Genomic DNA, 72,089 nt, shown 5'->3' on the forward strand with positions numbered 1-72,089 from the left:
CCACACCACTGGGGTACATACTCCACCAAGGAACTGCAGCCATAGGCAACAGACAGTAGGACAGGGACAGTTAGCAACTCAGCATCAGGAATCCTTTAAATATAAGGCAGCGCAAAAAAAATGATGTTATGCAAAACACCCTGGCTTCCTACTTACCTTGCTCTGGAGGAATTTGGACAGACACAGTGTAATCTGCAGAAAAAGCTGAGATGGGTGAGAGTAAAACATGTATTCATGTTTTTGTTTCTTGGGTGGTTCTTTATACCAAAATATGAATCAGTGAACAGAAGTCAAGTAAAAGTCCCTGACTGAAGGCTCTTTTGCCTGCAATTATACTTCATGGATTCATAAGCAAACATCTAGCCATTAGAAAGCCCTACAACTCCAGTGTTGGTTGTATTATCGCTATTTCTGTCTATAGCTGTAGATTATCTAACGAGTGGAAATAACGATTCTGTATTTTGAGGTGCAGATAAATTCACTGTTTAGGATGTTCAGTGTTCTAGATAGTCGTATTAGCAAATTAATAATTCATCCAACACTTTGTTTTAAATGGTGTACAATAAATAGAGAAAGGATCTCTTGCAAAGAATGAAGATTGGCACCATCATTTTCTAAGGATTCTTAATTTTGCGATGAGGAGTGTAAAGGCATAAAGGAAAACTTGGTATGTCATTGACAAAATTAGCACACATATTTGCAAAATATGTGCGAGTGCTATAACTTGAAGCATTTTTATATTATTTGTAGTTTGATTCATGCTTAAAGAAGATGTTTTCAAATTATGCATCAGAAATAAAGCAAGTATGATATCAGTGTCCTATGGAGCAGCAAGTGGGCTGTCTTGTAAGGGTGAGGAGATGGGAGCAGGGAGTCACACTGAGCTCAAAGTGCCATCTCACAGCTGACAGCTCTGGCACCTTGAGAAGATAGTCCAGTAGTTCCCAGACACATCACACTGCGAAACAGGTCCCCACATCAACTCTAGAAGTCAAATATTTGGGTCAGGGCCTGGACAAACAGAATACAATGCCAAGTACTCGCCTACCTCCAGCATAGGCCAGGTGAAGATCAAAAATGAGAGCCTGAGTTTACGTGTAGATCCTGAGTGAGGCAGCAGGCCTCCAGGAAAGTCCCCAGCAGCTTTCCCAGCTCTTTTCATACCATCTTGATCCAAGGCCACAGCCCTTTTATGCCAGAGCCAACCAGAAGCAAAGACAGGCAGTCCAGGAAGGATGCGTGCAAGATGCAAGGAGGGGGGCAAGAAATGCATCCCAGGCCCCAACACAGGGACATGATTTTCCTAAATATCTTCTGGTATATTTCCTTCTTTGACAAGTTCTTTTTTCCTGTGAAATTCTTAGTCAAATAACTTGTATGGATATTTCTGCAATCTCACTTAAAAGTACATTTTGTTTTTGTCATTAATATTTAATCATAATATTTAAGATACTGAACTGGAATGCAAACAACATAGAATTTGCTTTTGCTTTTAAATGACTTCCCTAGGGTCCTGCATAAATCTTGCTGCTTCAGTTCTCCATTACTATAAAAAAGCTTCCTTTCACCCAGTCTTATGTAACTTTTCCTTTGTGAGTTAGTTTTTCTTGAAGTATCTTACTGTGTGTCCACGTGTGCCAGTCTTAGATTTTTCTTAGTCTTTATAAATTACATGGAAGTGTGTGGAATTATAGGAATTTTTTGTCCTTGCCTGATCTAGTCCTAAAGTCCAGCAGTTATAATTGCTTTCAAATTTTATCTCATAGAATGGCTTTGTCTCATGACTTATGGTATGAGCATTTTGAGGATATTTAACTTTTTGATTGACTTTCTACACCATCTATATTAGTATTGAAACTATTTCATGCTTAGGTCTTTAACTTTTAATACTTTTCACTGTATAATTTTTTTTCTCTTGATTTTATTGCTAAAACAAATCATCTTTATTCTCTCTTATTTTTTATTTTCCATATTTTGCATCTTGCCCAGTTCTTGCCATTGCTTTTACAGCATGTATTTGTTTATGTAAAATTGGAAATTCTAGTACTCTTACAAGAATATATTTCAGTTGTGTGAAGACTAATAATGAATTTTGTAAAGACAAAATATCAACTTTTATCATGCTACTGATTACTTAGAGTTCCGAAGTTTTTTCCCCATATAAATACACTGAAGAAGCAAGTTATTAGTAAAAAAGAAGCCTGTATTTGATATTAGAATTATGTAGAATTACAGAGACTAAAGGAAAACTATGTGGGAAAGAATTCTTCCATGTTAGCCATCCAATAGCTCTCTTTACAAAGTGTCTAAAAAGAAGGATAACCTTTTATAAACATTAATTTTAGTAACCTCTGACAAAATCTCATTACAAAAAAACGTGTGTAAAGACAGGTTGCAGAATGTAGAATTTCTTAATACACAGTAATATAAAGCATAGACTTTTATATCTGATAGTAGTGACAGACGTAATAGCAGCTATAATGGATATAATAGTTCTACTCTGCTAGATGAAAAGAAAAAATGCAAAATGATCCGAACGATACATTTGCTAGAACATTATCTAATGGTATTGCTGAACATCATGTGACACTCAGGATGATGGAATAGTCTCAATACAGAAATACACTTGGTATTCAAGGATAGCACTTCTGCAATATTGAGTCTTCTTTTTTCTTAATTATTATTTTTCCCCTACAGGGAATTACCTCCCAAGTGTGGAAATAGTGAGGAATTAGAAATTATCTTACTTGCCTGGCTGTGGACTAGGTGGTTAGAGTATGTCTAAGTTATCTGAAGGCAGAATTGGAATTTGATAATTAAATGAAAATAAAACAGTTCTGAGAAGGGGAGCAAAATATAGCTTGTACCCCTTTTGAGTTTAATATTCTAAGCCTCAAGTCTTCCACTGTTACTAGTTGCAAGTTCATAATTCACAACCTTCTGGTTTCTTCTAAAGCTTAAACAGTTACTGCTTCACAAAGGTCACCGGGCCAAGCTCTCATGCGTGATTTACTAAGGAAGTCCAGTTCTGTTGAAGATTGGCTGAAACAGTTAAGATTATTTGAAGCAAAAGAAGACGCACATCTACAAGAAGAGTCGTAAGGAGGATCCGGGGAACTACAGGCCTGTCAGCCTGACCTCGGTGACAGGGAAGATTAAGGAGCAGATTGTCCTGAGGGAGATCACACAGCATTTGCAGGACAACCGGGGGATCAGGCCCAGCCAGCATGGGTTTGTGAAGGGCAGGTCCTGCTTGAGCAACCTGATCTCCTTCTATGAACAAGTAACCCATCTGGTGGATGAGGGAAAGGCTGCTAATGTGGTCTACCTAGACTACAGCAAAACCTTTGACACTGTCTCCCACAGTATTCTGGAAAAGCTGGCAGCCTGTGGCTTGGACAGGTACACCCTTTGCTGGGTAAGGAGCTGGCTGGAGGGCCGGGCCCAAAGAGTGGTGGTGAATGGAGTGAAATCCAGCTGGTGACCGGTCACGAGTGGTGTTCCCCAGGGGTCGGTGCTGGGGCCTGTCCTCTTCAATATCTTTATTGATGACCTGGATGAGGGCGCTGGGAGCACCCTCAGTAAGTTTGCAGACGACACCAAGCTGGCAGGAAGTGTCGATCTGCCTGGGGGTAGAGAGGCCCTACAGAGAGATCTGGACAGGCTGGATCTCTGGGCTGAAGCCAACGGGATGAGGTTCAACAAGACCAAGTGCCGGGTCCTGCACTTTGGCTGCAACAACCCCAGGCAATGCTACAGGCTTGGGGCAGAGTGGCTGGAAGACTGTGTAGAGGAAATGGACCTGGGGGTGTTGGCTGAGCATGAGCCAGCAGTGTGCCCAGGTGGCCAAGAAGGCCAATGGCATCCTGGCTTTTATCAGAAATAGTATTGCCAGTAGGAGTAGGGAAGTCATTTTGTCCCTCTGTACTCAGCCCTAGTGAGGCCCCACCTTGAGTACTGTGTCCGGTTTTGGGCCCCTCACTGCAAGAAAGACATTGAGGACCTGGAGCATGTTCAGAGGAGGGCAGTGAAGCTGGTGAGGGGTCTGGAGCACAGGCCTTATGAGGAGCGGCTGAGGGAGCTGGGATTGTTCAGTCTGGAGGAGAGGAAGCTCGGGGGAGACCTCATCACTCTCTATAACGACATGAAGGGAGGTTGTAGTGAGCTGGGGGTCAGCCTCTTCTCTCTTGTAACTAGTGACAGGATGAGGGGGAATGGCTTCAAGTTGCGCCAGGGGAGATTTAGGCTGGACATTAGGAAACACTACTTTACTGAAAGAGTGGTCAGGCACTGGAATGGGCTGCCCAGGGAGGTGGTTGAGTCACCGTCCCTGGAGGTGTTCAAGAAATGTTTGGACGTTGTGTTGAGAGACATGATTTAGTGGGGTTATTGGTGGTAGGTGGATGGTTGGACTGGATGATCTTGTAGGTCTTTTCCAACCTAGTTAATTCTATGATTCTAAGAGAGAGGGAGAGCTAGAAGGCAAAAACAAGTCACTGGCCAGCTGAGAAGAGAATCGACGAGGAAGATTCTAGAATGTTTTTCACTGGCCATCCTCTCCAGTTCAGTAAATGCTTGCCATGTGTTTTTACCATAGTTAATACACAGTTTCATCAGGCTGTAGATTGTTTCTGCATACAGTACAGTTCTGCATACAGGGCTGACTGGAGGTTGCTTTCAGAGTCACGTGCTACATACTGTTAAGTTTTGTACATAAATATTATTGGATCCTTCAATGAGTCCCCCCAAAAGAAAGAAAAAGAGGGAAACTGCAGAATGCCAGAAAAAGAATTCTGACTGGTATTATTACATGCAGACCCTGCTTTGTTGCATCTTCTTTTATTTTCTTTTTTTTTAATGAAGCTTTGACAATCTTGTTGTCAATCAATCTTGTGTTTGGTATGAAAACAGAAATGTTTTTCTCTGTTTGAATTCCTAGGCTGCAAAAGAAGGTAGAGAAGCAGCTTAGGAAACAGGTGATCTAAATCCATCTTCAGCAATGAAGCAGATGTGAATGAAGACTTCCATGTGCCAGTTGAAACAATGACTCCAAAATCAACAGTTCACATGGTAGTGTGCTTTCTTCAGCTCTGCATTGTAAAGGGGCAGATCATATGTGAGAGGCAAATAATTGCTGAATGGCGAGTGGAACCAAAACCTGTCGTAATGGAATGGACACTAAGGAAAAATGTATGCACAGACTTTCACACGGAATGCTGGAATATGAATAAAAATACTACTGGGGAAGACAAAAATCTCAGTGTCCCTCAGATATGCCCTGTACAGCTTCAGTTAGGTGACAGTCTCTTCATCTCTTCTGAGCCATCTTTTCAGTCCTATGGAATGAATTTGGTAAATGTCTCCAAGGAGGAATTTATTAATTGCCCTAAAACTGGCTTTCTTCAAGAGCAGCAGGTTTTTGTCTGCCAGATAAGAGGACTGCACCAAGTTGACCCTACCTGGCTTGGTGTTGGAACTCACTACTTTGCGGAGCTACATAGGAGAGGCCCACACCTGTGCAACATGGGCCTTCGTCTGAACGTAACTGTGAAGCAGCAGTTTTGTCAGCAGTCTCCAAATGCACCACTGTGTTCCAAGCATGGAAGATGTTTAAGCCATGTTTGGGAAAAACAGTATAGTTGCCATTGTTTCGCACAGTATTCTGGAAAATTCTGCCAGAAGTTTAATGTGTGCTCCACTAAACCTTGCCATAACAATGCCTCTTGTACTGAGAAATCAGAAGGTACCAGAAATTTGTACGAATGCACTTGTCCTCCAGAGTTTTCAGGTATTTTTTTCCAACTATGAATATGTGTTATATATATTTATATCTTTAATGCACAATAAAGTGTGCATGTCATTAGCAATGTTTTTGTACTGTTTGATTGTCCATTGCTCCTATTATACCTGCATAGTGCCTTTTTCCTATAGTTTCCCATAGGAAACCAGGCTGTCATTCAGTTTGTACTTGCTTACATTCCTGTGTACACTGTGGAGAGAAAATAAAAAAATCTTCTTCATGCTTCTTTCCCACTTAACCACAAGACAGAAGTAACAGATTTTACGCAAAACAACAGAAATTGCTGTCAGCCCATACAAAAATAGTTACTTAAACAAAATTCTGAAAATTTTAAAATCATTATCTGTTTTCAGTGAAAAATAATACATTTATTTAGAAAAAAAGAAAAAAAAACAAAATACATTTTTTCCATATTTTTTTTCATTTTAAGTTCCTTTCCAAAGAAGTTTGCTAAACATACTTGTTTAACAAATTGTTGCTATCACCAAATCAAATATTTTGCATTATATTTATAAAAAAATCACTGAATTCTATCTATGTAAAGCTGCAGTATTTACCTAAAACCCATCTAGGGAATAACATTTGTGTTTGTTATCAGAGTACAATATGATTATATACATTCTTACCCACTCATTGTCTTGATTTTGTGGAAAAATAAAAGGGGATGGTGTAAATTGTAGATATATTTTTCCTGCATTCAGAATAATGCAGCTCAGGAGACCAGAAAGTACTAGAAGTAACCATTCCTATCAAAGGAAGAATAGTTGTAACTCTGTCTGTACTTGTGGAGCAAAATTCTAGCAAATGTTCCTTCACTGGCTGCAATTCTGTGCTCTTTCAATTGTGATGCTACGTTAGGAAACACATTTGGTGAGTCAGAAATGAGTGAGGTTCACAGACAGAATTTAAAGATTATGTTACATAAAGTTTTATGTAATTTATTTTTACTTGCTTTTCGCATGGTGTAGTAGTTCAGTTACCAGTGCATTTGCAAATAGATGATGCAAGTATGAATATGTCAATGTTATGAGAAAAATAAGTTTTAATTATTTAGAACTTAAAAAAAAAAAAAAAAAAGCAGAAAACTGATGGCAGACATCACTGATGCAGTATGTTTCCCATTTCTTTTGTGACTTCTGGAGGCTCTGTAAAATGCTTTGAAAATAATAATACCTAAAAAGCCTGCTACTCCTGTTATTCAGACTGATGGAAATATTTATAAGCAATTAAAACTAATCATGTTTAATGCTATCATTAAGCAGTGCTCAAAATATTCTGCTAGCTTATATGAGACAGTGCTGGCTAATGTCATCACTTTGTACTGACAGTACTGGTCCAGTAAATAAACTGTATGTGAACAAAAAGAACTAGGAGATTAAACCATTATATAGTGACTACACAAAAGCACTGGAGGTAAAAGCATTTCCCATAATAAAAAGTGTATAAGAAAATGGGAAAATTGCTGAATCGTAAATAGCGTTACAGTAACAATACAAGTAGCAAGCATATTTAGATGTTTATTTTTATTTTTTATGCTGGAAGAAACTCTTAGCTATATTCATGTAAAAAAGAAACAAAAAAAACCCCAATACCTACTATATTAATAGCATTTCTGGATTTTAAGTTACATGTGAATTTGTAACCATGTGGTAGATGAGGTAGATTAATATTAGCTCATATTAAAGCAACTAAATATCTTTGTACCATTCTTTGGAGCTTCAGTAATTTTCTTGAAAGCTGGTGACCAATATTAGTGCTGATATCGATCCACCCATCTAATACACTAATTATTTTAATTATCATATACATTTGAAATTTTGAGAAAAAAAATGAAATATTTAATTAAGTTCAATGTTCCTATTATCCCTTTTAAATAGGTAAAAATTGTACAGAAATAGTTGGACAATGCCAGCCACATACGTGTTTCAATGGTAACTGCAGCAATGTTACTCCAAACACCTTTCTTTGTGAATGTGACAAGGGCTTTACAGGTAAGACAAAGCATTTTTTATTTGTGCTGTAATAATGGTGTGAACCTTTTCTTTACTGAAATGGCTGTTTTAGATTATTGTTGTACAGTTTTACATTTCCTCAGGTTTTTTAGATGTCTTGTAACATAAAGAAATCAGACTTCTGTGTAACTATTTTAAAGGACCCTTTTACTGATGTGAAACTGTATAAATGACATAAACTTTTGATACTTAGTTCCCATCCACAAGGACCTTCCTCTTGTTGGCAATATGACAAGAAAAGGTTCATAAACCTCACAATCTTTGAGAATCAATTCACTGGTTGTCAACTGCAGTTTTGCAAGAATTGAGGATCAATTCTTGCTAGATGATTTAGCATGTTCACAACACCTATATTCATAATTTCAGTATGCTCTTAATAGATGTGCTAGAAAAATAAGATAGAAATAATTTAAAGAGTCAATAATTTCATGATTAAGTGGTGTCTCTTGATTTAAAAAAAAAAAAAAAAAGAAGCAAATCAGTTTTCATGTGATTCATTTCACAAATAAAATGCTTTCATGAGAATAGCTTAAATTAGAAAATGTATCCACATCATCCTGTTATGAATGCCTTATTTTTTGGAAGTCAGCCTTCAGATTTAAAGTTGTTCATTCTTGTGCTTCACAGCAGAAATTTATTGTGTTGGGAGAAGTAACAATATTCAGAAGAACATTATTTAAGAAGAAGAGAAGTATAAAGCTAGCTAGAATACTCAAAGACAGTAACACTTCTAAAAATGTCTCTTTTGTGGAAGCATTAGTTATTCGTGAAAAGCAAAAATGTAAATAAATCATTACACTGAGACATGGAATTAAAAGTAAAACAAAACACAGTGGATGGCAGGAGGAGAATCAGATGGAAGTAATAGGGATTCAACTGTCAGTCTTCATTTACTTAATGAGAGACAGAATGTTCTTTTTGACATTTGAGTCTATGTATAATTGTATTTTAAAAAATAAAACAGACATTTCTAATTCTAAATTTTATAACTCCATCTTAGATTCTTCCTTCCTTCAGAATCATAAAATCATAGAATCACAGAGTCACCAAGGTTGAAAAAGACTTCTAAGATCAGCCAGTCCAACCGTCCACCTACCACCAGTATTTCCCACTAAACCATGTCTGCAAGTACAACATCTAAACATTTCTTGAACACCTCCAGGGACGGTGACTCAACCACCTTCCTGGGCAGCCCATTCCCGCACCTGACCACTCTCTCAGTGAAGAATTTCTTCCTAACGTCCAACCTGAATCTCCCTTGGCACAACTTGAAGCAATTCCCTCTAGTCCTATCACTGGTTTCACTAGAGAAGAGGCTGACTTCCACCTCACTACAACCTCCCTTCAGGTAGTCATAGAGAGCAATAAGGTCTCCCCTGAGCCTCCTCTTCTCCAGACTGAATAATCCCAGCTCCCTCAGCCACTGAGTTTTGGTGTTCTGTGCTTATGTTTTGTGTCACTTTTGGTAGTGTTTCATGAGGATGTTGTTAAAATCAGTGCCTTCTTTTTGGACAGCCTTTGCAGCTGGCCAAATTAGTGTCTTCTGTGTATATGTGCATCTGTCTCTGGTATACCAGTTCATCTTTGCCACTGGTTGAACATGCAAATGGAAAAGTAGCAGCTTTCATGAGAAAGGGCTCCCAGGTCTCTGGGTGTATGGGACTAGCTTCCCAAAGATGCAAAGAGGATCCTTAGATTGTGGTCTCAACAGAGGAGGTGCCTCTTATACATCCTGTAACGAAGAGAATGTTTCAAAAACTAGAATTCTGACAGATTTTGCAATCCTGATCTGAAAATGCACTGAAAATTAGTGTGTTTAAGATGGTCTGTTTGCTTAATCCATTAATTACAGCCCATGTACTTTGAAAAAGGTCGTAATTATAAAAGGATTTAAGTGTAAAATTATTTTTATAATTAGTATTTTAACAGCCACATGGTTCAATTTATCCAGTGCTCACACTCATAGTCCAAATTAATACCCAAAGACTTATTAATAATATTTCAAATATATTATACAAAAGAAAAACCATAAAAATACTCTTCCAAGTACCTATTTTTATGTGGGTGTTATGCACAGCTTTCCACTGTTCCACTTGGTCCTAAGATCAATATGTGAATCTTCTTCAGCAATGGGGGCAAGACTGACAAGAAGTCATCAGCATTTTGAGATCTTTGTAGAGTAGACTATGATGTCCATGGTGGAAGATCCTCTTCCATCAGTCAAGAGACCATCTCAGGCTACTTTTACATATTTTACATATTTCCAGATGCAGCCTACCAGCACTTCAGCCCCCCACACACAGATGTCTTGTTTGTAAGGCACTGAGACGGGGTGGAGCCAGTCTGAAGACATACTTGCTGTACAGAATTTGTTTTCAAGTGTTTTTAGGGAACAGAGCTGGCAACAACAGGGATGCAGGAACGTGAAGAGAAGAGAGCAATTAAAGCTCAAGTCTTTTCAAGCTATTTTAATCATTTCCACTCTTTTTTTATTTTTTTTTTTTTAACTGACTGACAGTGTCTGCTGTCAAGGATGACAGTTTACTCTGAGAAGAATTTAGATTATGAGGATGATGATCCATGGCACTAAAATGATCTCAAAAAATATTATTATTTACATATTATAACATATAAATACCTTATAACCTATAACCTATATAAAAACCTTATAACTACTCAGTGTCATTGAAATGGAGAAAGCATGGCCAAGTCTTCTGGCCATTTTTACGAATGAGATCAAAACAGCCATAGTTTTTGTAGTGTTGTGGAAGAAAATGCATACTGTAGTTTGTTGGGTTTTTTTAATGAAGTTGTGATTTTTAATCACGTTTTCATGTATATTTCACGATTATCTTAGCAGTATTGTGAGATCTGTAACAGCAAGTCCAGAATAAGAGTTTGCAATTCTCACCTGTCTCAAGTCTCATAAACATATTTATTTATTTTTACAAAATGCTTTCTATACAGTAATTCAAGTTGGTTTGCTTTCTTTGCCCTTTTTGCAGTTTCAGTTATAACTTATTTTTAATCTTTTTTTTTTTTTAAATTTAAAGTAGAAATTTCAAAGTTTAGGGATTCACACTTCCTCAGCATTCTTTGCTATATTTAAAGCATAAACTGTCATAAAGTACAGTCTATGCTTTAAATACAGCTACAAAGTAGACATTTTGCTCCACTGCACATTCAACAAGTTCCTAAAGCAGTTCCTGTCCTCTCTGATCTGATGATTAAGAAAATCAGCTCTTTTCCGGATGATCCTATTGCATACAAGAGATGTCATATGCCAGTCACATATGACTCAGACATGAAAATAAACTGCCTAAACTTGTGCTAGATAACTCTGATACAAATAGCTATAATTTACTGTTAGAAACTTGATACAGATAATCATCCTTACCTAATAATAAAGATACACAACAAAGCGTTATTGGAGCTACTCTGAACAATGAATTAATTTATCCAACTTAGCAGAATTTTTCTTAAATGTTCTTTTCATGCATGACCTGCACACTTCAATAACCTAGTTTTCAAAATTTCTTATAAGCTTTGATAAGCTTCCTGCATCATATGATGGTTTTCCATTTACTAATAGAAAAGCGTCATTAATAAATAATTTTCAGTGTTTGAGTGTATACTCAATATCTGATAGTGCTTTATGATAGACAAATATAATTACACTAGGATAACACTGAACACATTCTTCCTGTAGTTTACTGTTAACTACTAGAATAGCTTCAAACACTGAGGAGGTCAGTGATCCTTTGCTCACTTTAAAGGCATTAGTCAACTCAAGTTTCCTTATTATTAACATTTATGTCAGGGCAAATTCCACTGATCTTTCCAAAGCTTAAATGTAAGTCTAGACCTTGGAGAGTAAACTGTACATTTCATGGGCACTCTAATCCACCATGCCAACAAGCAAGCCTTAACATAATGAATTATAGTAAAATATATATTTTAAAAAAAGAAATGATTACTGAAAATGAGATGAATATAAATATGTATTTCTACAGTCAGAGAAATTGACCTATTATAAGAAAATTGACACTGTCAACACTAAAATAAGTCTAAAATAGATGACAATGTGCTAAAACTTTTGAGTTGTGTACAGATTTTAAGTGTATTGATGATAAAATTCACTAGGGATGTATACTTGAACTGTGATGAAGTGAACAGTTTGGTTGATGAAATGTACGGTAGAATATTAGGAATGGCTGAACTCAGAACATTTATTTTTCCTCAACAGTTCTATTCAGCTTTGTGAAAACATGCTGTTTGTTGAGAGTACTTGCACTGTCACATTAAAAATTTTATTAAAAAAAATTTATCACTTTCAGTTTGTATTGAATTATCTGAACTTGTAAAATATTTTTACCGTAACACTGTGATTTGAAGCTCCATAATACCCCTGATGATACAAAGCTGAGAAAGAGTGGCTGACACAAACAGAAGGCTGTGCTGCTATTCAGCAAGTCCTGAAGAAGCTCTTTAGAGTTGGATGGAGAGGTACATTATAAAGTTCAACAAAGGCAAGTGTAGAATCCTACAGCTGGAGTGGAATAACCTCACACATCAGTACAGGTTAGGGGATGACCTGCTGGAAAGGAGCTCTGCAGGGAAGGACCTAGGTGTCTTGAAAGCCAATGGTATCTTGGGGTGCATTAAGAAGAGAATGATAAGCAGGTCGAGGGAGGTTCTCCTCTTCTACTTTGTCCTGGTGAGGCCACATCTGAAGTACTGTGTCCAGTTCTGGGCTCCTCTGTTCAAGAAAAACAGGGAACTTCTAGAGAGAGTCTAGCAGAGGGCTGCAAAGACTCCTGAAGCATCTCCCCTATGAGGAAAGGCTGAGAGAACTGGGTCTGTTCAGCCTGGAGAAGAGAAGACTGAGAGGGGATCTCACCAACGCTTGGAAATATTTGAAGCGTAGAAAGCAAGCAGATGGGTCAGGCTGTTCCCAGCAGTGCCTAGCAACAGAACAAGTGGCAACAGGCACTAACTGGAACACAGGAAGTTCCATATGAATACTTCAGGAAAAGAACAGAGCTTTATACAAGTGATATAAATGCATATGCATATGCAATTGTATGACTAGACCCAGCTGCATTCTCTCCTAAGTGATTTGCTGGATCAGGGCCATAAGCTGTTTCACACTTCCTTAAAATTTTATGGCTGATGTTACAGTTGGGAGAGTAAGATTGCTATCAAAAAGAAAAAAAGAAAAGAAATCATTACTTTGAGATTTAAAAAAAAAAAAATGGGGGGGGGAGAGAGAGAGAGAGTAATTGAATGCATTACTGTGTGGCCTGAAGTGGTTTTTGCCATCAGTTTCAGTCAATGGATTATATTACTAGCTTGCTCTAAACTGATACATTAATAGTTGGATTTGAAAAAGGTTGAAAACTGAGATTTCTTACAAAACCAACCTTATTAAAAAACAACCAAACAACAGCAACAACAACAAAAATAGCAATGATCCAAATGCTGCATTTTACAGAGATATCAAGCATTACTGTAGAATTACTTTTTTTTTTCCTTTTTATACCATGCTGAATATTTTAAGAAAGTCTTGGATGACTTAAACACTATGATCTAAATATCTAACCACTAAGATCTAAACATTCATAAGTTACAAGGAAGAAATTTATGTGTTTTTCTCTAGGTGCAGATAGCTTTTCTAGTTGCCTGTATACAAAAAGTCAAAGTTCTAAAGTAAGTTAGAAGTTACATTTTTATAAATGGATAGTGAAATAAAAGGAATTAGAGAAAAATACATATATTTTCTCATTGCTATTCAGTTTGGTTTTTTTTACACCAAGCTTAATTTCATCACCAGTATAATTTAGGTTGATGCATTTCAAGTTGATACTCATTTTATTTTAGACAAAAATAAACATAGATACACAAATATATACAGAAAAAGAGTCTCTTTCAAAACTATGCTTTCCATATCCTATAAGAAGTGAAGTCTGGGGCATCACAGATATAATCTCATATTATAAATATATTATTAAAAAAGAAAACAACAAAACAGCATTGATTACATAATCATTGAACAAATAGAGAACAGTGAATATCAGATAAACTATTTTTGATTAGCTTTTGTTTGATAGGACCAGATCTTAAGTCTTAGAGAATTGTTATAAACGATGTGAATTTTGTATAATCTCATCTTAACCTTAGTTGTTTATTCAAAATCCCTGTAGAAAGATCTGTCTTACTCTCAAAAAGTCTTAGAATCATAGAGTGGCTTGGGTTGGAAGGGGCCTCAAGGAACATCAAGCTCCAACCCCTCGGCTGAAGACAGGGCCACCAACGTCCATATCTAATACTAGGCCAGACTGTAGACTACTCTGAACAAAGTAAGGGCAAATCCAGCAGAAAAAGTGAAAATTTTGGAGATAAAACTTATTTTTTAGTTATAAATCACTTCAAGCATATAACAAACTTTTATCTCACTGTAATTTAGAATTTTTCAAGCGACAGAATATAGCTTCAGTGTTCCAGCATTTTTGTACTTCTATGCAAAGGTAGTATGCTTACTAGTGCATAGCAGTGCATTTTTTTCTTTTACTTTCTTAGTCCCATTATTCTCTTCAGATACCAAACAGAGCTGTTCATAACAATTTTGTCTTTACAAATCTCTGTTCATTTGAATTTGAATGCAATTGTAGTTCACTTTCTATTTAAAACAATTATGCTAGGAAATGCAAAAATGTTTATCTAATTGCAATTCCTACCATATAATCATAAGTCTTCTCTGAATGTCAATCTTAGAACACGTATTTCTATTCAAAGAAGCTTGGAGACCAGGGAAGAACAGGGGTGTGTGGGCTGAAAGTAGAATTTTTGTCTGTATTCTCCTCAAGTACTTGATATAATTGCTCTGAATAGAGAGAAAAATGAACTCAATATTGTAGGAACTAGAGTTTACAGTAGTTTTTATTTGAGCAATAAACACATAATATTGTGACAACAGGGATAATAGAAGATGCTCTGAGGCTCTACTGGAGCGTGCCTACAGTCTACAAAATCCATGAGAATAAAGATGCAAGCAGTATCTAAGAATCTGGATATTTCAGTCTACACATGGAAAATTTACATTGGTGGATGAACCAAGTGGGATATTTGAGAACTGCAGCCTAACTGCTCTCACCTGTATTTGATTGAATAGTGGGCTGAAAATACTAATGACTTAAGAAATAATGTGAGGCAATATTGATACCAAAAATATTCGACAGTTAACTTATAAATAATAAAGATAGAAATAAGTCCTAATGAGCAGATTAGTCCATTAATGATATAGTCAGTGCCCTACTGATCCTAGTACTTAAACTGCACTAATGCATATATCATAATGAAATGATGAAAGATGATAAACCCTTGCAATGCACCAACCTTTTCATATTTAAGGAAGCCATAATCATGACTAGACAGGCATCTGTTATCATCAGGAAACATTATAAGGGAACACTAATTTTATGGCTAATAATTAGCTCAAGCTCTAAACAAACAAACAACAACAACAGAAAAAGGACATAGTTTAAATGAAAGAAAGGAGGCAAAGAAAGGAGAAGGGAAGGAAAATGAAGGAAATTGAATGATGAAGTAGGAGAATGGGGGGAAGGAAGAAAGAAAGAAATAGAAGAAGGGAAGCAGGCAGGCAGGAAAAGATTAGACAATTTCTCAGAGGTCTCAGTGACATTAAAGCTGACTACAAGCTGATAGTACCCATCAGCTCATTAGAACATTTCATTGCTCATTTTGTCATGCTCTAATATCTCAAGGTTTTTATAATGAGGTACCTGTTTGCAATCCTCAGTACTTCTGTGTTCCTGAAAAGTCCACTATCCTAGTCAGACATGTGACTTATAACAACTGCTGATGATCTCGGTATCTTAGTTTCATTATGATTTCAGAGTAGCATGCATCTGATTAGTTAATTTCCTTTCTCTATATTTCACTGGCAAATTACTTTGTATCAAGTGCATTTGAGTGCAAAAAAAATGAGTCCTTCACAAAAGGGATAAAATAGATTTAATATACCTAATACAGTCAGGCACATTTCCTGCTTCGTGCTTTAAATCACCTAACAATCTCATGCCATTTTTCTGTGTCTTCTTTTGCATCCAGGTAGCATAGGTTGTTTTTTTTTTTTTCAACTTAGAAGGTAAATTACCTGTGCTGAAAGAGGTTTTCTATTGATGTTGATGATGTACTTTTGGCTGAACTACATGTTTAAATACTATTTTTCAACAACTGATTGCAAATAGTGATTTGAAAGAGGCACAAGCAAGTAATGGCCATGCTATATAATATATTGCCATAAGTTCTTAAAACCAAGAAATATTTAATACCCTAATACTATTGATGGCTGTATAATTAACACTTATCAAAATGATCTCCTGAAAAACAGATCTACTTGAGGAAACCATACATAGTGTTTATGTATTAAATTTAGACTTTTCAAAGTAACAGCATCTGTAAAGTGCTAAAATAATAGTGTGTAAACAATACAAACATAATTGACTGACTAAAACTGGCATATATCATTATCTTGTGATATTATTTCTGTATTGTTCCTAATCTGATCAGTATCAGTGTACTGTAGAAAACATAAAATCAATATTTATGAAGGTTTTAAAACTAGCAGATGATACACTGCTTCATTGCTTGGACAAGTAATAGAGAAATCTGAAGAGATAAAGTGAAGATGGGCCTGGGAAAATGAAGAGGAAAGGTGTTATTTTAGTGTTTATCTTTGTTTCTCTATTTTTGTTTCCAATAAATTAGATTAATTTTCCCCATGTTGAGTCTAATTTGCCTATAACACTAGTGGCAAGCAACTTGCTGGTCTTTACTTCAGTTCACAAGCTTTCTTACTCCTATTTCTGCTCCTGTTCTGTCCTGTTGAGAAGGGGAGAGTGAGCAATCAGCTGGATGAGCATTTGGCCATTATCCAAGGTTAAACCACTCCAATATCTTTTTCTTGTATTCTTAAAGTTTTCCAAAGACACAGTCTTCACAATCTCCCAAGCCTTTATTTTCTACCGTCATTTTATTAACAATTTTCTGAACAAGTAATTTAAATTTTTTTTGCAAAGTTATGTTTGATGCTGTGATCTGAGCCTAGCATATAGAGCTGTCTTTCCTATTTGCAACAGTCTTTGATGTTCCTGAAGATGGTTATACTTTTCTTCAGTCATATCTTCCTTAGCCTAGTCTGTTCTAACGGTTTCTTCTCCAAAAGAGTGGTCAGGCACTGGAATGGGCTGCCCAAGAAGGTGGCTGAGTCATCATCCCTGGAAGTGTTCAAGAAATGTTTAGATGTTGTACTAAGTGACAGGGTTTAGTGGGGAAATACTGGTGGTAGGTAGATGTGTTGGCTGGATGATCTTGGAGATCTTTTCCAACCTTGATGATTCTATGATTCTATGATCCCAAACGTTCCAATGCTGTCTTCTATGTGCTTTTACCATACATGTGTTCATGCACTTGAACAAGTTTCTGAGCAAAGTGGCTGATGCCCTTTACCAGTCAGAGTTCAAAAGGCATTTGGATAATGCTCACATTTATGTGCTTTAACTTTTATTTAGCCCTGAAGTGGTCAGGCATTTGGATTTGATGACCTATGTAGGTCTCTTCCAACTGAGCTAGTCTAGTCTAGTCTATATTCTGTACAATGTTATAGAGAAAAAGTGCACGAGTAAAACAATGTTAACATGGAGTGAAGGGAAAAGAGAATAATTTTGAACATTAATTCATTTTAGTTCATTCAGACACATAATGAATGAAATGTCATCACTAATATGTTTTTATGAAGTTGCCAGTTCTTTGGAATACATTTTTAAAGGAATCATAGAATCACAGAATGGCCTGGGAAAAGGACCTTAAAGATCACCTAGTTTCAATCCCCCTGTTGTGGGCAGGGTTGCCAACCACTAGACCAGGCTGCCCAGAGCCACATCCAGCCTTGCCTTGAATGCCTCCAGTGAAGGGGCATCCACAACCTGCCTGGGCAACCTGTTGCAGTGCCCCACCACCCTCCGTGTGAAAAAACTTCTTCCTAATATCTAACCAAAACCTCCCCTGTCTTATTTTAAAACCATTCTCCCTTGTCCTATCACTATCCACCCATGTAACCAGTCGTTCTCCCTCTTGTTTATACAATCCCTTCAAGTATTGGAAGGCCACAATGAGGTCTCATTGGAGCCTTCTCTTCTCTAAGCTAAAGAAGCCGTGTTCCCTCAACCTTTCTTCATAGGACAGGTGCTCCAGCCCTCTGATCATCTTAGTGGCCCTCCTCTGGACTCGTTACAAGAGGTCTGTGTCTTTCTTGTGCTGCGGACCCCAGGAAGGAGATATGCTGCTTCTCGTACAGCTGCCAAGTATGATATTTGAATAATCTTTATTAAAAGAAGAATATATAAAGCAGCAAAAAAAGCAGCAGAAGTATTTTCAGTTCCTTCCAAAGAACAAAGCAGAGAATACAGTGGGGTTTTTTTTGGTTCTATCTGTGCTGCCATTTCACTTACAGAGTTATAAATTACACTTACTGAGACAAAAAAACACAAAAGAGGATATGAAAACTTAAGTATAGGAAGCATGCAGAAAGCTGGCAAAGTGTGAGTAAAGGAATATTAAAAATAACAGTAATATTAGGAAGAGGACATGCTCTAGGAAATAATAACATTGAAATAACATATTGTTGCTGAAGCTCCAAAGTCACTCAACAAGATGCTGTTGGAGCCAAGTGTGCAGCTCAGATGCCAAAAAACCTCTGCTTATTTACTGGATAAATTTACAGTGAAATTATGTATGTGTAAATGACTTGTATAGTATGCATATTACTGATGAATTGTAGTATTGCATGCAGCACATACCAACAGAAAGTGATTAACCAAAAGGAGATTTAATGGAAAAGGAAATTTTTAATAGCCATAAAAATATACATGATGATAGAAATCATAGTATCTGTCCTCTTGCTCACAAAAATGAATTACTATGATGAACCATTTTATATCCACCATAATTACTGCAGCTCCTCATAGGAAAATGAACAATCGACGCCTTGCTAAATTATAAATACCTGATGAAAATATTTATAGCAATCAAAGAACATATTCACCTATAGATGTTCCAAAGAACTGTGGTTTCCAAATCTACATCATACAACTATCTAAAAAGGTGATTACATTTGGAAATGATCCTTGAGGAAGTGGGTTGTGCAAATATGTGTGAGACAGGAGCAGCAATGACTTAACATCAACCCATTAATGACTTGAGTACAGAAGTAAAGATGTGGTAACGAAATTTGCTAAAGAATGCTCTGAATGTTCTGTCAATAAAAAGGAGAATTAAAAAAGTTTTACAAGATTTGAGTGACCTTCAAAAGTGGAGTAATAGAAGCATTAAATATTGTACTCTTAAGAAGTAAAACTAAAAAAAAATCTGTTGAAATGTAAGCTCATCACTAGATGGAGAGGAAAATGTAGGTATTTGGCTAATCCCAAAGCAACCCATGCATTACAGTACCCTTATGAAAAAAAACCAAAAAACTACAATCCTAGGATGTTTTACTCAAGGTATTTTCAGCTGATATACAGAGATATTCACACCTTTACAAAATACACTAATTAAATAAGAAACTTAACTGGAATATATTCTGTGAAGTTATGCTTATCCTCTTGCAAGGGAAATGAAGTTGCGCAAGTAAAGCACAAAGGAATGAAGAGGATATTATATCAATTTTATTTTTGTAATCTTGCAAAACAGTGTGAGAACGCAATATATTTTTTTCTAGAGTTTGAAAGACTTCTGTAATTTTCTACTGTGAATGTTCAGTAAAAATGACAACTTAACTTGTGAAATATACGACCTGACAAATTTTAAAATGAATCATTGAATCACAGAATGATCGAAGGGACCTCTCAATGTCATCTCATTCATATGGTTCTTGCTCAAGCAGAGACACCTGGGTCTAGTTGCTTAGGACCGCATCCAGACAGCTTTTGACTGTCTCTAATGTGATCAAGAAAAGATTATCTAGAATGGCTTCACAATGATATCTTCCACCTCCCAGCACTCATGAGTGCCTCCCATCAGGACTGTAGTCTTGCGAATATCCAGTTTGTTTAAGCATTCCCTGACCTATTCCTCTTACACTCTGGCCTCCAGAGCCTAGGATTGTTTGTAAAGACTGAGATGAAAAGGCCTTCAGTACAGAAGTGTCTTGTGTCACCAAGCCTCTGCCTTACTAATCAGTGGGCCTACGCTTTGCCTGGTCTTCATTTTGTTACAGATGCACTTATAGAAGCCCTTATTGCCTTTGACACCCTTGGCCAGATTCAATTCTGTCTGGACTTGGTTTTTCCTAATTGAGTCTTTGTATGTTTGGGCAGTATCTCTGTATTTTTCCCAGGTTACCTGTCTCTATTTCCATTTTCTATATGTTTCATTTCTGTGCTTGAGTTTGGCCAGGAGCAAACTGTTCATCCATGCAGGACTCCTAGCATTTCTGCCTGGCTTCCTGGTCATTAGACCAGTCTTGAGCTTGAAGTAGAGAATGGTTTAATATTAACCAGGCTTCCGTGAGCCTCTTCCCTCCAGGGCTATATCCCAATGGACTCTTACAAACAGATAGTTGAAGAGGCCAAATCTGCACTCCTGAAATCCATTTCTGTGCTCTTTGCTTTTTTTTCTCTCTCTCCTCTTAGGATTCTGTACTCCATCATTGCATAGGCACTGCAGCCAAGGCTGCCTTTTAACTTCACATCTCCAGCAAGCCCATCCTTGTTTGTGAATAATGGCCTGATGTCCAAATGGAGATCAGTGATGAGTGGTGACCCTCAGGGGTCTGTACTGGGACTGGTGCTCTTTAACATCTTCATCAGTGACATTGACAGTGGGATGAAGTGCACCCTCAGCAAGTTTGCAAATGACACCAAGCTGTGTGATGCAGTTGACACACCCAGGGGTTGGGGTGAAGTAGGCCCAGGTGAACCTCATGACATTCAACAAAGCCAAGTATAAGGTCTTGCATCTTGGTTGTAGCAACCCCTGCTATCAGTACAAGCTGGGGAATTTAAGGATTGAGCACAGCCCTGCCAACAAGGACTTGGGGGTACTGGTGGATGGAAAGTTGGACATGAGCCAGAAATGTGCTCTCACAGACCAGAAAGCCAACAGTGTCCTGGTTTGCTTCTGAAGAAGCATGGTTAACAAGTCAATTACAGTATCATCCATACTGTTCTGCTCTTTAACCCTTAACTAAGGATTAGTTAAGCTTTTAGTTCTCTGAATCAACTCCTCTGGCAGATCTCCATGTCTTCTACATAGAAAGCATCTCCCCCTCCTTGTCTTCCTTGTGCTTCCTAAAAAGTCTCTATCACTCCAGTCATGGGAGCATCCCAACAAATTTCTGTCATAACAGCGAAATCATAGCCCTGCAGCTACACAAATTCCTCATATTATGTCTCATGCAGAGTGTATTAGCGTACAGGCACTTCAGAGAGGCACCCCTGCATGTTGATTTCCCATAAAGAGACTAGGGTTTATTTTTCATAGTGGTGCTTTATTGGCGCTTCCTTGCTTACAAGACAGAACACCAGAGGTGATCCCACTTAAGCTCTGTTTGTTGGTCTTGCATTCTCTTTCATTCACATCACTCCAGGCCCTGTGCTTGTCAACCCTGTCCATTACTCCCTCACAGAGTAGCAGGTAACTTTGTTCCTTCTCTACTGTTTCTAGTTTAAAACTCCTTGTGAGGTCAGCCATCCTACTGATAATGATGCCTTTGCCATGCTTAGTCAGGTGGATCCCATCTCTCCAAAAACAATGCTTGTCCATTTTTACAAAAGCAATTATATGACATAATGCTTTTAATAGAGCATGGGACTCTGCAGTCCAATGTTTTTTTTTAATTTGTATATTCCCTTAAAGTGACTGTAACCTATTTTTATCAACAGAAGGTTATTATTTGCCTTCCTTCATGGCAGCTAAACAACTGTGATTGAACTAATAATCCTGGATTGATATAGACTATTTTATTCAGTTTAGAACTTCCAAAGTAAATATTTTCCACCAACTAGCATAATGTTTTGGGCATAATATGTTCCTGTTAATATCATGTAGTATTATCAGTTCCGTTCATTTACTGTCATTTCCCATGAGTCCTAAATGGAATATAGGAAATGGCAGTTAAAATGATTGAAAGAGGAAGAAATGCTGGAAAAAAGATAAAATTATTTAACTTAACAATATAGTAATGGCCTCCAGATCTGAAGAAGAAATCAAGGAAATAGCATTGTAGGATAAACTAAAGATTATGTAAGACTTTATTAATATTTATTAAAGGACTACAAAATAAATAAAGGTCCTTCATAAAGGTATAAGAGAAAGAAATGAAGAATAATAGAAGGCTAACTTGATAATACAGTTGTTATGGTAACCATAAGAAGTAAAAGCTGCACTATCATTGCTGATTTGCACTCAGTAGTAAAACAAGTAAGCTAGTATTTCCTAGCAAGAAAGAGTCTGTATTATATCTGAGATGTAATGAGGCTAGCTACTACATATTTTCTGCTCTATACCACAGGAAATAACATACCAGTATACAGATGATAATGAGATAAATATTTTCTTTGTTATTACCCTTGGCTTCATCCCCACAAATGATTTTTTCCTAGCTTTTTTTCACATAGTAGATCAGATTTACAAAACCATCTTGAAGGTATATCATCAACATCCAGAGAGATATGGTAGTAATTACATTTGCTAAACTATAATTGCAGCATATCAGTCACTACTTTTTTTTCCAGAATTTTAAAAAAATATCTTTAAAATAAAAATAGAGCCAGTCTACAAAAACATTGTTACACAAAAATTTAGTTAGATAGATTTAGGTAGTTTGATCTACATTTCACCTCAACAGCTCCTGTAAATTCTACTCATCCTGAATAAAACAAGCTTGTTTTTTGGTTCTTTGCTTTCCAAAGCTCTGCAGCGCCAAGCTTCCATCAAAATATCCAAAATACCAAACTGTCTTCTGTGTTTCTTTAAACAGATGGACTTTCCAGGAATGTCTTCATGGGCTCACCACTAACTCAATTTATGAAGATTTGGTTTTGTGGATTCTTCATGAGAAATTAGTCCCATTTTTGTAGTCTCAGAAGTTTATAGTACTGATTTGTAGCTAATTAGCACCATAAATGCCCTAAAAAGATTATTTATTTTTCACTGCAATTAGTTTGAATGCTGTCCTTTGTATGGTTTGAAAGATTTTTCTTGAAGGCCCTTTAAATATCAGTGCAGATTCTGTGACTCAGCAAATTACACTTAGCCTTTAGCTTTCCATAGTGCGGTGATATTGCTGCTACTCCACTGAATATTTATCTTGAGAGTGCCCGTTTAATATTTCATCAAACTCCTTTTCAGCCATTTACTGTTTATTATCTCGCCAATGAAAAGAGATTTGAGCAATTTGTTATCTGACATACAGATGCTTGGACCAGTGCATTCATGCCTAAAGAAGCATAGAGATGTGCTGCTGATCTCAATATTTAAAACTGTATTCTGACATTTTAAATGAGTAAACCCATTCATAAAGGCTCTCATGGAAAGCATTGAGATGTTTATTCTGATGACTGCAAGATTCTAACTTTTGTACCTTACATAAAAATGGTTTTGAAAAATGAGCAGAACACACTGAAAGCACACATACACGTTCCCGGGTTTCGGCACCACTTGAAAGCACACATACACGTTCCCGGGTTTCGGCACCACTTGAAAGCACACATACACGTTCCCGGGTTTGGGCACCACTTGAAAACGCACTCACACACACACACACAGACACACACACAATAGCAGCAAGAAAAGCTTTTTTTTTATTCAAAGGTATAGCACTACTTTTATAATACTTGTTATCCACTATTGCCATCTAAAGCTTACTCCCTTAATGCTGATTGGATATTTTTGCTGAGGCATGTAGCAGTGAAGCATGAAGCAGTATTTTCCATCTACTGACATATCAAAAGGTAGCTTATCGGATCATCTTAGTTTGCCATTTTCCCTGCGTCACGGGTACATTCTTTGGTCAACTTGTCCCTATTCCTTCGGGGAGGGGGCCTTTCTCGTTACACCTCGTATCCTCGCAACCGCCTATTACAACAACACACTTCGATTTTTTTTTTAATCCAAGTATGAGTTTTTAATATTCCAGAACTGAACTAGATTTCACTGTCATCCATGTACATTTTATCAGTTATATTACCAGGCTAGCTATATTTTCTCTTTTCAGTGCCTCATTGTCAATGCACAGGTCTAACTGACATTTCAGCATCTTCTAGCTTTTCTGTATTGTGAAACAGGAGCAGGACCTTAATTTCCTTTATGCTGATGTACATGTTTAAATCACTTGATCTTGTGATCAAAATAGTTAATGATACATGACACACATCCTAATTGTACATAATTACTGACAAAGAGTAATTATGGTACAGAAAATATGGTTCTGCAATTAAACGAATTTTGATTTAGAACAGAATCTATGTCATATATATGCTGACAAGTATGGATTTCTTTATGCCACCTAAGTACAACCTATATGTTTTACAATAGCACAAAAAGCACAAACTATTGTACTGCAACTGTTTTTGACACTGAAAGACCTAAGCAGTCCACCTTAATAAAGGACCTGTGCCCTTAGCCACCATAAAGTAAAAGAAATATACTCAGAAACTTGTCAGAATAATGACTTATTTTTCTGAAGCCACTGCAGAATCTGATGGTACTGTATTAGCATAGAACATTTTTCTTAAACATTCTCTGTTGCAAGGAATCGCATCAGCTTGTTCAGAAACAGAACTGATATGGTAGAAGGAGTTTATTACATCATCACTCTCAACTGATATTATTCTTATAATTTTTCTTCCACTGAGAGAATTGATATGGTAGTTATCATGCATGAGAGGTAATGTTTCTCTCTGTACAGTGGAACTTTACCTTTTCTTGTGAAAAAAAATCTCCTTCTTTACATGAAGTTAATCATAAACACTGTCTTTCTGTCTCACTAGAACACCCCATTTCTATTTATTTTAGTGGGAATACCATAAGTTTCTGTTGAATTGCTTTATTTCATCTGTTTGGTAGTATTAAATATATCACAAAGAGAGCACTGCTGCTTTGTGATGGGCAGCTTAAATTTCATTTAGCTTTTTGTCAGAAATGACAGATTATTGATTTAATGATGTTGAACTGTTTACTTTGCACTGGTGATTCGGGACTTGTCTTTCATCAGCTGACTGAATTTGATCACCTCCATTGAAATGTTGTGCGATTGCACCATCATAGGGGATATACCTCATTGTAAAGGTATTTAGGTATTTGACACGATACTGTTTTGAATTTTGTTGACACTTATGCTTTACCTCATTAGAATTTTAAAATTTTTATTTATGCAGCTTTCTTTTTTGCCTGTTTTTACATTTTCCTCAAAGTTTTTGCCGTATTTGTATTTAGCAGTGTACTGATGAAATAACTTTTTATGGGGAAAAAAATAAAAAACAACACAAAAACCAGCAAACAAACCACTTTTCACATTTTTCACTGATAAAGCAAAGGACTTGTTCCGAGTCAGTGCATGCTGCCTGAGATACTTGTATTCTGACAAGTCAAGGAAACATAACATTAAACAATTCCCAATATCATCTGTCTCATCTCTCTTCTCCAGGACAGGATCATGTATTCCTACATCTTTCCTTATAGAAAAGTATATTTTACAATTTTAGACCACTATATTTTTAGAAGGTTACTACCATATAATTCCTAGTTATTGTCTGACTTGACTTTTCTTTAGTGTTTCTTATCATGAAGGTGTTCTGCACCAGAAAGTGCTGGTCTGTTTTGACCTCAGTAAGAAAGGTACTCAAACTCTGTAAAGCTGCATGTTAAATGATACTTTAAAATTCCTCTTACTGGGACTAACACTATAAAACAAAAAGAGAGTGGTATAGATAATCCTGTGTCCCTTTAAATACTAGGAATCCCAAGTAGTGCTGCATGGAATGGTCCTCCATTCTGTCCCTGTCCATAGAAAGTGCTACTTGGTAAAAAGAAATGTTTTCTTTCTTGAGCTATTAAAGGATTTTTTTTACATGAAAACAACTCTATTCATCATTTCTACTGCCAAACAGAAGGATGTTCAGAAGAGAATTTGCTGCTTCATTGTAAGCAAGGATAGACAGCTGGCGTAATCAGTGGTACCAAGTGGAAGCTCCATTTGTTAGAATTCACCATCTAAGTTTATCCTGAGATACTCAGGATACCAAAGATACAGACCTGAAGGCCGCACTGTATGTGCAGCACTATGCAGCACAGCACAATGGCTACTCAGGGCAACTGAGAGGTGGATTACTGACTCCTTGGTGTACCATGATCCTTGCCCATGGTCCAAAGGACCTATACTCTTCCTGTGAAGAATATTCCCTTCAGTTTACCAGAAATCCTGTTTGTACTTGGAAATTGATATCATATTATCCCTGAGTTTTTTATTCATTAAGATGAGCACATATTTTGTTCAATGATTTTTGTAAGTCCTGCTCATTATTATACTTTTGATTCTTCTTGTTAAGAGTTTATCAAATGACTCGAAAGGAAATTTTTCCTTTTTTTTTAATTGAGCATATAATTTTACAGAAATACAGCCATTGTTGAGTTAAATAATTATGTCATAAATGTTTCCCTTATTCATATTTTTGACACCTGTCTTTCAGTCATGCAATATTTTTGAATTGTGCAGCTTTGTGATCAGTGATTCCACCATAACTTGTTTTCTTCAGAACATGTTTAAATAGACAATTTTTTTTCATAACTGAATTATCTTGTACCTTTGTCTTCTGAGATAGTCCTAGTTACCTTAGTAAATAAATCCATACTAAAGGCAAGAGAAACGGGGGCCCACATGAACCTCATGAAGTTCAGCAAGGCCAAGTAAAAGGTGTTGCATCTGGATTGGGGCAATCTCAAACATCAGTACAGACTGGGAGATTATTGGGTGGTGGATGGCCCTGTGGAGAAGGAGTTGAGGGTACTGATGAATGAAAAGCTCTCTGTGAGGTGGCAATGTGCACTGGCACCCAAGAAAGCCAACTGTATCCTGGGCAGCATCAAAAGAAGTGCAGGTGGCAGACTGAAGGAGGTGATTCTCCTCTTCTATTCCACTTTTGTGAGACACATTTAGCGTACTGTGTTCATATCTGGGTCCCCCAACATAAGATACGCACTTGTCAGACGGTGTCCAGAGGAGGGCCACCAAGATAATCAGAGGACTGGAGCATCTCTCCTATGAAGACATAGGAGTTATGGGGTTATTGAGCCTAGAGAAAAAAGGAGATTTTATAATAGCCTTCCAGTACTTACAGGGAAAGGGACTTTTTTTAACATGGAGGTTAGTGATAAGACAAGGGGTAATGGCTTTGAACTAGAAGAGGGGAGATTTAGATGAGATATCAAAGCACTGGAACAAGTTTTCTGGAGAAGCTGTGGATGCCTCATCCCTGGAGGTTTTCAAGACCAGGTTGGATGGGGCTTAGGGCAACCTAGTCTAGTGAGAGGTGTCCCTGCCCATGGCAGTGTGGTAGGAGCTAGATGATATTCAAGGTCCCTTCCAACTCAAACCATTCTGTGAGTCTGTATCATTTACCACCTGAAACTGCAGTATACTACTTCTCTTTTCCTCCCTAAAGCTATACTGATCTAAGTCCTTTCTGTAAGCTTCACAAATTTTGATCATATGTTCACATTAACCTTTCCTATCTAGGGAGGTAAGAGTTTGTCATTTCATGACTTTCATTGCCCTCATAAAATTGTAAATATAACATTTTCTGACCTCCTGTGTTCTTCCATCATACTGAATGTATTGCCAAAAGAGTAACACAGTAACAAACTTGCTCTTTGGAGCACCAGCTGTTGGCTCACCAGTTCTTTATGTAGTGAATTCATTTGTCAGTAATTGCGTATTGTTGTTTTCCTCCATTCATTTTGCCAACTCAGGCAGCATCAAAGCCTTCCAGCTGCGAATTGCTGGTGAAGCATTTCTGAATTCCAACTATGATGTCTGGCTATCACTTTTGCTATGTTTCTGCGCTGCAGTTGTTGTTATACAGTCAAAAATAAAAGGACAGGTGTGGTATTGATTTTAAATATCTATCCGAATCATGTGATCATAGCAAGAAATATTGTGTAATGTCATTGCTATTTTCCTGTATGTTAATTATATATTGACATAGCTAGTTGAAAAAAGAAGTGACAATAATGTGTAAATTGTTTGAATATAGTCAATGAATAACATTTTATCTCATGCTTGATATTAGGAAAAGTGTCAACTTCTACATATTCAGGTTATTTTGAATCTGTTGTGTGTGTCCACTGCTCAGAACTGCAACAGTGCCACATAGGGAAAAGGGCAATTTTCAAGACCTTAGAGCATTAGAAAGTATCACTTCTGCCATAATTTATATTCAAAATCATTCCAGTTCCCAAAATTAGAAAATATGCCTGAAGAGAAAAATTAAAGGAGAAAATATTTCACAGAAAATACAAATTTTTTTTAGACAGTAAGCTTTTCCATTTCTACAAGTTATTTTTTTTCAGCAGAAAGAAATCAGTGATTCAGATTTTGAATGTGATGATCAAAAAGCATGAAACTCTTTTCTAAATACTGTTATTTAACCAGATATTGCATAGATTAGTTTTCTTACTTTATTATAGAATTCTGCACGTGCTCCACAGGATTGCATATTACATTTCTGAAGTATTTTGAAATCCATATTCCATAGCAAAAAGCTGCTTCACACATCTTAACAATTTGTGATTATAGAGTCTCAGCTGTATCAAACTCATTTTTCAGTGTGACCAACATGATTTTATGGATTTATTTCAGTGAACATTTACAAAAGATTTAAACCCTCAAGTCAAATATCGTTCCATAAATGAATTCACATTAAGAACTGCAAGAAATGTGTTTTGAATGGACTGAATTGCAGCTGCAAGATTACTGTAGCTTTATTGGCTAAAAGGAACAAATCACTTAAACTTGCATTTAGTTTTATGTAAAAGAAGTAGCCAATCTGCATATATTACTTTACTTCACTTCAAAGTGTATTTTTGTATTTTGTGATTGCATTATTTAAAACAAATTAAACTTAATTATAATCATTAAATAATCATTAAATGTTTTTTAAAACAGTGGAGCTCCTGAAAGCTTGTCAGTTTAGTGACATATTCTGTAATGGTATTTCTATCTACTTTCTGAATATTTGAATTTTAAATGTGAGACAAAGTTTTGTGAACCAAACATACAAACATTGTGCAGTAAGTTTTTATGAAAGTGATATGGTCTCCACAGAAAGCGACTAAAGCTCAGTTTTATTAAAATTAATTGTGTTTACCTGTAACTGTAGCCTCTAATGATGTGGTGTGATTTTTTTATTATTAATATACAAGTCTTTCTCTAATAATGTATAACGTATTGAGCTTTTCTGGTAATTTAAAGAGATTTCTAATTTTTGTATCCTTGCTGAATATGGGTATGACATCAGAATAAGAAAGGTATAGACAAGCTGTAGTCTTTGTCTATGTTACCTAAATAAGAAGTGAATAAATTTCATTTAGCTCCATTATCTCAGTTACATCACTGAAGATGGGCAGTAAACACATTAGACTGGGGCAGCTCTACCCAAGCCACTTTCCATCATCTACTGGCATTCCTGGTCAACTGGAGAGGTCCCAGAAGACTGGAGACTTGCCAATGTGACTCCCATCTGCAAGAAGGGTCGAAAGGAGGATCCGGGGAACTACAGGCCTGTTAGCCTGACCTCGGTGACAGGGAAGATTAAGGAGCAGATTGTCCTGAGGGAGATCACACAGCATTTGCAGGACAACCGGGGGATCAGGCCCAGCCAGCATGGGTTTGTGAAGGGCAGGTCCTGCTTGAGCAACCTGATCTCCTTCTATGAACAAGTAACCCATCTGGTGGATGAGGGAAAGGCTGCTAATGTGGTCTACCTAGACTACAGCAAAACCTTTGACACTGTCTCCCACAGTATTCTGGAAAAGCTGGCAGCCTGTGGCTTGGACAGGTACACCCTTTGCTGGGTAAGGAGCCGGCTGGAGGGCCAGGCCCAGAGAGTGGTGGTGAATGGAGTGAAATCCAGCTGGTGACCGGTCACGAGTGGTGTTCCCCAGGGGTCGGTGCTGGGGCCTGTCCTCTTCAATATCTTTATTGATGACCTGGATGAGGGCACTGAGAGCAGACGACACCAAGCTGGCAGGAAGTGTCGATCTGCCTGGGGGTAGAGAGGCCCTACAGAGAGATCTGGACAGGCTGGATCTCTGGGCTGAAGCCAACGGGATGAGGTTCAACAAGACCAAGTGCCGGGTCCTGCACTTTGGCTGCAACAACCCCAGGCAATGCTACAGGCTTGGGGCAGAGTGGCTGGAAGACTGTGTAGAGGAAATGGACCTGGGGGGTGTTGGCTGAGCATGAGCCAGCAGTGTGCCCAGGTGGCCAAGAAGGCCAATGGCATCCTGGCTTTTATCAGAAATAGTATTGCCAGTAGGAGTAGGGAAGTCATTTTGTCCCTCTGTACTCAGCCCTAGTGAGGCCCCACCTCAAGTACTGTGTCCAGTTTTGGGCCCCTCACTGCAAGAAAGACATTGAGGACCTGGAGCATGTTCAGAGGAGGGCAGTGAAGCTGGTGAGGGGTCTGGAGCACAGGCCTTATGAGGAGCGGCTGAGGGAGCTGGGATTGTTCAGTCTGGAGGAGAGGAAGCTCGGGGGAGACCTCATCACTCTCTATAACGACATGAAGGGAGGTTGTAGTGAGCTGGGGGTCAGCCTCTTCTCTCTTGTAACTAGTGACAGGATGAGGGGGAATGGCTTCAAGTTACGCCAGGGGAGATTTAGGCTGGACATTAGGAAACACTACTTTTCTGAAAGAGTGGTCAGGCACTGGAATGGGCTGCCCAGGGAGGTGGTGGAGTCACCATCCCTGGAGGTGTTCAAGAAACGTTCAGGTGCTATGTTGAGAGACATGATTGAGTGGGGTTATTGGTGGTAGGTGGATGGTTGGACTGGATGATCTTGTAGGTCTTTTCCAACCTAGCTAATTCTATGATTCTATGATTCTAAATATGGCATCTGCGTACTAGGCAAATATAGAAGACAGAAAATTCAATGCCTATACAATATGGTTGCCTTGAGGAATAGGCTGTAGTTGTTTAGAGAGCATTTTACCACAGTTCTGTATATAGAGAGAACTTAGTTACCAAAATCTTGTAATTAATTAGTTATCATGAGGTCTAGGCTTCAGATCATATGATCTTCCATATCCAGGCTTCCATGTGCACAAACTGATTCTTCCAGGCTTAGGTGGTTCATCCCTATGAATTGCTTGTAAAAGACCTGACCACTGTACCTTGAGGTGATCCCTTACTGTATATTGATACAGAATGTGGATGTACACACATAATTTGATTTGTCCAAAAGAGATCTCTCTCACTGAAGGAATAAATAGCTTAATAAGTGTTCATTATCAAAACTAGATATTCACAATTTCTTACTGTCATTACTGGCCTTTAAAACCAGCAGGTATTCTCTACTCAATTAATTTTCTAGAAGATCACTTAAGAGGCACCATTTTATCAACACTCAACAACTAAATAATGATTTGCTTATCACAGTAGGGTTTCCTTAATTTTGTAGTTATTGTTCTATACAAAGAAACGTAATCAGAACGGTTACTGAAACCAAGTTTATTTGATTAAAGCTTTCTCTAGAAAGCTTTAATATACTGTCTTAAATTGTTGTGCAAGACAGCAGCTTGTGTGGATGCTTATTAACATAAGCAATCATATATGGAATTCATCCCTTTAAATGAATGCTGTGGTATGTAAGGAACTAAGGTTTTTTTAAATGATGAGAATGATTGCAATTGCAGAAAAGTTTGAAAGGTAGAGTGACATATTCTAGAAAATGCTGTTGAGATTGATTAATTCTGAATACTTTTCCTTTTGTTTGATGGATATCTTTGTAGAATGTAAACTCATAATATATTTATTCTGACAGTGCACTAAGCGGACTGAGAACTCTGGAGTTCAAAAAAAGAATTGAAAAGAGAATTCCGTACATTTTTTACAGATTTAACTTATATTGTATGCACGTACAATTCTATTTTCTCCATTACAGTTCAATACTTAAATATATCTATATGTTAATGGAACAGAATTGCTGCTGTTTGTTTTTCTATATTTGAACCCATGTTGTTGTTTTTATGGAATCTAGGGAATAACATTTTTTAGTTTGCTACTGGCAACTCTTATATCTTTCTTAAGCACTCAGTGTTTTACTGGTCAACTTGTAGTTTGTTCAAACTTAAAGCTACAGCGTGCATGAGCAGTAATTTGAAATTTCTTTTGACACTAAGGATGACTACAGGAGCATATCAATCTGCAGTCAAGAGATCTGCAATGCTTCTTCATCTTCTTTTGTTACTATGACTTATTTCTTCCCTCTGACTTTTCAGCTTTCTCCCAAGCTAATCGGTTCTCAACTCTGAGATACCTGATATCTTGCCTTGTCATTAATCACTCTGAAGTTAACAGATAGTATACCTTTCAGCACTATCTTTGTCCGCACAGTAATGAATCAAAGTCATCAAAATATAGGAAAGTGCTTTCTGAAAGCAAAGCCTCTTTTCTTTTTATTTTAGGCAGTCTTTCATTTTTAGAAAGTTTTCTTATATTGTTTCAAAAGAATGTCAGCCTGATTGACATTAATGTGTTAAAAAAGCTAATTGCACATACAATTGGAAATACAAACATTTCCTGTAACTAATTTTCAATTAACTTACTAATGCAATAATGCTAGTGTTGATGAACTATTGTATAATTAAAGAATATAACTCCTTGAGGCCTTTTACCATGCCATTTCAATTTAGAATTTTGTTTTTTTTCTTCATTACTGTAGGGACAAATTATTGATCATTACTGTATGTAAAAATTATTGGTCTGTATGTTGATAATAGATCTGTATAGCAGTTTTTGTTAGAAATTCCAAATAGAAGAGATCTAAATAGTCTGCAAATTTATTTTTACCCATGATTCATTTTGAAATTCATCCTGGATGCTGGTGTTCTTTCCTGCAAAATGGCCCAAAAGTTCAATTCAGGACAGAGAATGATTTTTGATTGATTATTTAGTTTACTATCCAGAATAATTCTAATTCCAAACTTTCCAAATGAGCCATTAGCAAAAAAAACTTTTTATCACTCTTCAAGAAGAGGGAGCTGGACACTGGGTGTTTTGCCATATTTCAATCAGTTTGGTTCTCGTTCTGACTCACAGTGGTTTATAAATGTCATACACCAGTGTTCTGAGAATGAAATCCATTGAAAACTTTCCAGCACACTGACCATAATCTCACAGAAGCAATTCTAGCGAATGTGCATTGAACCTTGAGCCCACTAACAAAAACATATAATGTGGTTCTACATTAGAAAAAAATTTCAAAATTTTACCTCCCCAGCCAAAAACCTAGTCAAAAACCCACAACTTGCAAATAGTTATATATGCATCCTACCAGAATTATATGCCTCCAAATGGATAGATTGTAATGTACTATAAACTTCATTGCTATGTTGTATCCACAACTACAGCTCTTTTAGACCTTTGCTAAATGGTAGGTCTCAGAAGCTACTCCTGTATATAAGCATTCACATGTTTCTCTTACACAAAAGATTTACAGATATGAAAATATCCTTTTAAAAAAAATCTTCCTGACTCTTCTAATTGAAAGTAATAGTATTAACTACTACTTCCATCATTTTTATAGGAATATTCAAAGTATTTCATAGGAGTATTTAATAGGATGGTAAATCAAGAACAGAAGGCAGTTCAGTCAAAAGGCAAGTAGGAAAGAGAGGACTGAAAGTAAGTCAGAGTTATGAACATCAGTAGTATCATTCTAAACTAACTAAAGCAAGCAGTATGGACTAATGGCACCCATTCAGGAGAGCATGTAAAAGGTTTAGATAACAAACAGAATCACTTTTGTTTGATGATCTCAGCTGATATATTATGCTCCTTTAAACCAACAATAAATAAAACAATGAAACAGAATTTAAATACAAGCCTATGCATTTTGCATAAATCTTATTCTCCTTTTAAATCAATTACAAAGACAATTCAAACAAATCCCAACTCAGGAATCTCTCCTTCAATGTATCTCATAGCCTAACCCTTCCAAGAGGCTTTTGACTTCTCTGAGGAAATCTAGACTTAAACCAAGCCAAAAAAAAGTTACAACAAACCTAGATCTAATTTCAAAGAAAGGTTAGTAAAGACTATATTGTAGTATCTTAAAAACTCAGTTTATTTTCTTCAAGAGGCAGCCATATAACTGGTTCTTGAGGTCAAATTACCCGTTCTAATTTTAGTTCATAACCAAAAAATTTGGAAATATGTAGTCTCACTCATCCGACTCAAACTCATCTCACTCATCTCACTCAATACAACTTCTACTGGAAATAATACTTAGCAGAAAGCTGAAAAATGGATATAGAAAGTCACATCACTGCACAGTTGTACATAGTTCTCCAAAAGGTATAACAGGCAAAATTCACTTGTGGAGATAAATGTAACCAAACAGTCAATAAAAGTAAAAAGCAACAGGAAATACAGTTCATGCAGCCCAGCCAAAGCAACAGTTCGGTCTAGGAGAGTTCCCGGATTTTTCTGAAAGGAAATCAGAAGATGAAATCAGCTAAAAGTTTGGAATGGACTGTGAAATGTGTTCTCCTGATTATTGTTCACTCTGACAGAATTAGAAAACTATTTCCTATAGCAACTGTGTAATTTGTCAGTAAGATACTGAAGGCTATGCAATGGCATGCTAGAAACAACCACCTATGCAAGACTACACTTTTGTTATTAATTAGGTTTTAACATAACTATTAATGAGCAAATTGCAAAACTGATTATACTTAGTGGTTCCTAATAATCTAAGTACATGTTTTCAAATCAAAATCAGCCTTAAATCTTCTCTAAAATCCAGATCTAATATCCACTGAGATTCTAGAAGCTAAAACTACAAATATATGTTTATGAAGTATAGTCTTTCTATCAAAGGACAGGTAAGGCTAAGGAAATGAGAATGATAGCTGGAACCTCAGTAAGTTTAGTGATCATTACAATTGTAAAGGTTTATATTTTCAAATTGAATAAATGGAAAAATAAGCTCAGTATTAGAGGTGAATAGAAATCAAGGATATAACAAGAGAATAGAAGAAATAATTTGAAAATAAAATGAAGGGAAAGGATAAAGAAAAGCCCTTTCGGCTCATTTGGATTGGGTTGGCTTTGAGGATGGATCAAATTTTACAAGGCTCTGTACACTTTGTGTTACAAATCAGTGTTCTGAATGAAATAACTGAATGTTTTATAGTAGCAGGATGAGTAAAATTAAAAAGAAATAGATTTGGATAGGGTTTTAATGGTTTAGCCCCTGCACTGGGGCCCAGTGACTGCTGCTGCATTACTTTAGCTTCAGCTTTGGGAGTAGTAACTCTGGGTGACACCACCACTGCCAGCAGTCACTGCTTATCTGTGCCCTTGCTGTGTGTGGGGCTGGGGCCACAGATGGCAGCCTAAGGGAAGTGAGCTGTGATATGAAAATGTTTAAAACAAACAACCTATGCCTGAGAAAAAGGAGGAAGAAACCACTTCAGTGATCATTATATCATTCATCAAGAAGGCATTAAGATGCTTGTAATTCTCATAGCTAATGCTTGAACATTCAGTTCCTTAACTATCACCTTAGTGATCCAGAGAGCCACAGGAAGGGTGAATATAACACCAGAGAAAGAGGATATTAGTACATTTTATTCTGTAAGTATTTTAGGGCTGTTAAGCTTTTCTGTATTAAGTAGTGAATATAAAATGTTAGACTGTTAAAGCATTAATTGGACTAGCTAAAATCACTGGCTCATTTGGTGTGTTTCTGCTCATAATAATTTGAGCGTAACATGTAGCTCTCATTTTCTACCAAATTCATAACACAGGTAAGTAGAATTGTTTTTACGCCATTACAGTCTGCATAGTGTTACTTCTGAATTATTTGTCATTGTCTCTTGTTCTTGGTCTAGTTAAATCCATTGTACCTTTCTCATTCGAGAGCATCACAATGCATCCTCACCTTTAACACCAGCAGAAAAGTAACACTGGTCATTAAATAACTTGTTAGGCAGAAAGGTATTGTCATGGTTTTCCATAGGTATTCCAAATCATAACATGCAATGAACTGGTGGAACTGGGACAGCTGCTAAGGGAGGACTAGAATTCCCAGAGTGCTCCAGTCCTTCCCAAGTGGTTTCTGGGAGGGAGATACAAAGTGATGTAGTGATGTGAGTAAGGTCTGCCAACCTTACAGCACATGGTTAGGAGACGCTCCCTTTCCCATTTGTTTGACTTATTACTCTTGACTCCTTTTATATTGTATTACCTCACATTTCTTTACCACTTATAGTAAAATTGTTTCTCTTTATCTCAATTGAGCAGCAGCTCCCCCTTCTCTCTTCTCCATCGGCTTCCAGTGTGGAGAGGAGTGGGGGAAGGAGGCTAGGCCCTGTCACATGACAAGAAAATGAAGGAAAACAAATTCAACCCACGACAGCCATAGATAGAAGCTATCATGCTATTTGGCTCCATCTTCAGGAACAATGTCCAGGGAGATGTAACTCTACTCATCCAGCATCAGAAATAGTACATTAGTGTGTAGCACTTAAATAGCTCAATAATTCATTTAGCTAATGTTTACAGCTTGAATTTAGTTCCTAAGAATTCATGTAGATTGAATGGATCTGTCTTGACTGATAACATTGCATATCAAACAGGGCAGAAGGGCTTTCACTCTTCAGTGACTATAACACTATACTATGCTACAGTAGACTATACTATACTGTGCTATTGCGTACTATACTAAGCTGTACTGTACTTTACTATACTACCTTATAATGACACCAAGCTGAGTGGTGCTATTGACACACTAGAGGGAAGGGATGCCATCCAGAAGGACCTGGACGGGCTTGAGAGATGGGGCCATGGCAACCTCATGAAATTCAAAAAGGCTGAGTGCAAGGTCCTGCACATGGGTCAGGGCAATCCCAAGCACAGATACAGCCTGGGTGAAGAATGGCTTGAGAGCAGCCCTGAGGGGAAGGATTTTGGTATGTTGGTTGATGAAAGACAACATGAACTGGCAATACGTGCTTGCAGTCCAGAAGGCCAACCATATCCTGAGTTGCATCAAGAGGAACATGACCAGCAGGTAAAGGGACATGACTTTGCCTGACAGCCATGACTATTCAAATGTGATGGAGAGTGTCTTGGCAACCACATCAGCCAGCTCCTTCAAGACTCTAGGATGCCTGTGGCTGGTCCCCATAGACTTGTATACATTCAGACTCATGAGGTGGTCTCAGAGTTGCTCTGCTTGTGCCAACTTCCAGCCTCCTCTTCTTGATTTCTTACGCTGGGGGCTGGAAAGCTCTTGTGCTTTCAAACAGGAATTCCTTAAGATCCGCCAGCTCTGTTCCATTCCTTTCTCCCTAAGGACAGTTTCCCAGGGGATCTCACCCAGTAATTCCGTAAAGAGCTATAGGTTTGCTCTCTTGAAGTTCAGGGTCCTAAATCTGCATTTTTCCAGGTTCATATTCCTCAAGATCATGAACTTAACATGGTTGCCACAGCCTAAACTGCCTCAAGTCTTAACCTCTTTAATAATCTCTTCTGCATTGGTGAGCACAAGCTTCAGTAACACTTCGGCTCTGGTTAGTTTGTCCAATACCTGGGTCAGGAATTTATCTTCAGTGAACTCCAAGAGTCTCCTCAACTTTTTGCAACCCACTGTGTTGCTTTCCCAGCAGACATCTGGGTTGAAATATCAGTTGAAATATCCCATCAGGATGAGAGCCTGCAAACACTACGCCTCTTGTAGCTGATACAAGAAGTCCTCATCAACAGACTCCCCTTGATCAGGTGGTCTGTAGTAGAACCTGGCCACCAGATGTCCTTTATTGGTCTGGTTGGTAATCTTAACCCACAAGCTCTAACCTGATCATGGCTATTTTTTAGAGGCAGCTCTTTGGAATCCATCCACTTAACATAGAGGGCAAGTCCCCTGCCCCTCCTGCCTTGCCTATGCCTTCTAAAGAACTTGTTGCCCTCAATTGTAGTATTCCAGTGATTTGTCCCACCATAGCAATCAGGTCACAGTTTTCTAATTGCACCACGGTTTCTATTTCCTCCTGCTTATTTCCCATGTTGTGTGCATTGGTGCAGAGGCACTTCATCCGAGCTGTTGGGCATGTTACCCTCTTGGAGGAGCCCTCCCAGATTCCTCTGGGACAAATCTGAGATTTTTCCCTGCTGTTTCCTAAAGTGACAGCGTTCCTTGACTCTTCTTTGTCCCTCAGAAGTACATTCCCTTCCCCCATCAAATATAGCTTAAAGCTCTGGTGATCAGTCCAGACAGCTTGCTGCCCAATTAAGAGGATTAAGAGGATTTTAAATAAAATAACATCAGTCTTCTTTTAAATAGAATTCCACTCTGTGTATCTGTTATGTACAGATTATTAGACAAAACCAAATTATTAGTCTTACAAGAAAATAATGACAACTTGTGAATTACGGCAAAAAGTCACAATTTCAAAAACTTTTCCAAGCTTTTCGAGAGCTTTGAATATTCTTCTGTTCATGTTACTTATGGATTTAAATCCTCTTAAAATTAATTTGAGTCATATTTGCTAAATTGTTCAAAAAATAAAATTCAACTCCGATCTTTTGAGTTAAAACCATTTTTCAAAACAAATGGAGATTACAGATGAAAATAAAAATACATTTTAGGAGAAATGAAAAGGTTATGTTAACCACTGTCTTAAAAGTGTTAAACGTAGGGATACATCACATTTGAAATATGTTTTCTTTCACTGTTTTCTTTTCCAAACAGTAACAGGTAATTAAAAAACAAAACAAAACAAAACAAAACAAAAACAAAAAAAACCCACAAACACGGTTTACCACCTTGACAGCAAAATCAAAAGACTGAAAAACATTATTGTTATAAATTAGCTTTTGTATTTTTCTGAAGATGAATCTGTGGTAAGACTGTATTCTCTGATTAATCCATTCATTCAGCAAACATTCAGATGTTCTTCATTGACTAGTTTCGTGTTACTTGAGATCCATTGCATAGAGTTCTGTATGTAACCTGAACTATTTATTTGGCTTGCTCTGTTTTGTTAGGATACAGAAAGATTTCCCAGGAATAATTCTTTGCGTCTGTCATAAACATTTTTTTAGGATGGAACAAACAATCTCCTGGAGCTGCTTAATTTACTTTGGTGGTTTTGATAGGGGGTTAGTTTTTATATTACACATGAGGTCATACAAAACTTTTTTATGTGTCTCAGAGCACAGACCTCTTATCTTGCTAACGTTAGATGTTTCAACATGTAATGTTTGCATACAGGACTCTTGAGGTAATACTGCGTGTTTAAAGACAAAAATGTATAGTATAATTGAAATATTAACAATATACTACACAGAAAATATTTCAGTAATAATTACAGTTGTCATATACACACTCTTCAATGTCTAACCCTTTTCCAGAAGCTATGCTTACCCTTTTCTGGCTTCTTTACATCTAAGAGATTTCATACTGGTTTTGACAGCAGGGCTCTTATGGTAAGTTGTCAGCACCTGGAATAGTTCTCTTCTAGTTTCATCTTATTTGTTTTAGGATCCACTTTAAGTCATATTTATATGTTTGCTTAAGTGCTTTTATACTTTGTTGGATTGAAAGTCTTTGTTACATCTGAATTTACTGTGTACGGTGGCCTTTGTCTAAGTTAGATATTCTTTCTTTCTTCATTTTTTTTTTACCCTTAAGATTAGTTTTGTTCAAATCCAGGTCTGCTTTTCTTTAACTTACCACTGATGAGTTGCTTACAGCCATCAGATCTAGTATAAAGCCTGTGCCCCTGATCATCCCATACTTGTATTCCCTTATGCTTCATTCTGTGTCTCCACTTTCTAAAGAGAAAGAGTGGTCAGGCGCTGGAACGGGCTGCCCAGGGAGGTGGTGGAGTCACCGTCCCTGGAGGTGTGCAAGAAACGTTTAGATATAGCGTTGGGAGACATAGTTTAGTGGGGTTGGTGGTGGTAGGTGGATGGTTGGACTGGGTGATCTTGTAGGTCTTTTCCAACCTAGCTCATTCTATGATTCTATGATTCTATAAAGGTCTTTTATTATACCAGGCATATATTGATCTATATTACATCGTTTTAGAATCATAAGACTGTGACAGTACCACCTGTTTTTGATGATGCCAGTCATCCCAGACCCCAGACCCTGTTCCTCTCTTAATATTATTACCCTGGCATGTTGTCAATGCCAAGTGCATTCTATGTCTACAGTGTTTTCTGAATTGCTGGCTGCCCAAGAAGGCTTTCCAATGTCCAGGGATCTGCTTGTCTCATTAAATAATGATGTATATCAAATTCGGACTCAGGAAATTGAAATATACCTAAAGGTTATTGGAGATTAAAAGTTAGAGTTCTAAAAAGTTCTCCGTTACTGAGGTGGACTCCTTTCCTTATACTCAAGGGCTCTTTTTGATTTCACTTTTTCTACCATTCAGTCTCACCTCCTCCTCCTCATAAGCATCGTCATCATAATCGTCATCATCATCATCAGCAGCAGCAGCAGCAGCACTGTACTCAGTCTCCACTTCTGCCTCAGGCCTTCCCTTATCTAGCATATCTTCCTGTTCTCTGAAGTTGTTTGAGCATACACCCTCACAGAATATATCCTGTAATTTGCATTTCTTCCTCAAACCTGACCTTGCTTATTAAATTTCAAGTGGATATCTCTCCAAGATCTGTTTTTCAGATCTTAGTAGTTGCCTCAAATCTACAGACATGTTTCTGCACAATGTCAAGTAATTTAGTAGGGATGTACCTCAGCTGAAACCCTCTGTTTCACTGTAATGAAAGGAATCTGCTATTAGGCTTGTTATTTTTGAAATCTAGGGAAACAAAAAGTAGTAAAATGCTGGTTTTTCATCTGCTGCTTTATTTTAAGCTTTTCCTGGATTCATATAACTATCTGAACAGCTATCTATGTTTAAAATATTATGGCTTTGATTTCTCCTGGTTTCAGAGGAATTCTTGAAAATACTACTGGTGAAAGAAATGTACAGATAAAATAGCAATAAATAGTAATAACAAATAGCTCTTGAAGAGTTTTAAAAGAGTTATAATTCTTAAATGTTTATATTTATTAATTTTTAGTGATGATTGCTGAATACTGAGGTACATTCTCCTAAAGTCAATTTCTAGAAGCCTTGTAAGGAAAGTCCGTTTCTTCCTTTCTTTTTCTTTTTTAAACTTCGACACTTGACACTTTTTGTGTCCAAAGACCTAAAAAATACTATTGATCTGGTGACTTCTACCCTGTAGGAAAGAAAGCTGAGGAATTTGCTAAATATACCTATTGCTTCCACTGATGCATTTCATTGATATACATTCAATAACATTCTTATAGGATCCCTTCTATCTCTATCAGGTCACGTGAGGATACATGCACTGAGATAAGATAGCCAATAAACATGACTATGTCTGCCTAAAGACTGGGATATGTGACATTTTGCATGTTTGTATAAGTGAATTAAAAATAACCCAACAAATATAACCCAGATTCTTACCAAAGAAAGGTCTATATGTCTTCAGTTATTTCTTCCTACTGTGTCACTTTTATTCCTAAACCTGTACAAATGGGAACTTCTGTTTCATGTGTTTGTTATTACTGTAGTAGCTATTCTTTGACTCAGAAGCTTTAATCAAAGTTTCAGAGTTCCTGATTTTTTTCATATAACATTGGAAGGTAAAAAATGTAAGTTCATTTGAGACTTTATGTCTCATCAATCACAGACTAATAGAAAAACATAAATCTGTGAGTCGCATTTAAAATTATTTTGTGGCTTCTTTCCCGGGGAGAGAGGAAGGCTTATTTGTCTAGAATGTATCATTCTTTCTGTTGAAAGCCTTTTGTTGTTGTTGTTGTTGTTGTTTTGTTTTGTTTGTTTGTTTATTTTTTTTCGTCATTATTTGTTTTAAAACCTTTAATTTTGGAGACATGGAATACTCTCACTGTTATGAATTCCAGATTGTTCTTGCCTGAACTGCAAATACATTCATTGATGACAAAACTACATGCTACCTGAGGCCCCATGAGTAACTAAACTAAACAAAATTGTGCTACGAAATGCACAGAGTAAATCTCATGGATTTCAAAGACACACTGGGGAAAAAAGAAGAAGGAAAAAGAAGATGGGCAGAATAAATTATTATGTAGAATTCAGTAAACCTGCTAGCACGTAGTTCACAATCACTTTTGAAAAACATATGGTTGAAATGTGTATTCCACTATTTAAAGCTGTCATTTATCACCATGTTTTCTGTGCCAGGAATAGAATTTCCATGCTATGGGGACCTAGATTGTTTTTGAAAATGGGGCTTCACAGAATATCAAAGTACCTAACTCACCTCAAAAATGAAATTTAAAATTCAATATTGAGCTGCCAACACTACTTTATAACAAGCTATTTTAAGGTGTGAAATTGTCTGACTTTACTAGAAGAGATCTCTAAGTGGGATATCTCACATAGCACATTTATTTTGTGTGTCAAGCTTCCAAAAATGTCATTCAGGCTTTTCTGTGTTCTTTAAAGTCTCACCCAGTTTTATAGTGTTAGAAAGGTAAGTACTAACAATCATAAATGACAAGATTGCACATAATATGGCTAAAATTGTTATTCATGTTGTGAACATTTTATGTTTTTATAAAACAGAATGTCCCTAAGTTTTTCGAGTGTTTGGAGTAGTTCTGGCCAATATTTTATAAATCTCATCAAAAAGGCATTCAGTGCCTGCTGAAGAGTTTTTGCCTCTTTCCATTTGTCGCTTTTCATTTTAAGCAAGAAGAGTCTAGAAGAAAATCAATTGATCAAGTTAATTCAATTAAAAAATGTTGATCTTCAGGGTTTTGTAGCAGTGACGACCAAAATCTGCAAGTAATCAAAGACTGGTGGAAGTTAAAATACATTTATTGATTTGATAAAAAAACAGTTGACAAAAAAGCAAGCAAATAAAAAGTCAGGTTTAGTCTACAAAAGCTGTTTTGTTCCTACAAATTTTCTTTTGATTAATTGTATTGAGCTTTTTTTATGTTCTTCCAGAGTTAAAAAAGAGTTAACTTCACCAATATATTACCATAAATTTCAAACTGTTTTAATGTTGAAAACTTACATTTTCCTGCAACTGTTAATTTAGGAATAAATATTTATGATCTACCCTGTACATTTGTCTTCTTTCTTTCTTTATCAATATATCATATTTCTTACTCTGTGCACTGATTGGAGATAGGTCATCTTAATATTGTTGTAGTCTTTCTAGTAATAAAAATATTTAATTAAATAGAATCTTATGGTTGTCACAATAGTACCAAATTATAAGCTTTGCTAATTTTTGAACTGTAATTCTGTTTATTTTGTTGACATAAACTGAGTCCTTTTAGTTAATAAAATGATTAATTATCTTCTCATACTGCATTGGCTGCCAAGTCAGCAAATCTGAGCAAAATAAATGTAAAGAAAAGATTTTGTTTTGCTGGTACTATCATCTAAATGTACCTGTGTAACTTTCTTTGGTAGATATTCTATAGAAAAAAATATAGCATTTCAGGATCAGGACATTTCTCTCACTTTTTAAGTGGGTCAGTTCTGGAATAAATTGTGAACATATTTATTTTGACAATTAATAATTTAGACTTATTTTAGAAGTTATCTTCAATTACAGATTCGATTGCTAAGGCTCCGTTTTTAATTATGTAGCATTTTCTGTAGTCTGTGCAAGTGCCTGCTATGCCAATCATCTTCACTCTAAGGCATGTTAGAGGGTACTGATGTCTTACCAGGAAACCCTCTCTCCCTCCCTCCTAGTCCTCCTTCCTTAGCTGAGTGAAATATCATGAAAATATTACTTTTTTTTTTCTACAGAAGAAAGGGTTAAGAATATTTTACATGATAGGATTTCAATAGGTAGCTAATCGTTGTCATTATGAAGTATTGAAACTACCAGTCATGACTCCATTAAACTGAAGAGAAGGTAATATGGTTTTCTTGCTTCACAAATAACAGAAATGTTCAGGACTTTTCTTTTCTTTTTTTTTTTTTAATATATAGACATCCACAGAAGTTTTAAGTAACACCTTGTTCATTACAAATTTAATAGACTTACAAGCCTTGAGGCATATTCCTTTCCCATATCATTAAGCTCTTCAGGAGGGATGTTGCTCTTCATTTCTTGCTGGCCATAAACACACAGACCATAATATAGAAAAAGCTGGATCATATTTATTCTAAATGAGTTTATTTTCTTTAAGGTTTGTTAACCTATCATTCACTGAAAATAATGTTTTTATTTTTTGCAGCAGCTCTTTAAGATCAGTAAATAGACATCCCTGTGACATGAACAGCTAAGGATATATGACATGTTAGTCATTTAACCTTTTTCTTTCTTCTGTGATTGCTTTCTTTCTATTCAATTTATTCTTGCTGCTTTGCCCACCTTTTTTATACTAGAAATTGTTTCTATCATCTGTTTCCTCAGGAAACTTCTTTTCAATCATTAAGCCCTAGGAGCTTGCTGCAAGAAAGGCAACTTTAAATCTAAACTTTATGTGGATAGGCATCACTGATATCCTGAACATTATGGCTATTCTTCCTACTGCCTCTAGCAGAGAAGTGAACATCCATTTCTGCAACAAAATGAGTAACTATGAAATGATTTTAAACCAGGAATAATATATTGATCTGTTACAACTAGAGTGATACCCTATTCTTGCCCTGGGGAATTAATGGCTTTCCACTAGTAGTGTCACTGACTTCACTGTGGATAGGATGGCATCAGCTCAGTCAATCCACTTCTGTTTGCTTCAGCTATTTTATAATTTCTATACACTGTTTAGTCAAGATATTAAGTAAAAGAAAATGTTGACAAAGACTCTCAGTGAATCTCTACAGCAGTGATATTATTTTGCCTCTAATAGGCTGTTTTCTAATGGAAGCTAATGTTTTCATTCATTTGCTTCAAAAATGTCTATTCTCAAGTCTACTACTTGGAGATTTGCGTAGAGCACACAGTGAGCTTTGATACTGTCTATTTTGTCTAAAATTAATGTTGTAGCCTTTATAGTCTTTCAGGAAGGTTTGCACTCAGTCTCTTTGAGACTTAGGTTTATAGTGCCTTAAGTAAATTTCATTTTCTTTCAAGCTCTATTGAAATTTCACATGGAAAAAAAAAGGTGTTATTAATTGTGTTTTATTAGAAATGTATATGACGTTATCAATACTGTATTAATATTTCATAGAATCATGGAATCACATAATGGCTTGGGTTGGAAGGGATTTTAAAGACAATCTAGTTCCAACACCCCTTCTTTACTTTGAGGGTTACAAAGCACAGGAACAAACTACCCAGAGAGATCATGAAGTCTCTTTCTCTGGAGATATTCACAACCCTTCTGGATGCCTTATTGTGTGACCTACTGTAGGGAATCTGCTTTAGCAGGGGAGCTGGACTAGATCATCTCCAGAGGTCCCTTCCAATCCCTATGCTACTGTATTTCTCTAATTCTGAGATTCTATCCTATCACTATCATATTAAAAGTCAGTCTCTCTCCTGCTTATAATCTCCCTTCAAGTACTGAACAGCCACAACAAGGTCTCCTTGGAGCCTTCTCTTAGATGAACAAGCCCAACTCCCTCAACCTTTCTTCATTGGAGAGGTGCTCCAGCACTCTGATCTTCTTCACAGCTCTTCTCTGGACCCTCTCCAACAGCTCCACATCTTTCTTGTTTTTGGGGGCCCTGGTCTTGGACACAGTATTCTTCACGAGATGGGGCCTCACAAGAGCAGAGTAGAAGAGGACAATCATCTCCCTCTCCCTGCTGGCCACCCCTCTTTTGATGCAGCCCATGATACTCTTGCCCTTCCATGTTGCTAGTGCACACTGCTTAATCATGTTCAACTTTTCGTCCATCAAAACCCCCAAGTCCTCCTACTCAAGGCTGCTCTCAGTGATTTCTTCCACCAGCCTGTACATACATCTGGGATTGTCCCAAGCAAAGTGCAACACCTTTCATTCAGCCTTGCTGAACCTCATTAGGTTCTCATGGGCACAATTCTCAAGCTTGTCCAGGTCCCACCGGATAGCATCCCTTTCTTCCGTTGTATCATCTGCACCACTCAGCTTAGTGCCATCAGGAAACTTGCAGAGTGCTCTTGATTCCACTGCCTAGGTCACTGATAACGATGTTAAAGAGCACCAGTCCCAAGCTGGATTCCTGAGAAGTACCAGTGTATTATTGTATTTCAGCGTCTAGATAAGTGAGAGACAAGAGCTTGTGTTTCAGTGGTTCTTCTAAATAGAAACAAAATACATTCTTTCTATGAAGAGAATTGCTAAAATTCATTTCAGCTTTGCATTTAAAAGAAAGGGCTGCTAATGAAACTTGTGGAAGTAAAAGCAAGGAGTGAACTTAATTAGACTAATTACAATGAATTGCTAACTGAGCTGTGCAAATAAGGATTAATTTAATTACAGAAATGCTTTCATTTAATCAACTGAAATCCAAGGGTCCTCAGATTAAAAGAGCCTTATTCTGGTGTTAAAGTGAAAAAGAGTGCTGAGCATTAGTAATGGCATGACATAAGAAGGACATGACATATTGAGTGGGTTTAAATAATTTCAGTTATGATACTAAGCATATTAAAATATTAACAATTTTAAACATTTGAGTTATCATGCTTCTCAATACTCACAGATTTTCTGCTGTTTGCTGCCTACACTGTATCTTGGTCTTTGATTGTAACTCCTCTCAACCATTTGTTTCATCTAAACTGAAAATAAATCACTCTACCACTAAATAGTTCCCTTTTTTATGCTTACCCTGAAATATTATCACTTTATTCCAACTAGAGTACTGATAAGTGAATAAGTATTGATGTAATACATGCTGTTTCCTGAAATACTGTACTGTGCTTTATGCATAGCTGCTTTAGAAAATAATTTGTTCTTAAAGAGAATGACAAAATAAAAGTACTGAAATCATATTAAAGTGTAGCAAGCTAAGATGATCTTTCACATATTTTGCTACTTTCTTCTCCCTAAGAAGAGGAATGCTTATATAAATACAAAGCCCAGAGAGACTCATATTAATATATATATATAAATTTATGTTAATTAGTATGTTCATGTAAATGGCACTATATAGTATCTTAATCAATTGATTGATCCTTATCAAATGTGCCAATAACATCCTTTTGACTTTCAGTGTATTATCTTTCAAACATAGTAGTGAAATTATGAAAGACTATTAGGGATACAGTTAAATCAAACAATGAATGGTTTTACTGCTGTTACTTGACTTTTTCAAATGAAGATTGTGAAGGATTTTATTCATTCACATGTAAAAGCAAAAAAAAGTAAAAAAGTGAACTTTTAAATGGGAAATTTGTATGAATTTTACACAATCTTTAAAGTGCCTTGTAGAACATTTGAGTCAAAATAGATTAATAGATTCCTAAGTTTAGAGGACAAGTTCATCTGTTCTGGCCAGATTTTGTATGGCTTAGCTTACCTACATATTAAGGTTTCTATCTTATATATGGTTGAAGTACAGTCTTTCAAAAACCATCTAGCCTTGATATGAAAACATCAGCAACTGTAGAATACAGTTCCTTCATGCTAGTCTGTTGCAGATAACTCACTAGTAAAAATGTCTGAGGTATTTCTAACTTTATTTGATTCAGCTTTCTCTTCAGACAAGTGTTTTTGTTACACTTTTCTCCACTGAATTAGAAAGCCCTTAAGTGCTTGACATTTTCTCCCACTGAGAGCTGTAATCAAGTCACCTTTCAATCTTCTTTAGAAAATATATTGAATGTGACATCAGGTTTGGGAATTATAGAATAAAAATCTCAAAACACTGGTTCTCCAGAATTCCTTTTGTTGACTTGATTTGTCAAACTCATCAGGCATAGATGTTCAGGTAAAAGAGCATTGCTCTTACTTTTCACAGATTCTGAGTAAAATACATTATAAAGCAGAGCAATGCCAAAGGCATACATAGCTTTAATGATTAAAGAAACATTCCTGTTCAGCACTGAACTCCTCCTAAAAGATGTTAGACCATTGGTAGAGTATTTATTGAATTCACTCTAGATAGACCTATTGTTCTTTGTATTTTAGATCACGATTACAGTTGCTGCTTCCATGTCTTTAAAACTGATCCTCTTTGACTTGGTTAGATAATTAGCTCCCAATTCAAACTTAAATGCACTCTTTTTCCAAAGTAGCAAAAAGATTTTTTTTTCCTTTTTGCATGATGATGCCAAGGAAAAAAGAAGTTCAACACATTTTTTACAGTCCTTGAACCATACATTCTTTCCTCCCGTGCTGTGATTAACAATTTCCTTTTCTCTTGTCAAGCTTTTCTCTGTTCCTCTTCCAGCTACTTTTCCCCCCCAAAAAATGTTTTACTACGTCCTTTTTAGGAGAATAATAGCTTTTTCCTTGCTTTGGAACAAATGAACACCGTGTTACCGAAAAGGAACCTCTTTCACCTCTTTTTCCCCCTCAGTTGGCCTTCGTTGTACCGCGTTATTTTGTTCATCTAGCCTTTCACTGTTCTACTAATCACATCCAGTGGCATTTTTTTAACAAAAGGCTCTGAAAATTTTTGTATTTCTGGCAGAAAAAAAAAATGATGAGGATCAGAATAGTTTAGGGGTAGAAACAATGAAGAACAACTCACTAATTCATTTGGTTTGAGGAACTATGTTATTTGTCTTTTGGTAGAGCAGTTGGAGTCACAGATGATTTGCCTTTTGCAGTTCTATAATGTGGGTGAGTCAGGAGTACCCATACTTGTCAGATGTAGTCAAGTCAAAGGAAAAAATAAATAGGGTAAGAGTTGATGTATAATTGCAGTTTCCATCCAAACATTGTCTGTGACTGCTGCTGGGTTACAATATTGTACTGAAGAATAACAGGACAGCTAAATACTAAATTTAATAATAAGAAATAATTCCCCTCACTTTCTGTTCCAAATGTTCTCATATATGCACTAATACCAGTCAATGGCCTCATTCTGAGGATTGACATTCTTGGTTTTTCCTATTAGCAAGCCCTAACATCTACAAGCTGCTATATCATTTTACTGAAATTTTGTTACTATGGTGATGAGAGATACAATCAAATTCAGAAAGGATTCTTTGAATATCCTCTGATGCTAAAGAAAAGTGAATAATATATCCTTAAAGATAAGTCTGATTTATTTTGCCTTACTGAAACAACCAGTTCCAATGAATGGAGTGAGTGATAAAAAGGAAAATGTGGTTTGACTCTTTTTCTGCTAATGGTATTTTCTTGCAAGGTATTTGTTCTATCTACTGTTTTTCTATATAATAGAGATTGATTATGGTATTTGGAACCTAGTTAATGTTGTTCCACATACTTACAATTGTTCCATATAGCTAGTATGTATTGGCAAGAAAATTATTTAGTGACCCACATGTTTATCTACAAATTGGCTTAGAACAAATTAGCTGCTTTATTAGCAGTTTACAGTTCTGAGTTTAAAAGTGTTTTGTTTACCATTTCAAGAAAATACATCTTTTTTAAAAGTGCAGCTTACTGTGTGAATGTCTATTTTTATTTCTCTTGAGTCAAGTGACTGACTACTACATCAAAATAGATTATTATGAACTTAATGTTGCTACAGCAAATAATTTAAAAGTACTTCTGATGTAATTTGTAAGCATGTATTAGGAAAGGATTTTAAAAGAATTCTGTCATAACAGAATATCAAAGTACTGGATATGTAAAAAATCATATTTTCATTATGGTTTTCCATCAGTAAATAGAAGTACTCTTGATTGCTGCATCCAGGGCCAGAGTGACCTGCTCTGGAGCTCTATAGATTCAATCTGCTATAGTCCTTCTACACATTTGATGGTGCACCATTAAAAAAATAAAAAAGTTAATTGCCCAAAACAACAAGGCATCTCATAACTGTTGGAATATGCAGGCAGATTTGTAAGCCACTAACTGGGCTTTCAATAACTGAACAGAACATGAGAAACTACTGGACAGAACATGAGAAATTACTGAAAACAATACTGCTGAGTGAGTAGCTGGCAGAAGTTACAGATAGTACCGTGAATGGTGAATGGATTTCACAGATGGTCAAAGGAGAATTTGATGAGACAAATTTCACAGATAATTCAAGTAGGGGGGAGGATTGGGGATTTTGGGGAGATTACATTATTGCAAGGCCAATGTGGTCTGTGCAACAATATCAGTAATCCCACATAAAGTTAAGATTATCTAGGTCACCGTATCAGAAATACTGACTTTGTATATGAATGTGACAAATCTGGGGTCACTGGGAACAAACACTTAGGTAAGGTGGATGTGAGTAAAAATATGGGAAAATGCAGAGAGGTGACAAAAGGAGTGATGGAGTGTAAGTAGGCTGTCACTCATTGTGCTTGTTTGGCTGCACCCTGTGTCTGATCCACAAACAAAATAAATAATTCCTTCTACAGTTAAAAAATAGAATTAATGTAGAATAATAGTCAAACACAACGTGGTAACAACATAATTCTTAGTTCTTAGTGTGCTTATGGGCACACTAAGAAGTATCCTTCTCTCAAACACACTCTGATTTCCTATGTTTGTTTTTTTAGGTCCTTTCTGTGAGGAGCCTGGTGACCCTTGTGCATCTCAGCCATGCCTGAACAGGGGCATATGCCAATATAATCAGTCTGGATATATCTGTGATTGTCCAGCAGGTTTTCTTGGTCACGACTGTGAAATCGATATCAATGAGTGTTCTTCAAGGCCATGTCAGAACAGAGGTACATGTATCGATTTGCCAAATGTAAGTATAAGCTTCAGAGATCTGTATTTGAACACAGTGCCAATTTAATTCTAATTTAAGATTAGCTTTACATGCATCATAAAGAAACAACACATTATATGCATGTTTCATGTTTATAATACTTCTTTGGTTAAAAAGCCTGAATTCCTCATTTTCGGTTGAGAGGTTTGGATATCACTTAAGAAGCTAGCAGTGCATTTTCTTTTTTTTTTTTTAATCTTCCTCCAATAAAATGTGGTATAAAACACAATACAATCATCTTTATTACATAGTAGTTTTTTATTCTTGCTTTTCCTGTGATGTTTTATATCTTCTTTTCTTTAAATAAAATTAATTCATGCACACTTACCAAGGTTTGATAAAAGAGTCATATTTGGTAGAATTTCAAACTGCATTGTCAGTTATCTTTCATTAACACAACTATTGTAAATAGCAGTGATTACAGAGAAGAAAAATAATAAAAGAAGAGTTCCCAAGCTCAGTTAGCATATAATGGTGATATATGCTCATTCACAAGAGAAAGAAAAATAGACATCTAAGCTGATAAAAATATGATGAATTTCTAAATTATGCAAATTGTGATTTTCATCAGGGAAACAAACCCGTATATAATTTTTGTTTACTTTCTAATATGAAAATGCCTTTAAAGGGCATTATATTGTAGAGAAAAATAAGAATGAGAGTATCAGCTCTAATAAATATTTTGTTGTAAAATAACTTACTGTTCTTTCTGTGTAAATTATTAATTACAGTAACTGGCAAATGTCTTTCACATTTTGAGGGGGAAAAAAATACAAACCATTTTCTTTCCTTCTGTGGTTATTGAATACTCTTTGATATCTGATATACCTCATACACTGCTACTGTTTATTAGAGACTTTCACACTGAAAGAAATTTAGAAAGAAAAAAAAAAGAAATTATATAGCTCCTTCACAAAGCCAGATATATTTAGAGCTGGAATATTTCCAATTAGCAAACCCATCTCTGGTATAATTTGTGCTGGAAGGCCTATTCCACTTGTCCTAAATTATGTTTAAAACCTATGTGGGACAAGAACTGTTTTTTGTTATGTATATGTAGACTGCTTACTATGTCCTCTTTAGGATCTCTATTATTATGGAAATAAATACTAATTTGTTACTAATTGAGTACGGCATATAGTTATTACCGATTTCTTTTTCTTCTATAGGATGTAGCATGTAGCTGTCTACCATTATTCACTGGAAAGTTCTGTGAGAGAATATTGAACCCATGTGAATTATTGCCTTGCTTAAACAATGCAACCTGTGTATCTCAACATCAGAACTATAAATGCCGGTAAGATTAGAAATCAATTTGTTTCAGTACTTCATTGGATCACTCAATGTCATTGATTGTACAAAGAAAAGATGTCACTTACAGGGAGTGCAAAAAACTATAAACCCATTTCAACAATTTTTTCTTAATTTTGGTGGTCTACTGTGTAATACTTCTTGACAACCCTAGGAGTATCAAAAGGAGCATTTAAGAAGGCATAAATTGCTTAGTCATTAATTCTGTAAGATGAAATATATAAATCCTGATACACTGAGAAAAAAATGACACAATTAAATTACAGATACTACTCCCATTCAGGCAGTTAGATGCTTATGTTATGTTTCTACATGGATAAGACAACCGTATTCATTCCTAATTCACAGACATGCATTTGTAGATCTTAGATTGATCCTTCAAGAAGTGCAGTGAAAATTGCTTTACTCAGAAAGACCACACTGAAAATTATCCTCTTGTAAATTAAAGAAGTGTTGCAGTAGGTATATAGTTTTATTCCATTTTAAATAGCTTTACAGATATTTTCTTACACTACTGAGGAATATAGTTTGTTCTCTTTACTTTTGCTTGGCTTTTATCTGCTTGCCTTAAAATAAGTTCCGCTAAGTATTACTGAAGTGCAGCAAACAACTTTCAAATTTTAGGATATTAATAAAAGTAAGAACTTTTGTGGGTATACAGAAGTCTGAGAACACATTATGAATGAACTTAGAAACTGAAAACACATAACAGAAGTATTGAACATAAAGTCACAGTCCATAAGAAATTTGGCTAAAAAGTCTGTAAATTTAAATATATGTAGAACTATGTTTACAATTTTCCATACAAGAAAAATCAGAGAGATGTTTTTATTCATTCTTATACCTACATATATGCAAGCATACATACCTGCACGTATATAGAGGTAGGTTTTCACATATAAATGTATATAGCACAGAATGACAATGTTCTCATTTATTTTCCAACATTTTAGATCAAGATATTAGATATTAATAACTTACCATTACGTATCCAGTCTTTTACACAGTATGATGGTACATGAATTAGTATGAACTGTTGCCTAAAGCTTACATTTAAAGTGTGGACAATTAATACCAAGATATAGATTGCCTTTTCTAAAAACAATAGCAAAGAAAAAAATCATGGCTTTGTGTGTATTGTAGTTTCAAAAGTTTATAATTTCAAAAAGCACTGCTGGAGATGGAGCTTTACTGTGACACTTGTACCACTGAATGTAGTTAATAAAAGTAACTATGGGAAGGCATGGTGATTTAAGAGACTAAGAGTGGCAGATGTTATAGAGATCAATATAATGGAAAGTAAAAATGGACAATTAGCAAGTCACTTATATTGATTATAAAGAGAACCACTTAAATTATGTTGTTAAAAGTAGGTAACAGAGGTTTCAGTTTGGGGCCCAAAAAAAGGTGCAAGCCTGTTTATCACTTTATCAAATACTAAGATTCTATTAAGAGCAGCGTTGCTGAAATTTTACCTTTAATTAGTTTAATTAGTTGTGCATCATACACGGATCCTGTTTTGCTCTCTGTAAAATATATATTTAACAGTGTGACAGGAAAGTCATATTTGTGGAAAGCTAGTTTGAGAAATGCTATAGTTTTAAGTTTATTATTTTAACACCAAGAATTATTTTGAAAGGGGTAAACAACTTAGAGGAAACATTGTGAATATAGCAATGAACAGTGCATCCTTCAACTTTGCAAAATATCATGGGTTTGGCACTGAACATACTGTTCAAGTAGAATTTTTGGCTAGCGTTCTTTCCACATGATATTCTCTAACATCCAAGCTAAACACTGGGCTTTCTTGGTGAGGGAAGAGATCAACTCGAAAAAGTGAGTCATCCTTTTCAAAGCAAGGTATCCAAGACAGGTGAGATGAAGCATTTTCTGAAGGTTCCCAAAGTGCACTGTAAAGAAGTACAGAGAAAGCTCAGACTGCTGTCCTAAAGTGGATACTAAAACTGCAGATTTTAAAATGAGATAAAAATGTTTAACTGGAAATAAGTTACAATACTCAGCTTTAGTTGTAACATTCAGTCCCTGAAGGCTTCGACCAGTTTTTTTACTAGTTTTACACATTTTTTAAAAATTTATTGCTAATAAAGTGGCTTTTTCATTTTTTTGCGTGAAAATAAAATCACTTATTGAACACTTAATCTCAAATACATAATAAATACATATTGTATGTAAATTTATACCCGTACACTAGGAAGAAACGATTTAGGTGAGAGAAAGCATCTTAAGGGAGTATGTCAGGTACTTTTTCACAAGGATCAGGTTGAGTAACTTAGTTGTGAGAGCCGCAGTCTTGCCAAAGTCAGTGTGGAAATGCAGAGGAGGTTCGGAGTTCTCAGAGAGGTCCAGCTGTCAGCAGATTTTGCTATTTTTAGGATTCAAATATTCGCTTTTTAAATCTGTATCTTTCATTAGCTACTTAAGATAAATGAGGATGTCAGAAGACCTATAAGAACAGTGGTTTAACAATTTCAATTTTGTTACATTGCAGACTTTGAAGCTTTCTAGGAGTGAGAATCATGTTTTTATAATGTATTTGACCTGAAGAAAGCCTACCATTAATACTGTTGCTCTATTCAGGAGGATAGGAGCTGGTCATTCTGAGTTTTAAATAGAAATTTTGTTTCAATTTTGGTAATTATTTTTAAGTACTGTAGATTATGACTATAGCTAGAAAAAATTGTGTGTTTTATTTAATGTAATACTACTACCTGATCAATTTAAATAGTATTTTAGCATTTTAAATAAATGTAATGACACTTAACTTACATGGATAAACATATACGATATACTTGACATTTTTGCTCGTTTCATTTTATTTTGGTTGTCCCTATTTTATCTGCTTCTCCTTATGATCAGGCTGCATTCTGTTTATATCCATCAGCATCTGAGCTTCTATCTACTTTTCTTCTTTGAGAAAGTAATTGTTTTCCAGTCTAAACATATAAACAAACAGATTCAATTTAATTTTCTTCACTTTGGTTATGATGTATGACTATACTGTATCCTAAGTGCATCTATTTAGCCTTCATATCATGTACAACCTTGTGCTAAGAGTCTAATAGCAACATTTTTTCTTAAATGTCAAAATTTAAGGTGAATTCAAATAGGCAATGAAAAAGGATATCCATCACAATAAATTGTGATTGTTTACTTTGTGTCTTCTTCTATTATTTGTGTTCTTCGGGACAATAAAAAAGTCACAAAAATATGAAAGGATGTTTTGAGAAAATTTGTTCTGTTGGTGTCATCTTTGCCACTTTACTGTCAAGTTCTTTTTTCTGTTGATTTGCCTTCATTTGCCTCTGACATTGTCATGTCCATTGCAAAACAAGAAAAACAAAACTATGAACAACGTTCAAATATACAAATTAGAAGAATCAGCTTTAAAAATTACTGAAGTATCTATTTTACGAAATAGTCATAGATGAGACAAATAAATTCAACCAGGAATACCAGGAGCTCTACCATCTGATTTCAGATCATAGCTGAAAACAAATCCATAAAACAAACATAACATGCCTTTATATTCCTTTATATTCCTATTTGAAATGCTAGCAGTACAATTTGGTATAAGATCTGCATACAGAAATTCTTTTAAGAGGGGGTTGAGGATTTTGTTGAGGATTATGTGCCTCCAGTTCTGGGGCCCCCAACACTAGAAAGACATGGAGCTGTTGGAACTGGTCCAGAGGAGGATCAGAGGGCTGAAGCACCTCCCCTACAGGGACAGGCTGAGAAGCTGGGGCTCTTAAGCCTCGAGAAGAGAAGGCTCCGGGTGGACCTTATAGTGGCTTTCCAGTACCTGAAGGGGGCCTGCAGGGAGGGACTTTTCATAAAAGCATACAGGGACAGGATGAGGGGAAATGGCTTTAAACTGGAAAAGGGTAGATTCAGACTAGATATTAGAAGAAATTCTTTACTGGGAGGGTGGTGAGACGCTGGATCAGCTTGCCTAGTGAGGTTGTGGATGCCTGCTTCCTGGAGGCATTCAAGGCCAAACTGCATGGGGCTTTGTGCAACTGGCTCAAAAAAAATATTGTCCATTGCTACCTATGGGTAGCATATAGAGTCCTCCTGTAGTTATTTCTATATTAGTCTCAAAATGTTTTGTAAATACTTATGGAAAGAAGGTTTTCCCATAACCACTGACCTCCCTCCGCATGGTCCTATGTGGAGGCTGTTCAGGGGCTTATAGTGAAAACCAGCCCGTTTAACAGTTTTCATAATCTAATAACATGCTTCTGGACACATTAAATGCTTCTGTGCATCCTGATTAGGTTTTTTAGCTGCATTTTGTAAATCAAAGAATACTAACTCAGATATTTTCTTTCAAAGTTATTGACTGTACTACATCTGATGTTATATAAATATCCCTTACTGTTAGACACTATGTAACTATGTGAGGCTTCATGCATTCTATAACCAGGGATAGCATTACTTTTTAAAATTCAGGAAACACAAGCGACATGACTGAATATTGCATCCATTAGGAACAGGAGCACAGAAAAAAAACAAAAGCAATTTTGTACCATCATCATGATTTTCCTCTTCTGGACTGAAGCATTAGATAACGTGCCCTTCACAAAACAAACAAAAAAGAAAAAACCACCTATTTATTACTTCGAGGTTCCTCAACAAACACAACATGTCAGCTAACTAAACATTTTCTTTTCTAGGTATTTTAATTTCATACTACCATATAGAGCTTTAAAAAAAGAAATTTGCTAAGCATGTCTCTCAGTACATACCAAGTGTATTTGGCAGGTATTATATATCTACCAAAGAACAAGAGCTTTTGCAATCTGTCTTTGTATGGGATCAGTTGAGTCACAGCCTGAACCACTGATTGAGCACCTGGAGGAAAGACCAGGTCAGCCCTGGGAGCACAGGTGAAGGCAATTCACCTGTGTGACCGGAAGGCCTCTTAGGCCTCATTTAAGGGCTGAGTGCCACTGAGGAAAGATCTCTTTCTGGAGATCTCTATTTGGTGGAAGCTTTTCCTTGTGAACCCAGAATCTTCTGATATGGGTGAGTGATCTACTTTCTTTCCATTGCAGTGCCTTTCTATCATGCTGCTCCTTTCATCTCTTCTGTAATGTCTTTTTCATTGTGTTGATCTTTCCAATTGCTACAGCCTTCTACCTTTTTCTTTTGAACAAGTTATATATATTCAAGTATTTATTTTTTCTATTGTATCTTTTTCTTCTATAATATCCTTTTATTTCTTTTGAGTAAGGCTTGTCTACTACCCATTTGAATCTCGTATTTGCTATTGAGCATTGGACTTTTTTTTTTAATTTTGGAGGGTTAGATTAGAAAAGATATTCTCCCATTTCTCCACTCACAGTACATAAAACCAACAGTTGGAAAACAGAATACTATATTTTACCTTTAAAGAAATTACTGAATACAGTGAAGTAAAAACAAAAACAGCCATGAATTATCCTGTGCATGGGTTCCTTAAATCATTTCTTCATACATAAGCATGTCTCTACTGACACACTAGTTAATCATTAGCAATAATCAGTGCTATTTTAAGCCTAATTTACAGTCATATTTCTCAGCTTTATCTCTGATAGTTTTATTGACCTCTCCTTTCAAATATGTTCAGAATATCTAATTTATAGCTTTAATTTAGATACTGCCTCATTCTTGATTGTTTTTGTTTCTGACAGATTAAAGATTAGAATGAAAATATTGATTCAATGAAAATGAATATTTTACAGAAAAGCAAAAATATCTGAAATCGTGAAACTGATTTTTAACTGCTTGAAAACCTGTTTTGCTTATTTTTAATAAGTTATGAATTCTGTCTTGCTACCATAGGAACATTGTTTAATGGAATTATGGAACATAATTAAGTACAATTAACTTTTAAATTCCAAGCCTTCTAAAATACACTGGTGTATTTGCAGCTGCATGCCAGGATTCACGGGAAAGAACTGTGAGGAAGTAATTGACTACTGCAGGCTGCTCAGCATCAACTGTCTGAATGAAGGATTGTGTCTTAATATAATTGGAGGATTCACTGTAAGTAATTTGATACATGTTGAACTAATTCAGTGGTCCAAAGCTACTTCAGACAATGAGAACTTGAAATGCATTCATTACTCTAAGAGACAAGAGGGACATACATTTGTTTGTTATTTATTTTATTTAAATCAATAACCCAAGGATTATTCACTGGGCTGATATGGATGTTTTTTCTTTTCTACTGAGACCATGTTTTGAATTTTCTCAAATAAGAGGACTGAAGAGTATTTTTATAATTAAAAAAAATATATAACTAATTTTGTTCCAATGCTATTATCCACAAAATGATTATCACATCTATGTTACAGTCTTTAAAAATACACTGCTTGAATTGAGCATATCTGTTGCATTGCTTTAACCAGAACTAAATTAATAATTTAAACATAAGCATATCTATATTTAATAAAAACTTGGGAGTTTGATGAAGCTGCGGTGTGGTGAGATTGGTTCTAACTGACAGTTTAGAAGGAAAAAACAAGCAAATAAATAAAAAATCATAATTCTGGCATTTTAACAATTAAAATAGCTCCTGAAAATGCTTAGTAGGATCAATAATGTATAAGATTTTTCTAAGCCTAGCTTGTCAAAAGATAGGAAATAATATTTTTCACAAAAACAGCAATTGAGAACAACTTAAAGGTTACTGTAGACAGGCATTCACTCTATAAGTTACAGAAAAAGATCTCTCAATCACAGAATAGTTGAGGTTGGAAGTGACCTCTGAAGCCATCTGGTCCTTATGGTTTCTAGTCAAGCAGGCCCACCTGGAGCCATGTTCCTGGTACCATGTCCAAGTAACATTTGAATCTCTCTAAGGAGGGAGATTCTACAACTTCTTTGAACACTCAGTGCTCCAACACCTGCAGAATGAAAAGGTGTTTCCTGATGCTGGTATGGAACCTCTTGTGTTCCAGTTTGAGACCATTGCCTGTAGTCGTGGCCCTGGGCACGGCTGGAAAAAGCCTGCCTCTGCCCTCCCTGTAACAATCTTTCTGACATTTCAGTGCATGGATAAGATTCTTCCTGAGCTTTCTCTTCAATAATCTTAACAGTCTTAACTCCCTGGTACTTTCCTCATAGGAGAGGTACTCCAGTCCCTTATCTTTCTGGCCATTTGTTGGAGTCTCTGCAGTATCTCCATTGTACAAATAGGCCCAGAACTGGACACAATACTCCAGGTATGGCTTCACCAGCTCTGAGTAGAAGGGAACAGACACCTCTTTGGACATGTTGGCAATGCTTTGCCTACCTAATGAAGTGTAGTATACCGTTGGCCTTCCTTCCAACAAGAGTAATCTACTAGTTCTTGTGTACCTTGATGTACACCAGGATCCCCAGGACTTCAAAGCTGCTCTCTAGCCAGTCAGCAGGACTTACACTGCACAGCAGGTGCCTGGGGTTTTTCCTTCTTAGCTATGGAAATTTGTGCTGCCTTTTGTTGACCTTCATGAGGTTCATGTCAGCCCATTTCTACAGGCTATTGAGGTCCCTCTGGACAGCATCACAACCCTTTGTATCAGCCACTGCTCCTGGTTTTCTGTCATCAGAGAACTTGCTGTACAATTTGACCTATCATCCAGATTATGAGTATGATACACATTGTTAACTTTCCCATAGTTGGGAAAGTTAAATGACAGACACTTTTTCTGAGATTTTCTCTTGAAACTTTGGGAAGGTGAGAAGAATCAGAATCATCTTTCCAAATTCACTTAAGCTTTCTAAGTTTCAGGCTTCTCTTGAGAATATTAGAAACAACTCAAAACCTAGATTGAACACAAAATTCTCAGAATTTGTTATCCTTTCAAAAGCATTTTGATGTTTCATTAGAAATAATGCTTTTAATGCTGTTTTGATTTCCACTTATCTATTTAGATGTTTGGACAAAGTGTATTAGGGATTACTATTACTATCACTACCATTACTACTCTAGTGGGCAGGAGGAGTAGCCTACTCTGTAAGAGAAGGATTGCTGGGACCAAGAGTTAAAGTAAGGCAGGCTGGGACATTGTCTTCACCAACATGGAGCACTGTCAGGAACACAGCAGATCCAGTCAGTCATCAAGGTTCAATGAAGATCCCACTGAAACCAAACAAGCAGTGATGAAGCAGGTTTGGAGTTAAGCTGGGTTGTCAAGAGGTCAGAATCAACAAGATACAAAGCTGAATACAGATCTACTGACAAATAATACAGGAAAAGCTCTAGTGCAAAGGCTTAAATGCAGCTCTTGAGTGACTGAATGGAAGATGCATATCTGGACATCGGGGGGGGGGGGGGTCTGTTTTCACAGCATGCTGATCCAAGTGGACACTGCTATGCCACATCAGAGATGGCCCTGAACACAGATAGTTAAACCGGGGAGAGAGGTCACAGAGAAAGAATGTAGAGAAAGATAATTATAAGCTGATTAGAACGTGTTGATGCATTCAAGGTACTGACAGATTCTTTCCCGAATTAATTTGAATCTGAATACTCCTTGCATGTAATTATTCATTCAGTCCAAATCTCACTGTCTTTGTTATAGTCATAAAAGCTAAAGAAGTGTAGATATTTTCTCCTTGGTGCTTTCCAGCTGACTCCTTGCATTTGGTCAGGTTTCCTGAGTCTTACCTGATCGGAAATTTGCTTTGTACCAGTGACCAAGAATTTTTTCTCCTATATATGTGAGGAGAAGAAGAGAGAAAAGAAGCTTTCAGACCTTTGTTCAAACTGGATAGTTCATATTTATGCACTTAAATCAGTGTGCTAGTTCTAAGTCATATACTGTTGTGAACTTTTATAGTGTCACTAAGAATCAAATTCATATCACTGACTGCATCACAGTCTCTCAGTTTGTATCTTATCCTTTCCTTTGGTCTCTGATCTTAATTGCAAGGAGTACCTGTTTATTTTGGTCTGTAACTTGTTGGGGAACACCCCAAGTTCACCGAAGGGTTGCCCTCCGGTAGGCGTGGGGGAAGCGCAGTCGACCCAATATGAGTGTGCTTGATAGCGTCCAACTTTATTGTAGCAACATACCATCTTATATAGCATACTTGCTTCCAGGGTGTCAACGGTTTACAGGCGTTAGGCCCAATTCTGTGACAAAGGGGACGGGGGACCCAAGGGCCCACGTCCTGGGAAAAGGGTAGGGAGATGGCCCTGAGAGCAAAGAACAGCAGCAACAATCTGAGGAGAAACAAACTAATTTACTAAATAAAATATCGGAATGCAAAACAACACACTATAATACAATATAATTACAATTTAAGCTGATAAATCCAATACAGAGAGAGAGAGAATGTCCCAAAATCAAGGTAGGCCTTACTCTACTACCGAAGATAAGACGGCTGGAGAGCGAGGTGCTGCCAAGACGAGAGACGGCGGAAAAAGGGACGAGGTCTCGTGATCTGCAAGTTTTTATACTGCGAGCTTCTATCTTTTCCCTCTGGCTGGAAAATGGTAACAAAGGAGCAAAGTACCGTGGGGACTGTAGTAGTCCTTCTCTTCTGAGAACTAGGTATGTCCACTACATGATGTTATGATGTGGAATACCAATAACTGAAAATCACAAAACCATGACACAGGGATACAAGGTCCAGGGATACAAGCTCTATGCAATGCACACACTAACAATATCGTTGCCCGAGTTATCTCCATATATGGGATATGTTATTAACTACAGCACTATGGATACTAGAACACTCTGGAAAACTCCGCACTCCACACACCTAGGATTACGTCATTGGTAAATCATTAGTCAATCAGTAGCTACGTGCTGCTGAGCAACCTGCTCTCCAACAATTCCGCCCTTTTTGTTTTAGGGCTGTAAGGCAAAACAATCCCTTGGATTGTGCCCCCCTTGATCTTTCAGCCAATCAAGAATGATGTCTGAATCCTTGTTGTCAGTCACAAGTGCAGCTTTTGGCGCGGTAGCACGTGGCAGACAACCATACAATATTCTGGCAACTATCACAATTAGAATTATTATTAAAACCCATTTAACACTTAATAATATCATAAACCCAAGGAGTAAGACCTGGAAACACAGATCGCAACCAATCATCAATAGGATTATGATCCTTAGTAATGGGTCGAGTGTGATTAAGCAACCAATGAATTTGCTTTTGAATCAATTTGCTATGATCAGAAAGATTAAAACAACACATTCCATCAGAGTCTTTACAGCCATGCCCTTGAGCAAGTAAAAGAAAGTCTATAGCAGCTCAATTCTGCAGCACTGCATGGCAAAGACTGTTCATATCTTCTAACATTTCTTCAAGGGTCTCTGAAGTATGACTGCTCTGTTTAACAGTCCTGCAAGCTAGACATTCAATCTGTTTAAAGGCTTGGGCGGCAGCAACTCCTGGGGCTAGGAATGAGGCGGAAATCCTAGCAGTCGCACTCCAAAGTTGAACTTCGTCAGAGCAGGTACTGTCAAGTAGTTGAGGAGAGCGGTGTGTCCTCTGAGAGGCTGCCGTAGCAAACTATTACAATAATAGCACTAATCATATTAATAATATAACCATCATAACTCAGTCAAAACCTCGATTGACAACACACTAAACATAAGAAAAGATACAAGGCAAACAGCATAATAACAAGAAATACTGTTAAGCCCATTAAAGAGAATGAACACTTATTTGGCCCATGGCCCAAGTTACTGCAACCTGGAAAAGAATCCCTGAGGGTCTCATACTGTAACTGATTAGAGAAGATCTTCAGCTTTTGTATACTCTGACATTTTGATTTTGAATGATCACTAAAATTCATACAACACATGCTTTTAGAGTGCTCACAGCCATGCTTTTGGACTAATAGAAAATCAGTACTTCCACAATGTCATTGAGTACTAGGGGCATTACTTCCCTTAGCTGGCTAACATCCTAACTTGGTGAGTGTGGCTAAAGCTGAGGAGTGCTGTTTCAGGGCACCTTTGGATCTGAAAGACAGGATGTCTCAGGAGCAGAGACAAGCAAACCATGCACTCAAAACTGCACAGAGGGTCATGAGTTCCAGGCAACATACACATGCTCTCACACACACACACAGGCATCCATTCTAGATAATCCCGTAAACAGGAATCAGAAACTCCCTAAGCTAGTCTATTATTACTTATTGACCCTTGAAAGGTGACAAACCACCAGAAAGGAGAGAGAAGAAACACGCCAGCGGTGGATGTGATAGGCAGTGCCAGCAGGGCGTCCCCTGCTTCAAAGTGCACTTCTCCTCTCTCACCCACCACAGACTCTCTCCTGCTTTTATTCTTCTCAGGGTCTGCAGGGTTTTTCCATTTGTACACTGCATCTGCATGGCCAGTGCGATATACAGAGCCCAAGTGGAACACCTGTTTACAAAGCAAAACAAGCTACTAAGGTCAGCTCTCTCTATGAAACAAAATGTTTACAACTATGGACTCAACTATCAGTTCCCTTGAAACTATCAAAGTACTTCATTCTATCCCAAGATCATTCTATAGTGAGGGGCGTTTGGGCCCCTGATATAGGTGCTAATTGAAGGGACCAGTAAACTAAAAAACTGTGGGGAAATACTCCAGAATCCTATATTAGAATCACACGTGGAATCAAAGTAAGATAGCGTGCACTTTTGTCTCGAGTGCTGCATACTCATATTTTTAAAATCCTGACAGGGTCATCCCTTTGCCTGGGATTCCTTTCCAGGTTTTGCCTTCACAAATTAAGAAAATGTTAATTGATAGGCTAATAATATCATAACCAAGAATTATTGACAATGAGGTGGTAAAATTATACTAACAGAGCCATTCCCTAGCACTGGTAACATCAAATCCTGCTCAATTCACATTTTGTCTACTACTAAAATAGAAGAAGCACACAGTAACCTAGATTATCCAAAAATTTCAACACAAGCAAAGTCTTACATAATCTCTCTTGTGGCATGTCTCCTGTATTTCCCCCCTTTTTCTTTTAAGAATAAATTGCAGCCGTGTGGTTTGACAACTGTAACGTACAAAGACTTAGTTAACTGATATTTTGGGGGGGGGGAAGAGTGGATATTTGTCCAGTATAGTCAGCCATAGCGGTTGGAAAAACAAATGAATGCACAGGAATCCAGTCCAAATCTTTTTAGAGGGCGTAAAATTTATAGACGATGTCGACCCCCCCCCCGCACTGTTCTAAAGCACTGTAGTACGCTGTAGAAAAAACAACATTTTTCTTTCCCATCCCCTGGATGACTGAAAAATTTCCAGTTCGTTCTCCGGATCTATTGGACGAGGGTCAAAAAGGTCCTCTAGTTGCAGTCCATTCTTGTCGTTAACAAAATTACATGCGGGCAGCAGAAGCGGAACGGCAAACGGCGTGGGGGGGGTTTACGGAGGGCGGTCGCGAGGCAGGGAAAATCCGGAGCGGACTACGGCCGCGGGTGCTGCGGGCGCCTCGCAGCAGCGGCGGCGGCAGCGTTCTCCGAGGGCTGCACTCTTTCTTCTCCCCAACTGGGGGAGGGGTTGAAGTCCCGGATCGGGTCCGGCAGAAGCTGCTTTCCTCATCGAGGGGCAGCGGCAAATAGTCGGAAGGATTCATCCTTCCCTGCCGAACTTGTTTGAGCGCTGCCAAGATTCAGCGTCAAACAGGCAAAAGCTTCGCAGCTGTAATTTCAGCATTCCAGAGTCTTATGCAAACTTTGTCCCAAAACTGCCCCATCAAAAGAAAACCCAGATTTCGAAAACTCAGGGGCGTTTTTGCTTATCCATTTAAGAAAAGTAACTAATACTGAGATAGATACAGTTCGATTCTGAAACTTTAAAACTCTCTGTAATTCTTTGGGATTTACTTGTTGCTCCTTCATTAAAGAGCTCCCCATATTTCCCAAGCAAAACTAATCCACTCCGCTGTGGAGAATACCAGCTCCACGTCTTTCACGCAGCCGTGAGCCTTAGCCCAGCTCAGCAACTGCTCCAAGTCCTTTGATCAGACTGCTTCACCTCTCTTAGAGAGAATAAAAAGTCCATTCGCTTTTGTAAAAAGCAAGTAAGTAACCAGTACGCTACCGGTTTATCCATGGTGCACTGCATCTCCGTATCCCACCGCCTGCCGAGCTATGTTAGCCCATTTTGGGCGACCAACCAATACGGCAGAGGTTGCGCCCCCGGGCAAACACACCTCATTGGGAGAAGGCGGGGGTGGAGGCAAAGGAGGGGGTAAATCTCCATTACCCTCGCCTGGGGGAAACAAATTGGGTTCGGACTCAGGGTCCTCTGCAACAGCAGTAACAGGAGCAGAGGGAACAATACTATCCATATTTTTCACCGAAACCGGTATGCCTAAGGAAGGGTACGGCCGATCCTGAGTACCCCCCTGCGCCACAGGCATTGATAACCCCAGCTGCTTAGCTGCCTGATCCGCAACATCCTGCTCCACTTTGTGGCGCTTAATACAATTAATAATTTCTCGCCACCGTTTCATTAATTTCTTTGCCTCTTTACGATCATTAATCACATGATCCCATAGCGTATCGCCCAACTTCCGCCACTCCTTGACATTAAACAATGTCCCGGCATGCAAAAACACACCCACTGAATCCCGGTTTCCTGAGAAGCGTAATGAAAGCAGCTGCTTTTCTAAAAAGCGCAATAAAAGCTGTTGGGCTACCTACCACTCCATCCTCGCGACGTGATGCACGCCTAATCCAGTGCGAAGAGAGGGGTATCTGGCCGGCCTCCGTGCCCCGCAGCTCCGCAACCACCGGTCCACCCCAGTTAAAACTAAGACTCCACCGCTGCCGAAAATGCAACGGAGGTTGTGCGGTCCGCCTGTCACGCACCCTGGGTAGGGTCCCTGTCCAGTAATCCCTGGCCTCGTTGGTCCCTGTTCGGGCGCCAATTGTTGGGGAACACCCCAAGTTCCCCAAAGGGTTTATTGAGTTGCATGTGGGATAGAATTGATATTAGTGGTCAAGCGTGCTAGAACATCACTGCCTGCTCTCCAACAGTAACTCACTTAGCTGCTTGCACTTCTAGAGATACCAGATCTGTAGCAGATCTTTAACAAGACTTTTATTGAAGAACAGGACAAATTTAATGAAATAAATACATGTAAATGATAACTTGAGAAATTAATGAATATTGTTTCTTACTGGAAGAAATAAGTATGTAGTATCTGCTAAATTCTGAGTACTAATAAAAGCATTTTAAAATTTGTGCTTTAGGAAGATTTTTGTACTGTCTGTAAATACACATTAACTATAATCATAGAATCATAGAATTAGCTAGGTTGGAAAAGACCTACAAGATCATCCAGTCCAACCATCCACCTACCACCAATAACCCCACTAAACCATGTCTCTCAACACTATATCTAAACGTTTCTTGAACACCTCCAGGGACGGTGACTCCACCACCTCCCTGGGCAGCCCGTTCCAGCGCCTGACCGCTCTTTCAGAAAAGTAGTATTTCCTGATGTCCAGCCTAAATCTCCCCTAGCACAACTTGAAGCCATTCCCCCTCGTCCTGTCACTAGTTACAAGAGAGAAGAGGCTGACCCCCAGCTCACTACAACCTCCCTTCAGGTTGTTATAGAGAGTGATAAGATCTCCCCTGAGCCTCCTCTTCTCCAGACTGAATAATCCCAGCTCCCTCAGCCACACCTCATAAGGCCTGTGCTCCAGACCCCTCACCAGTTTCATCGCCCTCCTCTGAACATGCTCCAGGTCCTCAATGCCTTTCTTGCAGTGAGGGGCCCAAAACTGCACACAGTACTCGAGGTGGGGCCTCACTAGGGCTGAGTACAGAGGGAGAATGACTTCCCTATTCCTACTGGCAACACTATTTCTGATACAAGCCAGGATGCCATTGGCCTTCTTGGCCACCTGGGCACACTGCTGGCTCATGCTCAGCCGAGCATCAACTAATACCCCTAGGTCCGTTTCCTCTACACAGTCTTCCAGCCACTCTGCCCCAAGACTGTAGCGTTGCCTGGGGTTGTTGCGGCCAAAGTGCAGGACCCGGCACTTGGTCTTGTTGAACCTCATCCCACTGGCTTCAGCCCAGAGATCCAGCCTGTCCAGATCTCTCTGTAGGGCCTCTCTACCCCCAGGCAGACTTCCTGCCAGCTTGGTGTCGTCTGCAAACTTACTGAGGGTGCTCTCAGTGCCCTCATCCAGGTCATCAATAAAGATATTGAAGAGGACAGGCCCCAGCACCGACCCCTGGCGAACACCACTCGTGACCGGTCTCCAGCTGGATTTCACTCCGTTCACCACTGCTCTCTGGGCCCGGTCCTCCAGCCAGCTCCTTACCCAGCAAAGGGTGTACCTGTCCAAACCGCAGGCTGCCAGTTTCTCCAGGAGAATACTGTGGGAGACAGTGTCAAAGGCTTTGCTGAAGTCTAGGTAGACCACATCAACAGCCTTTAATACTACTTTAATACTACTTTAATACTACTTTAATACTACTACTTAAATGTGTTTTAACAGTTACCCGAGGCAATTTTTAAAATGTTGAATAGCAGAGTTTTACTAATAGTGTATTAAAGCATACTCTTCTAGAATAACATAATTCTCTCGTTGTTGAATATGCTGTATATAATATACCCACAGAAGAGTAAAACAGATGGCCAGGAAGTACCTGAGAATTTGCCCCTCCATAATGTGGATAGTGGATACAAAAAGCAGAAACACCGAAAGCAGTTCCACTGCTCTGAAATAAGGGGTTACAAGATAAGAGCTTACTGATTTAAAGGTGTTTGTATCTCACGGTTAACTTATATTTCTATCACGTAGATGAGATTCAAGACAAAAATATTGTTTTTAGTTCTTTTCAATTATTTATATCTTCTGTCCACTTTTGTCAAGCAGTAGTAAAAAAAAAATACAATATAGCAATTAAAATAGAAAAGTAATATTATTAGTCATTGAGTACAATGTGTGCTACGTATACATAAATCAATTTATTTTATACAAGAACAAAAGGAAAAATGAAGTTTCAGGAAAGCAAACAACAAAAACAAATACTAAAAAAAATCACTCCCCATCCATCCCAGCCCCAATAAAACAGAAGAAAGAAGCAAAATAGGTGTCTGGAAGTAAATGTTTTCATATGATAAAAAATAAAATGCACCTGTGTAAGGTTGTGATACTCTCTTAGCAGATACTTGATTAGGTTATACAACGCAAGTAAATGAGCTGAAATAGCAAAGGCTGGATTATTTTGTGTAGACTTTAATGTTTACAGTACTGAGTGGTATGATACAGAATCTGGAAATCATTCGATTTGGAAAAGATCCATAAGATCAGCAAGTCCAGCTGCCATCTAAAACTACCAAGTGCATCACTAAATCATGCCCCTTAGTGCATCCACATGTATCTTCAATACCTCCAGGGATGGCAACTCCACCACTTCCATAAGAGCTTCTGTAAGAGGACTTGACTAAGGACTGACAAAAGTATTTTTTTTGAAAAAATCAAGCTGTTGAATCTTAGATTCTAATTGATACATGAACTTTGGATTTGAAATTCTTCTCCAGTTTAGTTTCAAAGGTAGTAATTAGAAATGATAAAGTTGTATTTTTCAAAATTATTTTTTGACACAAATCCTTTGTTACAAGTAATTGTAATATAAACAGCTATTCTACTCACATTATGTACACTTATTCACATATGTCTCTAAAATTACTTTTGCCTCTATTAAGAAATATCTGACTAATGTATCTCTCTTTATTCTAGAGAGTAATACTTAGTTACAGGAAGCATTTATTGATCATGTTGTGGTGTCAGATAAAAACAAGAATTGTGTTACTTCTTAGGAAACTGGCCTCCACATATTTCATGTTGTCAAATACTTATACACTTAATTCTTACATATCATATTTCAGAGCACAGCTGTAGTAGTAAAAAAAAAAAAAAAAAGGAAAATCCTTTGTTCTTTCTGTTGTTTTCCATCACTTTGGGAATCAAAGTAATGAAGTATATATTTATATAAGATTTATCGATAGAAAATAGTGTGTAGATGCATAATTCTTTGTCAATAGTACAGCTTAATGAAAATAGATAACATCAGACATAGTTCACTTATTGTGATAACCAGATGGACAGAGATGGAGAAATATTTTCTGCTGCAATTCCCTCATTAAGCAAAATAAATCACCTAATGGAGCTCAGATTTAAGGAAAAAAAATCTAGCTCTTTATCATGCTTTAATGGATCTAGGCAAACAAAAATATTGATGCAGAGAAGATGTCTTGCTTCCAGATAGCCAAATGTTTTGCATTTTGTAGCCCTCCCTCCCTCAGATGAAGCACAAGATTCCACAGTGTGTACATGTTATGGCCAGCTTCCAAGAGAACTGTAACAGAAGTAGATTTCTTTCATAGATTCATTTTTGAATTTTTTTCAGAATTAGAAAAAATATATTAACTGAGCTTTTAAATATCCAAATGCTCAGTAAAATCTTGTATTATCATCTTAAAGTCTTAAATCTTTGAAGCAGTTGTTGATATTTTAAAATTTTACTTTGATATTTGTAAACCATATTAACAAAAAAGGAATGAATTGCTAAATAGAACAATAATTATAAATTGGGAATTATTGTCCCAGCTAGCATTTTAATGGGCTAGTGATTGTAATACCTTGTCGTTTCAATGTATCTTCCTCTTGGAGAGTCAGAACTCAGTGAGACTGCTAGAGAACATGGGAACAGGAAGTACAGATCTGCAGTGCATTGCGCCTCTGCACCCAGCAGCCTGCCACACGATGTCATGATATGAAACACTGGTAAAACCAGGACCATATAGTAGAAAATATAAATTTCCTTTGAAATGTGCAGATGACCGCAGAGAAAAGAAAAAGAAAAATCCTCTAGGAGAGGAAAACGCAATGCTGTATGTTTAGGAAAAACTCTACCAGTGACTGTTCTCTGATGCTCAGTGACAATTAAGACAACTTTGAGCTCCTGTTAAATATTTGACATGAGATCTCAGTATGCTGTTGATTGTCCTTCACTCTTCATCTATGTCATCAAAGACAGACATGCTTCTGTGTGGACATAATTCTGTGACTGTCAGTAGAGGGCATATAATGGGCAGTTCTATGAGGAAAATTGTTTTAATGAGGCTGAAAAATAGAAAACTCCTTAAGAATGAGTTTTGTTGGATACAGATATTTTAAAACTATATTCTTATACTTTGTGAATCTCTACATATTTTTAAGTAGTCCATGGGCCATCAGTTTTCCTTAGGGGAAAAAGAATACAAAGGAACAGCTATATTTAAAGTATTTAATGCTAGGTACCAAAAGATGCTAAAGTCATATTAGCTTGGAAATCCTAACTGGTTTTGTGCTTAATTCTGTGCAGCTGTTTTTTCCATGCGCCACTGACTACACCAGAAGCATTTTCAAAAATTGTTAGGTAGCAAAATGCAATGTAATGCAGTCTGTCAGCAGCTTTTAGTTAGATCAGGAAGGCCAGGTCACAGCTGTCCTGTCTTAGTGAATAAGTGCAGCAAACATTAAATTTCATGAGGAAATACTACTGTGATCCAAAACCCAGGAATCCTATGGAAAACTAAAGGCTGGAGAACCCACTGTTGATGGCTCCTGACAGGCATGCAGCAGACTCATTCCACTGGTATTAAAATGTTGGGACAAAAATTTGTCAGAGCTGCCATGAATAGTATCAACATTAAAAAAAATAAATCACTTTATTTGGACTCCATAGAAGATCAAAATGGCTGGTTTCTAAAATGTGGGAAGAAAGAGTTGCAATCTTTCTCCAGTTTGAGAAATCTAGATATCATTTGAACACATGTTATCAGAATCACAGAATTGTAGGGGTTGGGAGGAACCTCCAGAAATCGAGTCCAACCCTCCCTGCAAAGTAGGCTTCCTAGACCAGGTTGCACGGGTAGGTGTCCAGGTTGGTCTTGAACATCTCCAGAGAAGGAGACTCCACAGCCTCTCTGGGCAGCCTGCTCCAGTGCTCCGTCACCCTCATTGTGAAGAAGTTCTTATGCACATTTATGTGGAATTTCTATGCTTTAGTCTGTGGCCATTTCCCCTTGTCCTATTGCCACGCATTGCTGAAAAGAGTCTGGCCTCATCCCTTTGTCTCCCACATCTTAGATATTTATAGACGTTGATCAGATCCCCTCTGAGTCGTCTTTTCTCAAGGCTGAACAGATCCAGGTCATTCAGCCTTTCCTCATAGGGGAGATGCTCCAGGCCCTTTATCATCATTGTGGCCCTCCACTGGACTCTCTCCAGGAGATCTCTGTCTTTTTTGCACTGGGGAGCCCAGAACTGGACACAAACAGGTCACAATTAAAGTATTTGAAACTAGAAATTTTCCTCTTTTAGAAAATCTTTCTATGGAAAATTGTACCATTTACTAATGATTTGTCAATTACTGAATGAATTCAGCTACTGAATTTCTTCTGTTTTTGTTGTGCTTTTATGATTTTTGTAATCGGTATTCCACATCATAACATCATGCAGTGTACCAGGATTTTAAAAGTTAACACTGCAGCTCTGGTCTCAGAAGAGAAAAGTGAAATACAGATCTTAGACTTCATTATTCTATTTTCATTTTCTGGTCAGTGGGAGAGATAAAACTGACTGGGAGTCAAGAGACGTTCTGACTTTTGCCTGCCTTCGCTCTGTGCACTTGCTGGCTGTCTTGCCTACAGCATTAGAGTAAGGCTTTCAGTTTTCGAACTATCTCTCTCTCTCTCATTTATTTGATTTATTAGCTTCAATTCTGATTATATTGTATTATATTGTGTTATCTCATTCTGCTATCATATTTAGTAAATTAGTTTTCTCCC

At 37.2% G+C, this 72,089-nt stretch overlaps 1 protein-coding gene across 1 annotated transcript; it reads left to right on the plus strand.

Moving 5' to 3' along the window:
* Positions 4,954-40,472, plus strand: EYS (eyes shut homolog (Drosophila)). The gene is made up of 3 exons (XM_021392015.1): positions 4,954-5,788; positions 7,678-7,791; positions 40,342-40,472. The coding sequence occupies exons 1-3, from the start codon at positions 5,044-5,046 to the stop codon at positions 40,470-40,472; spliced, it is 990 nt and encodes a 329-aa protein (XP_021247690.1). The 5' UTR covers positions 4,954-5,043.

This window comes from Numida meleagris, chromosome 3 (assembly GCF_002078875.1).
Source record: "Numida meleagris isolate 19003 breed g44 Domestic line chromosome 3, NumMel1.0, whole genome shotgun sequence".
Classification (NCBI taxonomy): Eukaryota; Metazoa; Chordata; class Aves; order Galliformes; family Numididae; genus Numida; species Numida meleagris.

What these genes read in the sequence shown, in the direction of transcription:
- EYS (XM_021392015.1), top strand. Translation starts at nt 5,044, where the DNA reads ATGACTCCAAAATCAACAGTTCACATGGTAGTGTGCTTTCTTCAGCTC. An exon ending in TTGTCCTCCAGAGTTTTCAG is followed by an intron (nt 5,789 to 7,677) that starts GTATTTTTTTCC and finishes CCTTTTAAATAG; the next exon opens with GTAAAAATTGTACAGAAATA. An exon ending in ATGTGACAAGGGCTTTACAG is followed by an intron (nt 7,792 to 40,341) that starts GTAAGACAAAGC and finishes CTATGTCTACAG; the next exon opens with TGTTTTCTGAATTGCTGGCT.